Source organism: Carassius carassius, chromosome 16 (assembly GCF_963082965.1).
Source record: "Carassius carassius chromosome 16, fCarCar2.1, whole genome shotgun sequence".
In the NCBI taxonomy this organism is placed as follows: Eukaryota; Metazoa; Chordata; class Actinopteri; order Cypriniformes; family Cyprinidae; genus Carassius; species Carassius carassius.
This window is the reverse complement of record NC_081770.1, coordinates 27032849-27104937: the sequence shown is the minus strand read 5'-3', so window position 1 is coordinate 27104937 and position 72089 is coordinate 27032849. Positions and strand designations below refer to the sequence as shown.

Here is a 72089-nt window from a genome sequence, read left to right as displayed (position 1 = left end):
AAGAGTTTGTAGAGTGTGTTTGTCGCCATATTGTCGAAACGCTGTTATTTTCATCCCGGAGTCACCTTTGTTTCGCCTTCCCAGGGACGCTGTACTTAGAGATCAATAATTACAAATTATGTTTAACTCGGTTCCCGAAAATTATTGCCAGCAGGACACGCTGGTGGAGTGGGCCTGTATTGTGATTGCTCGAGGAGCTATTCATCTAGATCCCACTAGATGGGGTTGACGGAAAATTTGGTTGGCAGGATGGTTTCTTGTTCTTCCAGGGATTCCTCGGGAGCGTGGAGGCGTGATAGGGTATCTGCTCTTGTGTTCTTTGATCCGGGGTGGTATGATATTTGAAAATGGAAATGGGTAATGAACAGAGTCCATCGGGCTAGGCGGGGATTGAGTCTCTTAGCATCCTTTAAGTATTCAAGGTTCTTGTGGTCCATAAGTATGATAAATGGCTGCCTTGCTCCCTCCAACCAGTGTCTCCATTCTTCCAGGGTGAGTTTCATGGCTAGGAGTTCCCGTTATCATAATTCCTTTCAGCAGGGGTTACTTTTAAAGAGAGAAATGCACAAGGTATGGGTTTGGACGAGTTTTTTGAGCACTTTGACAGGATGGCTCCCACGCCTGTTGTAGAAGCGTCTACCTCAACAATGAATTTATTTTCTGGGTCTGGATGCTGGAGCAGGGGGCCTTTGTGAAGAAGGTCTTTAATGTCTGGAAGGCATGTTCAGCTTCTGGAGTCCAATGAAGGGTCTTCAGCTTCCCCTTTAGGAGAGATGTTAATGGTGTAGTTATCATGCTGTACCTGTCTATGAAACCGCTGTAAAAGTTAGCAAAACCCAGGAAACTCTGTAAATCTTTATTTGACTTGGGAGTGGACCTGGAAGTGATGGCTTGGGTTCAAGAATTCAACAGAGGTCTGGTGGAAAACGCAATTTTCTGCTTTGATGAAAAGGGAGAACTCACAGATCCGTTGGAGTACTTGGGAAACGTGGTGTTGATGTTCAATTCTATTGCAGGAGAAAATTAGAATATCATCAATGTAAACGAGGACAAAACGGTTCAGGAACTCTCGGAGGACCTCATCCATAAAACTCTGGAATACAGAAGGGGTGTTTACTAGACCATACGGCATCACAAGATATTTGTAGTGCCCTGTGGGGGTGATGAACGCCGTCTTCCATTCGTCTCCTTTTTGAATCCTGACCAAGCTATATGTGCTTCTAAGATCTAATTTAGTGAATATGCGGGCTTCACTGAGTTGTTCTAGGGAAGATGGGAATAAGGGGAGTGGATAGCTGAATTTCACTGTGATTTTGTTGAGGGCTCTATAATTGATACAGGGCCGCAAGCCCCATCCTTCTTAGGGACAAAGAAGGATGCAAAGGATGCATAACATTCTTTCACTGACATTGGTGCAGGTTGATCATCAATGGGCTGGACGGGGAATAAGGTGTTAGTGGATAGGCAGTTGCAGCCCCAGTTAAGAATTTCCCCGTCTTCCAATCTATTGTGGCTTGATGTTGGATGAACCATGGGTGGCCTAGAATTAAGTCAGCTTGGCTTTTCTTAAGAATGAATGGGTCCTTCGGAGCTTGAGTGTCTTGGCGAGTTCTCCAGAAATGAAGTTGCCTGCTGATCCGGAGTCAACGATGGCAGTGGCTGCAACATCGAGATCTCGAACCCTCAGAGTCACACATATAGTTAGTGGGGCTGATACAGAGGGTTGGTAGAGAACTGAACTCACCAGTAACTGAGGAGGAGGAGATGGGCAGGTTCGTATAAAATGTCCTTCTTTCCCGCAGTAGAGGCATAATTTTAGTTCTTGTCGACGGCTGCGTACTGCTGGAGACAGCCTGTGGGTTTTCACCTGCATCCTCTCAGGTCTCGGTTCTGGGAATTCTTCAGGTAAATTCTAATGGTCAACGGGAACTGGGACGTAAGTTTCTCGATAGCAGGATTATGATCTTAAATTAACTCGGAGGGCTTGTTGCATTAATTTTTCTAACCCCAAATTATCATCATAAATGGCAAGCTTTAGGCGAAGTGTGGGATTTAATCCTCTTCGGTAAACCGTAAGAAGTGCCTTCTCCTTCCACCCACTTGCCGCAGCCAGAGTTCGGAATTAAAGGGAATACTCAGAAACATTTTTTTTACCTTGACGTAAGTGCAATAATTGGTCGCTGACTGAAGAATCGTCTATAGGACACCCAAACACTTATTTAAAATGGCTGATGAAACTTTGTACTAACAAGGTGACCGTAGTCTCTTGGAACCACAGCGCTTCAGCCCATCTTAACGCAGCCCTGGATAACTGCTGAATGATGCACGAGATTTTGGATCTTTCCGTGGGATATTGGTGGGCGCATTGTTCAAGGGCGAGCGAACATTGCAATAGGAACCCGTTGCAATCCTCCGCCCGGCCATAGAAGGGCGCTGGTCGAGAGTCTGTGTTGGCGAGTTACACCAATGTAGGAGCGGTGTTTGCGGAAGCACTGTCTTCGGGGTGTGTTGAATTCATTTCGGTGTTGGTCAAGCCTTCTGTCAGGATAGTAACGAGAGGCAGAGGTAAGTGAATCCAACACAGAGTTTATTTACAAAATTCCAAGTGCAAGGTGGGTAGTCTGTGATTTCAGGTGCAGGTTTGGTGAAGATCACTCAGTGCGGGGCTGAAAGCAGGTGAGTACGTTTTTGGCAGATATGTCAATGCCACACAATCACAGTTCACTAATACTTGTCCCTTTCGTTTTCAGTAGCGGAAAAATTCAAGCAAGCTCGGAGGAATCACAGGAGATTCGGGAGATCATTGGGATTTCAGGTATCAGGAGAAAGCTCAGGAATCCTGGAATCAGCAGAATAATGACACAAAGGTTAATGTTTCAAAAGTACTCATACATTACATCTTGGAATCCGCAGGGCATCAGACGATCGGGGGACAGTAGCATGAGGTCTGTTCCTGTTGGAGGCTTGACATTGAACTGGGGCTGTGGTGAGTGCTTTATAGTGCTCTATGATGAGGTCGCTGATGGTGAGCAGGTGTGGGTGATTAATACTTAGGGTAGAGTGATCGTTGTGGGATGTCTGGAAGTGGGCTTGACTCATCCCTGACAGTTAAATCATCTCATGAATAATCATAACAACAAGTATAATTCATCATAATACTTACGTATTTGTGGTTATAAGTTTGTATAAGTATGATTATTTATAACACACAATGAACACCTTATTAAATCTACTTCATCTTGACATTGTTTAAGATCTGCACAGTATTTTACTAAAGCTTCTGAGTGGTTAGATGTTGAGTGTTATTTGAGTGTTTCCTGTGGAGCTAATCTTAATTTATTGATGTGAGTTTAAAACCCCAACTGAAAAAAAACATTTACATTTTATTTTGATGGTTCCCTTAATCAATTGACTATGAGAGACTTTGCAACTACATGCCAACTAACTCTCATTAGAGTATTAGTATGCTCAAGAATGGCAGAATCTAGTATGGTAGAATAAGCTGACGTATATTAAAAATACATTTATTTACAGTAGCAGTCATATTTATACTCTGATGGCCACTAGCTGATATGTAGTTGCAGAGTTACTTATCAACAGCTGTCTACAGTGTATCATCTAAATAATCAAACTGATTTTACAATAAAAGTAATTCAAAGCAAATGTGGCATATTACACATTCATCTGATCAGATATCTGATCTTATGGCTGTAAAATTGTAAAATGTTACTTTTATTATTATTATTATTATTATTACTACTACTTATAAGTAGTCTTTGACTGCTTTAAGTAAAGTAGCAACAGAAAAATGGCAAGGTATGAGACTTATAATACATAATAACTATGAGAAGTGTAATCCATTGTAAACGTTGATGCAAGGTGTTCATTGTGTTATATATCATCATACTCTTAAAAGCTAAAACCACAAATAAGTAAATATTATAATATATTAAAAGTGGCAAGAGTCTGGAATGGAGTGCCCTCTAATCAAGCTCCAAGGCACTCCATCTAGAGATTGTGACAGTACCTGTATTTTGACATCATGGCTGCTGCACTCTATAACGTTAATTTACGTTTTACCTTTTTTATTTAATCATATACAGTATGTTACATATTTCAACTGGTCATCTCGTTTTATTCATATTGTTTAATGATTTTTTATTTCTAATTATGTATTTCTAATACATAATTCCTTATTTCTTGGATAACCAAATCTCAATAACATGAGATCAGATCTTGAACAGCTGATGAAGCTCTGTGAAGCTCCAGTCATAAAGAATATTTCACTATACATTTATTCATTTAGCATTTACATTTATTCATTTAGCAGACGCTTTTATCCAAAGAGACTTACAGATGAAGACAGAGGAAGCAATCAAAAACAACAAAAAGAGCAATGATATATAAGTGCTATAACAAGTCTCAGTTAGGTTAACACAGTACACGTAGCATGGGACTTTAAATAATATAATAAATAAAAAGAAAACAGATAGAATAAAAAATAAAAAATAAAAAGAATAGAGCAAGCTAGTTAGAGGTCTTTGCACATACACACACACATACATATACAATTGCATAATGAATGAAAAGAAAATAGAATATAAAAAGATTAGAAAGGTAGTTAGATTTTTTTAATAATAGAATTAGAATAGTGAGTGTTAAAGTTAGAGGGTCAAATAAAGATGGAAGAGATGTGATTCTTGGGGTAAGGACTCAGCTGCTCGGATTGAGTTGGGGAGTTCATTCCACCAGAAGGGAACATTTAACTTAAAAGTCCGTAAAAGTGACTTTGTGCTTCTTTGGGATGGCACAATCAAGCGACGTTTACTTGCAGAACCCAAGCTTCTAGAGGGCACATAAGTCTGAGGTAACAAATTTAGGTAAATGGGTGCAGAGCCAGTGGTAGTTTTGTAGGTAAACATTAATGCCTTGAATTTTATGCGAGCAGCTATTGTAAGCCAGTGCAAATTGATAAACAGAGGTGTGACGTGAATTCTTTTTGGCTCATTAAAAATTAATCTTGCTGCCGCGTTCTGAATCAATTGTAAAGGTTTGATAGAATTGGCTGGAAGACCTGCCAAGAGAGCATTGCAATAGTCCAGCCTGGACAGAACAAGAGCTTGAACAAGGAGTTGTGCAGCATGATCCGAAAGAAAGGGCTTGATCTTCTTGATGTTGAATAAAGCAAATCTGCAGGATCGGACAGTTTTAGCAATGTGGTCTGAGAAAGTCAGCTGATCATCAATTATAACTCCAAGGCTTCTAGCTGTTTTTGAAGGAGTTATGGTTGATGTGCCTAACTTGATGGTGAAATTGTGATGGAACGATGGGTTTGCTGGAATCACAAGCAGTTCTGTCTTGGCAAGGTTGAGTTGAAGGTGATGGTCCTTCATCCAGGAAGAAATGTCTGTTAGACAAGCTGAGATGTGAATAGCTACCGTCGGATCATCAGGATGGAATGAGAGGTAGAGTTGAGTGTCATCAGCATATCAGTGGTATGAAGAGCCATGTTTCTGAATGACAGAACCTAATGATGCCATGTAGACAGAGAAGAGAAGTGGTCCAAGAACGGAGCCCTGAGGCACCCCAGTAGATAGATGTTGAGACTTGGACACCTCACCTCTCCAAGATACTTTGAAGGACCTATCTGATAGGTAAGACTCAAACCATTGAAGTGTGGTTCCTGAGATGCCATTTGCCAGTAGGGTTGATAGGAGGATTTGGTGGTTAACCGTGTCAAAAGCAGCGGACAGATCAAGCAGGATAAGTACTGAAGATTTGGATTCTGCTCTTGCCAGTCTTAGAGCCTCAACAACTGAGAGCAAGGCCGTCTCAGTTGAATGTCCACTTCTGAAGCCAGATTGGTTGCTGTCAAGGAGATTGTTGTGTGTGAGAAATGTAGAGACTTGTTCGAACACAGCTCGTTCAAGTGTTTTTGCAATAAAAGGAAGAAGGGAAACTGGTCTAAAGTTCTCTAAAAGAGATGGGTTGAGGTTGGGTTTCTTAAGTAGTGGAGTTATACGTGCCTATCTAAATGATGTGGGAAAAACACCAGTGTGGAGGGAAGTGTTGATGATGTGAGTGAGTGCAGGTACAACTGCAGGAGAAATGGCTTGAAGGAGATGAGATGGAATAGGATCAAGCGGGCAAGTTGTAGGGTGATAAGAAAGGATGATTTTTGAGACTACTGCCTCAGAGAGTGAAGAGAAGGATGTAAATGAGTGTAAGTTTGCTGGTGTTATGAGCTTGACTGATTGTGGTGTGGAAAATTGTGCACTAATGTGTTTAATTTTATTAATGAAAAACGTTGCAAAGTCGTCAGCTATTAGAGATGAAGCAGGAGGGGGAGGAGGAGGACAAAGAAGTGAGGAAAATGTTTTAAAAAGCATGCGAGAGATTACTTTTGGGGATGGGGATTACTTTTGATTTTCTTTCCTTGCATTTCCAGCATCCTGAGCGGGTGGGGTTGAGATGTGACCAAATGAACCGATAAAATCTGCAAACACTGCTCACCTCTGGTGGAGTTTATGATTATTAAGTGCTGGCCATTCTATCTGCCGAAGGAATATACTGCTATACTGCTCATTTCGGTGTACATTGCCCCGTTCAACATCATCAGCAACAGGAACGACGCACTAAATGAACTGTACCAGCACATCAGTGAGCAGCAGACAGCACACCCCGATGCTTTTATAATCATAGCTGGGGATTTCAACCATGCTGACCTAAAGAGTGTGTTTCCAAAAATACACCAACACATTAACTTTCCAACACGAGGTAATAACATTTTGGACTTTGTTTACACCACACAGAGAGGAGCTTACAAAGCCCTCCCCCTCCCCCACCTCGGAGCCTCAGACCACATCACTATCATGCTAATGCCTGCATACAGACCACTCATTAAAGTCGCCAAACCAGTTTACAAACAGATTAAAGTGTGGCCAGAAGGATCATCAGAGGTTCTTCAAGACTTGCTTCAACACAACTGACTGGGACATGTTTAAGCAGGCTGCCACATGCAATAACACCACTGACCTCCAGGAGTACTCAGAGACTGTCACTGCCTACATCAACAAGTGTACTGATAATGTAACGGTCACAAAAACCATCACTGTCCGGGCCAACCAGAAGCCATGGATGACAGGGGAGGTCTACAGACTCCTGAAGACACGGAATGCTGCCTTCAGAGCTGGAGATGAGGTGGGCCTGAGAACAGCTAGGGCCAACCTGTCCCGTGGCATCAGAGAGGCCAAGAGACAGCACTCCAGTAGGATAGCTCATCAATTCAGCGACAGCAGAGACACTAGGAACCTGTGTCAGGGGATACAGACCATTACGGACTACAAGTCCCCACCACGGACCTGTGACAACAACATCTCTCTGCTGAACGAGCTGAACACCTTCAATCGCTTTGAGCAACAAAACAACACCACTGCACAGAATACTCCACCTCCTCCCGCCGACCAGGTGATGATGCTGACCTCAGACAGCGTGAGGAGATCCTTCAGCAGGATCAATGCATGCAAAGTTCCGGGTCCTGACAACATCCCTTGGCGTGTACTGAAAGACTGTGCAGTCTTCACAGACAATTTCAACATCTCACTGAGACAGGCTGTTGTTCCCACATGTTTCAAAACTACCACCATCATTCCAGTTCCGAAGAAGCCATCTCCATCCTGCTTCAATGACTACTGTCCTGTTGCACTTACCCCCATCCTCATGAAGTGCTTTGAACGGCTAGTCATGCACCACATCAAGTCGCCCCCCCCCCCCCCTGGACCCCTTCCAGTTTGCATATCGGTCCAACCGGTCGACTGATGATGTCATCGCCACTGTCGTCCACTCGGCACTCACACATCTGGACAAAAAGGACTCGTATGTCAGAATGCTGTTCATAGACTTCAGTTCAGCATTCAACACAACCATCCCTCAACAGCTCATTTCATTTACAAACTGATTCAGCTGGGGCTCAACACTTTGCTGTGCAACTGGCTGTTGGACTTTCTGACTGGAAAACCTCAGGCAGTACGGGTTGGCAGCAACACATCCGGCACGATCACACTGAACACTGGGGCCCCCCAAGGATGTGTGCTGAGCCCCTTCCTCTTCACTCTGCTGACCCATGACAGCACACCATTACACAACTACAACCTCTTCATTAAGTTTACAGATGACACGACTGTGGTGGGTCTCATTAGCAACAAAGATGAGACAAACTACAGGAGTGAGGTGAGCCGCCTGGCCAAGTGGTGTAGTGACAACAATCTCTCTTTGAACGTGGAGAAGACAAAGGAGATTGTTGTAGACTTCAGGAGAGCACACACGCAAGTTCCTCTGACCATCAATGGTGCGACTGTTGAGAGAGTGAGCAGCACCAAGTTCCTGGGTGTGCACATCACAGAGGACCTCTCCTGGACTGAAAACACCACAGCACTGGCCAAGAAATCACAACAGCGTCTCTACTTCCTCCGCAAACTGAGGAGAGCCAGAGCCCCACCCCCCCATCATGTACACCTTCTACAGAGGCACCATCGAGAGCATCCTGACGAGCTGCATCACTGTGTGGTATGGGGCTTGCAAAGCGTCCTGCCGAAAGACTCTGCAACACATAGTGAGAGCAGCTAAGAAGATCATTGGTGTCTCTCTCCCCTCCCTCCAGGACATTTATGGAACCCTTCTCACCTGCAAAGCCCTCTGCATCACAGATGATCCCACTCACCCGTCACACAGCTTCTTCAGTGTGCTGCCATCAGGGAGGAGACTGCGGAGTCTCCAGGCCAGGACCAGCAGACTGAAGGACAGCTTCATCCACCAGGCTGTCAGGAAGCTGAACTCCCTCCTGAACTTGCCCCCCCTCCCCTCTTCTGCCCCAGGCACCACTGAACTATGACCCCCCCCCCCCCCCCCCACTAATTATATGATGGCATGCACCAGTCCCTTTGTGCAGCATTGGTCTGCACACTACCTCATTCAGCATGGAACTGACGTCATTCCACTACCTCATCAGTCAGTTAAAAAAAATAACTGCTCTTGAGCCCTTTGTCACTTTAATCAGACTTAATCACTTTTTTTTTGCACTAAAATCTTTTATCTGCACTGTTGTTCACTTCATTGATTTGCACTCTATCTGTCATTTGCCTTGCGCTGCTTTATTTAACTTTATTTTTCATTTTATTATATGCCTTTTTTTACATTCCCTTATTGTATAGTTGTATAGTCTAGATTTTTAGGCTTTAATGTTAATGTTATCTGTATGCACCGGGGTCTGAGAGTAACGCTATTCCGATTCTCTGTATGTATGTACTGTACATGTGGAAACTGACAATAAAGCAGACTTGACTTGACTTGACTTGAGTAAGCACAAATATAAATTGAGAAGACCCACAGTCTGTTTCTGGTCACAAGATATGTTCCTTAGTTTGTGCCTGATGTGGCTACTGTTGCAGTTTTTGTTCATGACAAAAATCCAAAAGAGAAAAGACATAAATCTTTTTTTATATTATTATTATTAGTAGTAGTAGTAGTATTTCTGTATGAACAATTCATATGAAATTGATGAAAAGGTTTTCAAATATCTGTTTATTAATGCCTAATCCAGACACCAAGTAAAATCAGCAAATAGAAAATTCCCCTTGATTATGAAGATTTCAGAAATAAAAAGCAACACCAACAAATAAATTGGTCTGTTGTCAGACAATAACCCCCTTTCAGATTTGCATTTCTGCATGTGAGGGTTGAGAAATTATATTTTAATGCAATCTTACATGATCAAAAATCTTATGAAAATAGCAGTTTAATGGATAATTTACCGCAATTTAATTAAAATGACAAAACTCAGCTCTCTCATCTTTACTCAGCAGGTCTCTCTTTATACATTGTTGTTCACTATTGGCAGCCAACAATTTAGTATCCTATTAGTTTTGTTTAATTTTGCCTGAAGATTTTGCTGCTCAGAGCCTTCAACTTTTATAGTGGTGTAGGAATGAGATCTAAAACCCGGAAACAAGTTATAATTTTTTTCACTTATGGAGACTTTTGATGATGATGACTTTTTTACCATCTGTATTATTATAGTTGATTAAATTAAGTTTTTGGTGAACATTTTTTAACGGAGTTGTTCGCCATTGCTTTCCCCAACCCTCGCCATTTATATGGGCTTGGGATCTGAATATAGCTGACACATCGACTATATGGCATGTAGGGGTGTAACGGTTCACAAAATTCACGGTTCGGTTCGATACAATACACTGGTGTCACGGTTCGGTACATTTTAGATACAGCAAAAAGAAAAAATTGGCAGATAAATTTCCTTGATTTTTAAAAAAATGTTTTATTTATTAAAACTAACAAAGTATGTTTGTTTTTTTTACATTGAACAATGATGGAGCTATTCTTTACCCATCTTCTATGGTGTTTTCTTAGCAGCATACTGTATAAAACAAAAACGGCTCCTTATAAAAAAAAATGAAAATGTTATATTAGTTATGAACAAATACAAAGATGTAACTTTTTATATGGAACTCTATAACTCTTTATATTGAGTGTGTTTTTACTCAATTTGTTCTCTATAGGGCTTATGTTTTTTGTAACAAAGCAGGAATTACGGTCTGTCTGAAATGGGCTCGTGAAGGAATATTGTAACAGGGCTCAATTACATTAAGCATGTTCTTAAAACCTACATTTTCCACTACAGAGTAAGGCGCTCGCTTACTCAGTACACGCTGAAGGCTCGTTGCAAAATGGCTAATGCGTTTAACACACCAGAAACAGAAGATCCTCCAATAACCAACAGGTCTGGTGTTTGGGTGCACTTTGGATTCCCTGTAAGCTATAATGGTGATGATAGAATTAATGGTAAATAGTAAGGTCTCATATCCGCGGCTATAATGTAAATGTAGCTTACCAATCGCCGTGGTGATGTCTTTTTCCCTGTTTGAATCCGTTGGAAATGTCTGTCTAAATGCTGCGGGGATAGTTTTGTTTCGTGTATGTTTCTCCTTTTTTCCGTCTTTTCCCAGATACTGACACACTAAGGTGATGTCAGCGTAAATGAGTTGACATGTTTCAAGTAATCCCACTGGAGTTTTTTTTTTTTTTTGTATTCCCGCTGTTGTACCTTAGATGCGACATATCGTTGTTTTTTATCCACCACTCTCTTGCCATCACCATTATAGCTTACAGGGAATCCAAAGTGCACCCAAACACCAGCCCTTTTGGTTATTGGAGGATCTTCTATTTCTGGTCTGTTAAACGCATTGGCCATTTTGCAACGAGCCTTCAGCGTGTATTACTGAGTGAGTGAGCGCCTGACTGAGTAGCCTAACATAAACATATAAGTTGGTGTTTTTTCTTCTTCGGGGGTGTCAGGGGCGTTGCCTGTTACGTCGTTTGGGTTATTGGGCTACCTTGTTGAATGCATATCATTATATTTCACAATTTTTTTTATTTTCCAAATATAATTAATTAGTCCAACGAACCGTTCGGTCCATAATGCGTACCGCGTACCGAACCGAAAGCCTCGTACCGAACGGTTCAATACGAATACACATATCGTTACACCCCTAATGGCATGGTTTACACATTATTTTGGAATCGGTACTTGCAGAGCTTCTAATACTTTTCCAAAAATAGGTGGGATGGCTTAGGTCATGAATTACTACACAATTTTGATTTTTGATTGTAAGAGATTATTTAACAGTGGCTATCATTGACTGACAGCTGCCTGACATCTAAACTATGCTTTAGGAAGGGGTAGGATTATTTATAGCCTTTCAGGTCCCCCAACAATAAAGCCAGAGCCGGCCAAGCCACTAAGCGACCCTTGCAATTGCAAAGGGCCCTGTGGCCAGCAGAGGGCCCCCTTGAGTCACTGTTATATAGTGGGTGAAAAAAATCATACATCAAAAGTAACATAAAATAAATAAATAAAAAGAAATGGGCCTACAGCGCTCTTTATCAGGCATCATGATAAGCACAGTTGTTTTTTATTTAGTTCTTTATTATGGCGAGTTCCCCGCGAATCTTGACCCCGACTGACCCCTATGATGTCACTCATACTCCAGCGTCGACGATGTCTGACAAGAAACGAAAATATCTTTCTGGCCATGAAAAACGACAAAAGAAAAGGCTGGAAGAAGAGAAGAAGCAAGAAGATAAAGGCACGTAAACCTGTAGGCTTAATTTTCCAATACCTGTATAGATAATCTGCAGTCTAAAAGTCTTATATTGGGATGCAAACACTTACAGCGCGCTTTTCGGCGCCTCCCGCTTTTTTTCTCGTCATTTTGGGTGACTTGGATCTGAGAGGGTCCGTCTGATTATAATTTCACGAAGTCATCTGAAGCCATTCCATAGCTTAATGTGAGGAGACTATTTACATCATTAAATTAAAGTTTACGGAAACTCGTTTTTCCTCGTCAATCATTCTCCATTCAGTAACGTTATTCAAACAGCGCGCGCGCTTCGTGCATGGTAAAACTCTCTTCAGTATATGATATATTCACATTATAATGCTTGATCTGTAGATAAAATGCTGTGGATTTGCATAAGATGACTTTATTTTGTGTATTTGTATTTTATGTTTGTTGCTGTTTTTAAACGACTCGCTACCGTGTGTAGTGTTAGATCACGGACACATCACAAGGACTATGAATAGGCATCAAACGCACAATAACTGGAATTTAAAACTGTGAAGAAACAAATGACAGCGCTCCACACTGTGACTCCATGTTAAAGAAAATAGTCCGCTCCGCGTCCATAGCAATGCTCAGTTTTTCATGGCAAAGGTGTGGTCTACTTCGCAGCGGTCTGTTATCAAGAAATACCAAACCGCATTCTACATTGGGATTCAACCAAGCCATGTAATAAATGCTAATAACATGATGCATAAAATTGGTTTAGTATTATACATTTGCTGTGATGTTAAAGCATTTAACAGAACAATATAAACCCAGTTAGGCTTCTACACTAAAGGGCTAACATTAATTTACTCCTTATGTCCCCTTTCCAGAGGCACTATTAAAGTATATGCTGCCATCGGGCCTTTTTTGGGCCTGAAATCGCTGATACAACCTTTAATTCAATTTTTTGTTTTTTAGCAAATTACTTTTTCCCAAGGAGAACATGTATTCATGTGCGCAAACACAAATACACAAGTTTGGATTTTAATAGTTCTATTGAAATGTTACCTAATTCTTATTATTGGTACTATTAATCTTGTTTGTGGTGTTTTAGATGTTATTGTTAATTTTGTTTATTTGAAAAATTCAAACATTTAAATGTTCTATTTATTATTATATATAATATTTTATTTAAATGTTATTCTATTTGCTCTATTTCATTTAAATTCTATATAAAGGCTGTTGTTTGTGCTTCTTAAACTCTGGTGTCAATTAAAAATATTTATTTTATGGTCAGTGAAAATCACTTTATCAGTCTTTTTATTCAGCAAGTTCATCAGTGTGTGTTCATTGAATTGCACTGCCATTCAGCTCAGTGGTATCATAATTTTCCTGTTAGACATCAAACATGGAACTCAACTCAAGAACTCAAGGTCTTTTATTGTCTTTCTGTACTTCCTATGTTGCCACATAAGAAAGAAATACTTACTCAGGGCCAGCAGCGTAAAAAAGATAATTAACATACAGCATACATAGAATAATTAAAACATAATTTAATAGACTAAAAAATTTAAAAATAACATAGTAGATATATTAATTTCTGTAGGCCTTACTTAAAACGGTCAAAGGGGCCTCCAACCAAATTTTGCTTAGGGCCCCCAAAGGTCTAGGGCCGGCTCTGAATAAAGCTGTTATGTTCCTTTATCATGTGAAGACAAGGATTCTAATAACACAAGTGGTAAAGGAAAAGATACATGAATCAAAACTCATCTCAAGTAGCCTTTCCATGAGTAAATAGAAGGTGCACACATACAAGTCACGCATACAGATACAAAGCACCACCATGGTAAAATGAGACCATAATAAAGCAATAAACAAATTAAGTTAATAGAGGGGTCATCGGATGCAAAATTCACTTTTACATGTTGTTTGAACATGAATGTGTGCCGACAGTGTGTGTACAAAACCACCCTTTAATGATAAAATTATTATTTTTTTAATCCCAATAAATCAAATCAATCCGATGTCAGATTCTTGGCTGTGTAATGTCATACACCCAGTGTCACGGAGCAAACCAGACGGGAGATGTGCGGATACATATGCAAAGCTTTTATTGACAAGACATGGTCAGAAACAGGCATAGATCAGGTGATGGCAAACATGCGTGTAGAAGGAAAGGCTAGAGCAGTCCGAGAAACAAGCAAGGGTCAGTCCACGGCAAACGTAATCCAGCAGGGTGAGACAAGAGGGATAATCCAGGAACAAGCAAGGTCCAGGCAGGGGCAAACAGTATCCAAACAGGGCTAAACAAGAGAGGTAATCTGAGGCAATGATGCAAAGAAGAGAACACAGGGAAACAGGCAAGGCAGGACTGAGACTAAACTTTATCCTCAAAAAAAGCAGGCTCCGTAGGGTAGCTATCAGCTAACTAGTGATAAGTGCATACAATACTCGGCAGCCTGAAGGTGTCTGAGTGAGTGTTTATATAGTGAGTGTAATCATCATATTCAGCAGTGTGTGTGAGATCAGTGCCTTCAGCTGTGTTTGCAATTAGTGCAATGGGTGATGGTATCTATAGTCCGGGGTGAAGTGCAACAGTCTGTGTAGTGCCGGAGTCCATGTAGTGAGCGAGTGACCTCTGGTTGTGAATGGATGGAAGTTCATATACCAGATTGTGACATAGCCCCCCCCCCCCCATAGTTTGGAAGCTGCTCCTACTTCACTATAATCCAGGAGGGTGGTGGAGCGGAGGCGGAACAGGGGGAGGGATCGAGGGCCAGGTCCACGTGGAAGTGGAGAGCACAGGGACTGAGGCAAGACCGGTAGAGCAGGGATTTCAGGGTGGAGCAGGTAGAACTGGGACCCACCGGGGCGGAGCCGGCAGAACTGAAGGCCACCGGAGCAGTGCAGAGAACCGCCACAGACGAGACAGAAGCCCACCAGGGCAGAGCAGAGGACCACCACAGCCGAGACAGAAGCCCACCAGGGCAGAGCAGAGGACCACCACAGCCGAGCAGACGAGACAGAAGCCCACCAGGGCGGAGCAGAGGACCACCACAGCCGAGAAGACGGGACAGAAGCCCACCAGGGTGGAGCAGAAGACCACCACAGTGGAGTCTATGGCACTGGAGAGCAAGTCTGGTCAGGTGGGACCGAAACAGAGAACATAAACAGGTTAATTGCGGCCTCCGTGGCCGTGATGAGATGGTAGCTGGCCTCCGTGGCCATGACAGGATAGGACAAGAGTTCTGGGAGTTTGGCTGAGATGTGACGAGGCTCAGGGGGTTCGGCTGAGACGTGACGAGGCTCGAGGAGTTCGGCTGAGACGTGAAGAGGCTCTGGGAGTTCGGCTGAGACGTAACGAAGCTCTGGTGGATCCGTGGTGATTTGACTTTTCAATGAATTCATGAAGATCAACTGGGACTTGATTTAACTCACAGAGGTCAATGGTGACTTGACTTTGCTCATGAAGATCATTGATGACTTGACTTTGCTCATGAAGATCATTGGTGACTTGACTTTGCTCAGTAAGATCATTGGTGACTTGACTTTGCTCAGTAAGATCATTGGTGACTTGACTTTGCTCAGTAAGATCATTGGTGACTTGACTTTGCTCAGTAAGATCATTGGTGACTTGACTTTGCTCAGTAAGATCATTGGTGATCTGACCTTGCTCATGAAGATCATTGGGAACTTGACCTTGCTCATGAAGATCATTGGTGACTTGACTTTGTTCTGGGAAATCAACAGGAACCTGATCAACGGGGACCTGACTTGACTCTGGGAAGTCAATGGGGACCTGATCAACGGGGACCTGACTTGACTCTGGGAAATCAACAGGAACCTGATCAACGGGGACCTGACTTTTTTTATTTATTTTATTTTATTTAACCCATATTTTACCAGGAATAATCCCTTGAGATAAAAATCTCTTCTACCAGGGAGTCCTGGCCAAAATGGTAGCATACAAAATTTTACACATAAAATATTACAAGACAAGCATTAAAGGAAAACAAAACAAAAACAAAAAATCCTGTCACAAAAAAGTCCAGCACTCAAGATTAATGTAATATATAAATGTTAAGTGAAACAGGAACATGATTCTTTCAAATGTGACGTCAAAAGGTTTCTAAAAATATTTAACGATGGCAGCATGTTTAGCTTCAAAGTACTCTGCATTTCATTCCATAGTCTGGGCGCATAACAGGAAAAGGCAGTTTTACCAAACTCGGTGTATGATCGAGGCACAGTTAAAAGTAATTTAAAAGACGATCTAGTTTTATAGCTGCCAGAACAATAAGATAGGAGACTACAGATATACAGAGGCAGTTTACCTATTAGAGCTTTGGCAATAAACATCAACATATGCGTTTTTCTCCTCTGATACAAGGAGGGCCAGCCAACCAAATCAAACAAAGTGCAATGATGGGTACATGTAGGAGCATTTGTCACAAATCGTATTGCAGCATGGTATATGCAATCTAATTTTTTTAGTGAAGATACATTAGCATGCATATAAATCACATCGCCATAGTCCAGCACAGAGAGAAAACAACTTTGAATAATTCTCTTTTTGGCTTCAGATGGAAAACATTTCTTTAAACGAAAAAGAAACCCCAATTTGGGTCTGAGTTTTTTTCAAAGATTGTCAATATGAATATTAAAACCTAACCTTTCATCAAGCCATATGCCCAGGTATTTATAGGTATTTACTCTTTCTACACAGTCCCCTTTTAAAGTTAAAATGGGTGGAATCACGAGTTTGTTACGAGAGCGAGTAAACAGCATATATTTAGTTTTCTTAATATTTAAAACCAATTTTAAATTTAACAATGAAGATTGCAATACCTGGAAAGAATCTTGTAATAGCTCAACAGCTTTTTTTATGGACTGTGCAGACGTATAAATAATTGTATCATCGGCATATAAATGCAGTTTAGCTGAAGTTATATCTTGACCCAAACCATTTATATAAATTGAAAATAAAATTGGTGCTAAAATGGATCCCTGAGGAACACCTTTCTTGATTTCTAGTTTTTTTGAAATGTAATTTTCAACTGAGACACACTGCGATCTTTCGGATAAATAATTTTTAAACCAATTTATACTCATTTTACTAAAACCTAAGGACCTGAGTCTTTTTAAAAGAATTTTGTGATCTACAGAATCAAAAGCTTTAGAGAGATCTACAAATAAAGCAGCACAGTAATTTTTATTATCTAAAGAAGTAATAATATCATTTGTGACAAGAGTTGCTGCTGTTACAGTACTATGGGCTGACCTAAACCCCGATTGAAACTCATTTAAAATATTATTTTCTGTTAAAAACTGTTTACTTGACTCTGGGAAGTAAACTGGGGACCTGACTTGACTCATGAAGTTTAACTGTTGTTTTACTTGACTCTTGGATGATAGTGGTGACTTGACCTGTCTCTGGACGGTCAGCTGTGACTTGACCTAACTCTGGACGGTCAGCGGTGACTTGACCTAACTCTGGACGGTCAGCGGTGACTTGACCTAACTCTGGACGGTCAGCGGTGACCTGACTAGACTCTGGGAGATCAACAGGGACCTGACTAACGGTGACCTGACTAGGTTCTGGGAAATCAACAGGGACCTGATCAACGGTGACCTGACTAGGCTCTGGGAAAACAACAGGGACTTGATCAACGACGACCTGACTTAACTCTGGGAAGTTAACAGGGAACAAACTTGACTCATGAAGTTTAACTGTTATTTTACTTAACTCTTGGGTGTTAGAGGTGACTCGACCTGTCTCTGGACGGTCAGCGGTGACTTGACCTAACTCTGGATGGTCAGCGGTGACCTGACTAGACTCTGGGAGATCAACAGGGACCTGACGAACAGTGACCTGACTAGGTTCTGGGAAATCAATGGGGACCTGATCAACGGTGACCTGACTAGGCTCTGGGAAATCGACGGGGACCTGATCAACGGTGACCTGACTAGGCTCTGGGAAATCGACGGGGACCTGATCAACGGTGACCTGACTAGGCTCTGGGAAATCGACGGGGACCTGATCAACGGTGACCTGACTAGGCTCTGGGAAATCGACGGGGACCTGATCAACGGTGACCTGACTAGGCTCTGGGAAATCGACGGGGACCTGATCAACGGTGACCTGACTAGGCTCTGGGAAATCGACGGGGACCTGATCAACGGTGACCTGACTAGGTTCTGGGAAATCGACGGGGACCTGATCAACGGTGACCTGACTAGGTTCTGGGAAGTCGACGGGGACCTGATCAACGGTGATCTGACTAGGTTCTGGGAAATCAACAGGGACCTGATCTCAGTGACCTGACTTGACTCTGGAAAGTCGACGGAGACCATCTTGTGCAGCGGCGCTGGGCTGGCGGCCATCTTGTGCAGCGGCGCTGGGCTGGCGGCCATCTTGTGCAGCGGCGCTGGGCTTGCGGCCATCTTGTGCAGCGGCGCTGGGCTTGCGGCCATCTTGTGCAGCGGCGCTGGGCTTGCGGCCATCTTGTGCAGCGGCGCTGGGCTTGCGGCCATCTTGTGCAGCGGCGCTGGGCTTGCGGCCATCTTGTGCAGCGGCGCTGGGCTTGCGGCCATCTTGTGCAGCGGCGCTGGGCTGGCGGCCATCTTGTGTTCGTGCTCCAGTGTGGCAGTCATTACGTGAATGAATCCGGGGTCGTGTGCCTCTGTGACACCCACAGTGAATGCGGAGCAGACAATCAGCAAAGCCCAGTCCATAAACTGGGCGAGAGATGAGCGGGGACCCTCACTGATTGATTGGGATTTCAGAGGTTCGTTTAGTCCATCACAAAAAAGTCTATCAATACACAGTCCGCCAGATCCGAATAATGAGCAATGGCCAGAAACTCTTGAATATAGCCTTCCAGTGATCGTGTACCCTGTTTGAGAGCTAACAATATTGTTGCTGTTTCCAGGCCTGGCCAAAGTTCATTTGTGAAGCCGCTGGATCCTTGTTGGGCCGAGTATTCTGTAACGGAGCGAACCAGACGGGAGACGTGCGGATCCAAATACAAAGCTTTTATTGACAAGACATGGTCAGGAACAGGCATAGATCAGGTGATGGCAAACAGGCGTGTAGAAGGAAAGGCTAGAGCAGTCCGAGAAACAAGCAAGGGTCAGTCCACGGCAAACGTAATCCAGCAGGGTGAGACAAGAGGGATAATCCAGGTACAAGCAAGGTCCAGGCAGGGGCAAACAGTATCCAAACAGGGCTAAACAAGAGATGTAATCCGAGGCAATCATGCAAAGAAGAGAACACAGGGAAACAGGCAAGGCAGGACTGAGACTAAACTTTAACCTCAAAAAAAGCAGGCTCCGTAGGGTAGCTATCAGCTGACTAGTGATAAGCGCATACAATACTCGGCAGCCTGAAGGTGTCTGAGTGAGTGTTTATATAGTGAGTGTAATCAGCATATTCAGCAGTGTGTGTGAGATCAGTGCCTTCAGCTGTGTTTGCAATTAGTGCAATGGGTGATGGGAACTGTAGTCTGGGGTGAAGTGCAACAGTGGGTGTACTGCCGGAGTATATGTAGTGAGCGAGTGACCTCTGGTGGTGAATGGATGGAAGTTCATATACCAGATTCGTGACACCCAGGCCCCTCCCATGATTGCTGATTGACAGTGGCGATTTATCACAGACCTGCCCTAAGTGAGCTGTCATCAGTCTGCCATTATTTCACCGCCAGAGCACATGTAGAACAGAATCTTTCCTAAGCGATTGAGGTGTTCTGTTGTTGAAAATAGCAGTTTACTCCCAACAGATGAGCTGCAGAAGACGCAGTGGATTACGTTTGTTTTTGAAGGGAATGTTGTGAAAAGGGTGTTGTTTTACACTACCACTGAGAAATTCTCACCAAAGTGCCACAGTAATACTGAAAATGGTGGTAACATTGGTCAATATAATACAATTTTAATACCGTTTCATGTCTAATTGGCATTATATAAGTTAATACTATATTCTTTATGATCAGGGCTCTTATTACACAACTTATTTTTTGTCAAGGGAACCAGGGCGATGCTAACTCAGGGTTCACCTAAAATGTGATGTCCCTGCACCACTTTAGTAAAATGTTTTAGTTTAGTCTAGCTATAATTGTTTTCTTTTGATAATAAAATTTCATCTTTCTTTATTGTTCCTTGTTCCTTTGTTGTTCCTTCTTTTGATAATAAAATTTAATCTTTCTTTATTGTTCCTTGTTGCACATAGATCCTGCTTCCACTCATTGCCTGCCTGGAAAAAACAGTATACATACTTACATTTCTGTACTGCTAATCAATCAGTTCTAACAAAATTAATAACAAATCTATTGCATGATTAAATCCACATTTATTAAATACATTACTGACAGAGATCAGCTCAGTTTTTAATATGATCTCTGATGTACCTGCACACGGCTGACAGAGTTGACTGATGTCCAGATGTTTGGTCTGGATGCTGATATTGTTGTTCAGCACACAGCTGTAGGTGTTTTTATCCTGATGTTTCACCTCCAGAGGTAAAGAGAGACTGATGCTGAGATCAGACACACTGATGCTGGAGATTAAACTGTTTCCTTTGAACCAGGAGAGAGTCACATGACTCAAATTCAGCACTGAACACAGCAGTGAACATTTAGACACTGATGAAGATGATGAAGAGCACTGTGAAGAGTTACTTATGATGACAGGAACAGGAAGATGAGCAGAAAAATAAACTTTTTTTTACTTTTACCTGTTGTCTGATGATATGAATATTTAATGATATAAAAATGTTTAAAACCGAATTTCGATCAACTGAAATCTAATCTAAGAAACTGGCTTTGAAACAATTTTCACTCAGAAATTGCTACAGTAGTAAATTCCACAAATAATTATAAATAAACGATCAGTACCAAATTAAATTAACTGTGAAATTATTATATTTATGACAACTGTCATTAAGTGTCATTCGCTCAGTTATGTCATTTTAATCCAAAGATGCCATTGTTTGAGATTGTCTTTGTTATGGGATAAGGTTAGGGTTAAAGTTAGGGCAGGAATTGTGGGTGGGGGGAGTGCATGTACAGTTCTCTCTCCACCTTCAATACCACGACTTAGGTGCCCTTGAGCAAGGCATCGAACCCCCAACTGCTCCCCGGGCGCCGCAGCATAAATGGCTGCCCACTGCTCCGGGTGTGTGCTCACAGTGTGTGTGTGTGTGTTCACTGCTCTGTGTGTGTGAATTTCGGATGGGTTAAATGCAGAGCACAAATTCTGAGTATGGGTCACCATACTTGGCTGAATGTCACTTCACTTTTTTCACTTTCACTTTCAATGTCATTTTTTTCCCCAATAATAATGACACAACTAAGCGAATGACACTTAATGAGAGTTCTTAAAAACATGCATTAAACTATGGAGCTAGATAAGTCTCAAAAAAAAAAAAAATGCACTCACTACATCCACATATGTACACACAGGATTCATACATGCACACACATGATTCATAAATACACACACAGGATACACAAATGCGCACACAATTCACAAATGCACACACAAAATATAAAAAGCACAGAAGATTCACAAATGCATACAAAATTCATAAATACACACACAATTCAGAAATGCAAACAGCATTTACAAGTGCACTCAAGATTCAGAAATGCACAGGACAAGATTCAGAAATGTATTTCTGATGCACACACAAATATACCTTGATTTACAAATTGCTTGCGGTCTGTGAACTGTGAACGGTCTGGCTCGACACACAAATGCATTTTTTTAAAACGGGGAATGATCAGCAACCAATCAGATATCTCCCATGTTTTAGCCAATCACAAGAACACACCCCACGCGGGGGATTGTTTACTGTTTAACAACGGCTCCGTGTAGTAACGGCTGCTCTATGTGAAATCACACCTGATGGAATTTACCGCTGATTACAGAACCGGCTTTACTGACGAGATGCACATTAACGATCAGCCGATCGTGATCGAAGCAGCCGTAACGCGCATGGCGTCATATGAAGGCGCCAGTTGCGAAAACCGACAGTTGTAAGTAGGGCTGCACGATGTGTCGTTTAAGCATCGATATCGCGATGTACAAATCCACGATAGTCACATCGCAGGATGTGCGATGTAGGCTGTCGTAGTTGATCTGTTATTCATTAACTGTACGGGCCAGCTACTCCCCTGCCCTTGACGAATGTGATTCGCGGATTAATTGCACAGCTTAACCATCATAGAGTGAAAGTTTATAATTGACAGGACTGAAAACCACATGCAAGTTTAACAGGGCAGAGACAGAGAGAGCGCGCGGCGGCGCGAGAGAGACAGAGAGAGCGAGAGCGAGAGAGACGGAGAGAGAGAGAGCGCGCGTGCGAGAGAGACAGAGAGAGAGAGAGAGAGAGAGAGAGAGAGAGACAGAGAGAGAGAGAGACAGAGCGCGCGCGAGAGAAACAGACAGGGAGAGAGAGCGCGCGAGAGAGACAGAGAGAGCGCGCGCAAGAGAGACAGACAGGGAGAGAGAGCGCGCGAGAGAGACAGAGAGAGCGAGCGCAAGAGAGACAGACAGGGAGAGAGAGCGCGCGCGAGTGACAGGGAGAGAGAGAGCGCGCGCGAGAGAAACAGACAGAGAGCACATTAGAAGTACCATCAATGTTTATAGAAATGTATATGGATTTATTTTGCATGTAATTTTTTTTTCTTATGAATATATATGTATTTTTGTTTTGTTTGTTTCTATTCTGCTATGTACAATGCTTTAGGAATATGTACCTTTGTATGTCATGCCAATAAAGCAATATGAATTGAATTGAGAGAGAGAGAGAGAGAGAGAGAGAGACCGAGAGAGACCGAGCCGTTTTCAAACAACACGAGCGCTGTCTTGCTCTCTCTCCCTGGCGCATATTAATCAATTGACACGATGGTGTCGATGTTTAAATCATTTAAAATGAGAATGTACGTGTGCTCACCCCATTTTTGTTTGTAAGAAAAAATATCGCAATATATATCGCAGAAAAATTAAATATCGCAATGTCATTTTTTCCCAATATCGTGCAGCCCTAGTTGTAAGTAATACATTGCAATTTGTTTATCGGTGTTTGATCGTGTATTTAACTAAACGAATCTGATTTACAGCTTGGACTGTCTAGCTGTGCTTTTGTCGTTTGTGTTTTACTGCAGTAAAACAATAAAAAAACTGCTCGTTTTCTCTATTGCGATATTCCTTTTCATTAAACAAAATGTGTTTGTTTTCAGGAGTTTTGTTAAATCTGCCTTAATTACTCTGCCCTTCTGTTGATAACATTGAAAATCTGTGAAGACCTTGTGCTTATACATCGAGCATATCAATAGAATGTCATATGAATTCAGCGAATTCATACTTCACTTTATTATATGCTTATTGAATCTAAACACTTTTTTGCAGATATTCTACAGGATGAGATGTTTCTCCAGAATGAGTTTATTTGGCCCCTGACTCAGTAAACTTGATGCTTAAATTCAATATTTGTTTGTCAAGATGGTTAGATTGGCTGTGATGTGTGCCCACGTTGGTTTTTTACTGCAACATTGTCCAACACTCAAGGAAAGACCGAAGTTAATCTGCCCCATTTGTGAACCTTGATTTGCACACTCTCATGTTGATTTATTGCGATCATTTTTTTAAAAATGTAATGTAAGTATTAAGTTTTATTTCTTTTATAGTTTTATTTGAAAATATTACGTTTGCTTATTGTAATTTATTTGATTGTAAAACTGTAAACTGTAAATAAAAACACTTAATGATTTTCCCATCTCATGTTATTCACAACAGAACTGTGAAATCATAATAAAAATATGATGAAAAGGTGGTACTAAAAGTACATTTATTAGGATAACTGCCAACAGAAGAGTAACATAACATGAATTGGGGTTGTGTAAATGGTTCTGTAATGGACAGTGTCAGTGTTAGTAGCAAATAAAACCGCTTTTGTCTGAAAACAATTCTAAATAGTTAAATATTTTATAAGGGTCATCAGGACACTACAGTCTATAGTCAGAGGTAGCAGAAAGATCTTTATTGCCAAATATGTTTGTAAAGATAATTAAATAATTTCTTGTAACAGAAAGAGCTTTCAAGTACACAGATACAACAACAGCAGAACACAGAACCAATTACAGTACAGTAAAATAAAATTCACAGATATTATGTACATGGTTATATGCACGTGTGCTTCATACAGCATAACAATATAATTTACATGAAATACATTATTTGACATTTGTCAACTGCCAAATTCATAAATAAACTCATTCTTGAGACACATCTCATCCTCAACACCATCAAACACCAATACACAAATTGCAATGTATTACTTACGACTGTCTGTTTTCGCAACTGGCGCCATTGTATGACGCCATGCGCGTGCACGCGAGGGGAGTCACAATTAGAAACACCTGTTTCACATAAGTTAACGTTACAACACAAAATTGGGGCCAATAACTGCACAAAAGCCCGAGCTGCTACCTCGGATTGGGGTGAAAGACCCTGTCAAACAGTCACTTAATTCACAAGAATGTCAACTTTATGGAAAGATACTAGCCTGACCCTAGCCTAGCTCGCTAGCTTATGTTGATAGTTGCACAATTAAACCGGCTAACATTAACAATTACACAACATCTCATAACAAGGAGATAACTAGCTAAACACATTAAGTTATACCGCTCCCCTGTCGTTGCCAAAAGCCATGTTGAGGTCTCAACCAACTGAAAGACAGAACTCCACTGCGCTAGCTCGCGCTCGCTACACAGGCACATCGCGCTGTGTGAACGCGTTCATGTTATTGGCTTAGAAGTAAACAATCCCCCGCATGGGGTGTGTTCTTGTGATTGGCTAAAACAAGGGAGATATCTGATTGGTTGCTGATCATTCCCCGTTTTAAAAAAATGCATTTGTGTTTCGAGCCAAGTCAGAGGAGTCTCAAAATTCACACACAAATGCAGTGAAGTTCACAGACCGCAAGCAATTTGTAAATCAAGGTATATTTGTGTGTGCATCAGAAATACATTTCTGAATCTTGTCCTGTGCATTTCTGAATCTTGAGTGCATTTGTAAATATTGTTTGCATTTCTGAATTGTGTATTTATGAATTTTGTGTGCATTTGTGAATTTTGTATGCATTTGTGAATCTTCTGTGCTTTTTACATTTTGTGTGTGCATTTGTGAATTTTGTGCGCATTTGTTTATCCTGTGTGTGTATTTATGAATCATGTGTGTGCATGTATGAATCTTGTGTGTGCATATGTGAATGTAGTGTGTGCATTTATCTTTTTTGAGACTGGTTTAGCTCAATATTAAACTGCCTTCATATTCATGACGTGTTATGTCATGATTATGAAGGAGTCATATCAGTCTTATGCACACCCCTTCAAATAAAGTTCTAACTTTTTTTTTTTAATTTTAGTTCTTTCACGTGTCATAATTTATAAACTCCATGCCATTCCAAAAATTTCCAAGAATCTCTGTCTGGAAAAAGAAGAAGAAGAAGAAGACAATATTCTAAAGTATGTTTCAATTGTTTTTGTCCATACAATGCAAGTCAATAAAATCCAAATCAGCCCAAAATACATTTCTATTCTACAGAAGACACACTTTTGGTCAAGTACCCCTATAAATAAATTGGTTTAGTTTCCTGATACATGTCTCAGTGCATATGAGAATCTGTAAAGTATGACTTTGTAATTATTAAACCTTGAAAACTATAGCAAAACTATATATAAAAAATAAAATAAAATAAAATAAACGATAACAGCAGCTTCTGACCTTGTTAGTGAAAAGAAGAGGAACAGACTCCTTTTGTCAGCAAAATCTGAAAGCTAAAGATTACTGCACCCAAGTCATGTTATTCGTCAAGGTCACTGACAGAAAACACACTGACAAAAATGATAAAATAATAACATTATATAAAATAAATAAATAAATTTGTGTATAATTTTAGCTTCAAGTGTAATAATTTGAGGTAATTCAGTTATGGTCAAACGGGCAAATATGCAAGACATTTGACAGCAAAGAAAATTTTATCTAAACCAGGGGCATTCAAATCAGGCCCTCCAGCTCTAGTCAAATTATTTTTATGTCTTTATTATTCAATCAAACATTCTGTGTTTAAGAGTAAATCTAATTATTTTGTAAAAAAAAAAAAAAAAAGTATTATTCAGACTCAAAAATAAAGAAATTGATAAAATTATTTGCAATGCTTAATATGGATTGCAAATGACCAAAGTTTGCATTTATTTAAAATGTTCTTTTGAGAGGTGATCTGAAAGGCTTGTCCTGCACTGTGGATGCTTTAACCTTCAGGTATTCGAGCCGGTCAAGTGACTGAAAGCTATCAATATTGGCGAGCTGAATGAAGCATTGAAGCTTTCCAGCCAGATGTGTTGAACAAGTGGTTAATTTCTCGAGACTTTGACTGCACGCTAAGGACACCTGCTGGTCGATCCAAATAAGGTGTAAGGGAAAAAATGGTCAGGTGTGTGACAGCGCAAAATTCCGAAAAAATAAATAAATATTAATTTCATAACATTTCATAATTTTGTAAAAAGGGTAGTGCTTTTTCTATAATCGAGTTTTTTTAAAACTGGATAAAAGAGGGTGAAAGTGATTAGCCTCCTTTGGACTGGACAAAAGGCAGTGGAAGTTTAAAGAAATATATATCTTCCACTGTTTTAATGCTTAAAGTGAAACCTTTCTCGAAGCACTGCGATCAAACGCAAGTAGGTATCGCTGCAGCCCGGAGACCTCCAAGTGGGAGGAGCTTTTGCCGCTAGTGGGCGGGACTTTACAAATGGGCGGGGTTTACGCCAAACTATCCTGTAGAACAGATATTTAAGTAACCTGAGGTTTTAACCTATGGAAGCATATGGGTAGCATTATTCAATTTGGGATGTAATATTCAAAATGACAATGCAATATGTAAAATGACAATGCATTTCTGTATTTACATTTTCCAATACATTCGTGCAACGTTGGACGGAGCTGAAACGCTGCTTTCATCTGATTGGTCGAATCGGTCCACCTTCAGCTCGGTCTTTCGATTCTTTCAGGCAGAATAAGAGTCATTGCAAGTGAAGCACTGTAATGTCTGAAACTAGTTCTCTCTCTTTGGATAAAAGTGGAAATAAAAATCAATAATAGACTGAACAGTTCCATGTCTGTAACATTTGCCACTCTCATATTTTGTCATTAGGCACTAGGTATGTGTGTGTGTGACATTAATAAATAATTGTAAAAATTAATATAGTTACATTTCTAAATAAAAACAGTAAAATCAGCTCTATGCTGCTCAGTGCTCCTGTAGCCTACCCCAGAGCGCCCTCTCGCGGCTGTAGACGGTAGTGTTTTTTCTTGGTTCTGAATAAATTCGATGTAATAGTCCAATGTGACTTATAAATGTTTTTTTCCTCGTTATGACGTATTTTTGGACTGATGCAACTTATACCGAAAAATACGGGTAACATTATTATTATTATTTATTATGAGAGTAACTGACACAGACTAGAACTTTAATGTTTCACCAAATTCAGCTCAGATCTTCAGACTCGTCTGACTCGTGTTGCTGTATAACTGGCCAGACTTACCTTCCCAAGAAATCCTATTTTATCTTATTTCATAAATTTAACTATATTTATTTCCACTTCACTGTTATCCAAGGAGACAGAACTATTTGCACTGTTTTTATGTGGGACAATATTAATACAATAATATAACCTAGAAATAATTTAATTTAACTGGCCAGACTTACCTTCTCAAGAAATCCTATTTTATTTTATTTCATAAATTTAACTATATTTATTTCAACTTCACTGTTATCCAAGGAGACAGAACTATTTGGACTATTTTTTATCAGTGGGACAATATTTATACAATACAGTATACAACCTAGAAATAATTTAACAGGGTCTCTTGCAAGTCGCAGCAGCACGAATTATGTGCCCAGCTACATCTGATTCAAATATTATACTAATTAACAGTGAGTGTAGTTTCAGACATTACAGTGCTTCACTCGCACTGACTCTTATTCTGCCTGAAAGAATGAAAAGACCGAGCTTAAGCTGGAGCGATTCGACCAATCAAATGAAAGCAGCGTTTCAGCTCCGCCCACAAGTGCGAATGAAATATTGAAGCCATAAACCGAAATGATCGAAGCGTACACGGGCCACTGTCTTGTCCATGTTCTCTCACTTGAATCCTCTTCTTGAGATTTGAGTCTCTTGACCTTCTGCAAGCCCCATCCTTGTTCACGGAGTGATTCGGGAGGGGGCGGACATGTGATCGGCTCGGAATGCATTTTCAATGTGCACATTGAATTTTGCTACATTCATTGCGGGACACTGAATGACAATGCAATCGTAAGTGCCTTGACTGTGAGTGTTAATGCATTTAAGAAAAATAGCATTTAAATGATCATTTTGCCACAGTTTTTGCTTGAACATGTTAGACATATCTAATCATTTCTGTAATACATTTTCATTTTAATTTTGCAACTTATAAAGTGTTAAAGTTAGTATTCATTTTACATATTAAAACTGGGGTATGAAATGGCAAATGAAAATTATGTAATTTAATTTTCATTTTCATTTTGCACCAAACGTTGCATAAATGTATTGGAAAATGTAAATACAGAAATGCATTGTCATTTTACATATTGCATTGTCATTTTGCACATTACATTCCAAATTGAATAATGCTACCCATATGCTTCCATAAACCTGCTTGATTTTTATCAGCACTGGAACACTTTGCTGCTGCTTTCACTCCAAGGCTATGGATTATATTTTACTGCAATGAAGTGTCATTAGTCACTAAACATTCAGTCCAATGTCATCCTAAAATAACTAAAGCACAATGCACATTTATGTGAGTCGTTAGGGACATTCCAACATTTGTCATTTAGGACAGTCTCTGACCATACCCCTGGAGCAATTTTAGGGACAAGCGCTGTTGCAAATGTCCACCTTTAAAGTATGAACATAATTTTTCCACACAAAGACCCACACACAAACACATTAGTCAAAAATCTTCAGAAAAAAATAAATTACACATCTTGATTCATAGAAAGAACAAAAAAAAGTTTACAGGAAAGTGATCCTTTGTGTTTGCAGAGAGAGGCGGTAACCAGGTCACTGAAATGTAACTATTGGCCACCCAGACTTGAAATCTCTGTAACACAAAGTTTACACATAATGTTTTTGTTTGTTTGTGTTTCCTACACTGACAAAATTAATTCTACACCTTATACTGTTGATATGTAATGCATGGTAGTGGACACTGCAGTTATCCTCATATATCCACTGTTATGATTATTAAATTGAAAAATGTTTCAATTGCATTACATTATTTGGATTTACGTTACACGTAAAAATAGATAACATTTTAAAAATATGAAACAATGACCAGCTTTGTTAAAGTCAAGCATTATCAGTTAGGAGTTTTAACTAAGACTCATTCTTATGGAACACTGTACTAAATCTATTAATAGTTATTGATCGCTTAAATATCAGTGCAGTTATAATACATAGGCCTACATATTTTACATAACGTTAGTCACAATACCTGCTTATGGTCTTCAGTGTCCGTAATCTGCAGCGTAAATCCTATATATGTATTGCAGAAATATTTAGCACAAAAGGGTAACAGACACAATAAAGATGTAATTTATCTGTGCTGCTAATGCTGTCTTAACGTGCTCTCGGAATAATCGTAAACATGAGTTTTGAAGGTAAAAAATTGCACATGAATGTCCTCCCATTTTCAAACTAGAATGCAATGAGCTTGTAATCATGATTTAACTACGTCAAGACTAAAACATCAACCGCCAAGATACTGCACTTCATTGTGCAGTAATAAGTTGTAATACGTTGTACAAGTCTAAACTTACCCCTTCAAACTCCTCTTTCTTGACGCTGAAAAGCCTTGGGAAGTTGACGTCGTCTTTTTTTTTTTTTTGGTGGGAGGGGGGGGGGGGGGTTCGCAGCGTGCATTAACCCCATGACATTAAATAAACCAATCAAAAGGCTCTGGAGGTTTGTACAGCCCACTTGGAGCTTAAGTCCCACCTATTTGGAGCTGACCCGCCCATTTGGAGCTGGACGTCACCAGTGACGTCACACCAGTAAAACAAAACCTCGATGCGGAGCTCCATCTGGAACTGTTTTTATAAAGTCTATGGTCTGGAAGTACCCGACTTTCTCGATATCAGGTGTAACGTCACTACGGAGTAGACGGTAAAACAAAGACATATAATTTCGTGGTTTTTTTTTTTTTCTTTTTACACATTGATTTGCACAATGAACAGGAGATTATACTTAAGAATTGTCGTTATATATTATATGTTGCTATGTTATCATTTAATTATTTATTACATTACATTATTACATATCTTATTTCACATAGCAGCAAATTAACTAAAGTCTCATATATTCAGAGAAAAGTCTATAGGCTTATTTATGGTCTTGTTTTTCTTATTTAGATACCTTATTCATATATATATAAAAAAAAAAAGCGGAAAAACTGGTTCAGTACACAATGACAGGTATCATACAGAGAGTATGACAAATTATAGGTATTAATATCAAAAGAAGCCCGTGGGGCTGTGTAGTTGTAGGATATCGAAATAAAGAACACAAACAAGCAAAAGTAGTTTTGGATACAATAAAATAATATTGTCAAATCAGTTCCCACAGAAGGGACAGAATATCAGAAAATAAGCTTTCATTTCGACAAGAAGTCACTGGGCAAAGTAATGGCCTAGTAATGTCTAATTCTGGTGGAAAATGTTCTAAAAGTTGACTTTAGGTTTAAGCTAAGTTTTAAAACATGATAAGAACTAATTTGTGATTAAATAAATATCAGCACAGTACCAATTGGTTGTATTAAGAAAAAAAACTAGTTTAGTTATGTGTTCTTGAAAAAGAAGTCGTGATTTAGCAGAGACTATAAAAAACGTGAATGTTGTTAGACTGGATTTATAGCCTACAGGTGTTAAAAAGTTAGGACTTTGTTTTCCATTTGCACTTTTCCCTGTTGAGTTGGTTGTCGTGGTTATTCATTTAATAATGTTTAGGTGTGTCTAGTTATGCCCCACCTTCCAGGAGGGGGTGTACTGTAACAGTATGCCTAAGTTTGGATTTTGTTTTGTTTGCACCGTTTCACGTTGTTGAGTTGGTTGTCATGGTAATTAATTTGATTATCTTCAGGTGTGTCTAGTTTAGTGTTGGGGAGTAGCTAGCTACAAGTATCTACACTTCTAACATAACAAAAAACAATTCAGTTGCGTGACGGTAGCTCAGCTACTTTTAAAAAAGTATAGCTTTTCCAGTAGCTACTTTTTCCAACAAGTAGCGGTGTAGTGTGACAAGAATTTACATTGCATTTTGCATTGACGAGTCACGCACCTGTAATTCATTGAAGCAGCACAGCATCTTCTTCTGACTAGATCACAAATTAAATTTGTTAATTTACAACCATTTGTTTTGATATCACGCATTGCGTGGCTTTACAGTCTTTCCAACGACAACAGATCATCTGATGATTTTGCAAGGGATATACAAGTATGTATATTTCATATGAATCAAGTAATTTATGCCCCAATATTAATCTAATTATCACGTGTATATTTATTGTAACTAGCTGACGAGACGTGAGATGGGCGAATCCAATTTTTTTTTATTCAAGAAGAGTGGTCAAAACGGGCAGGGTCAAACACCAGCAAAAAGGTACAATCCAGAGCGAGACAAAAGAGTAATCCGATAAACTATCCAAGTTCAACAAACAAGAAGGCAAGGCAAAGCAAGGCAAGAAAACATGGAGACTGGGAAGAGGGTACAGCCTAAACAATAATCAGCAATGTGTGTGTGGATGAGTGCAACCTTTATAGTGTCACTGATAGGAAGCAGGTGTTGTGCAATAATGAGTTCCTAGGCAGGGTTTTATGGGAAATGGAGTCCAGAGAGAACCAAGACAAAACCCTTTATCGTGACAGAGCAACCCCACTAAGAGCAGATTCCAAATGCTCCAAACATAATTGCTAGAAGAACTCAGTCCACAGTGGAGTTGATGGAGGGAGGAACCATGAGGAGAGTGAAACAGGAGGCTTCAGGGGTCCGACTGACAGAAACGGAGCCAGTGGACAGGGGCACCAAGGTGATGACGGAGAGCCGAAGAGCCAGGGTGACACTGAGGGATCGGAGGACCATGGTGGAGTCGACGACTCTGGCAACTGAGGGCGAAGGTGGGGTTTCGGAAGACCGCAGTGGAGTCGGAGCGACTGAGGACCAAGGCAGAGCCAGAGGGAGAGGGGAGCCCAAAGGAGCTGGAGAGATGGAGGGACGAGGCGAAGCCGGAGGAGTGTAGTCCTGAGGGGAGGGCAGGTCGACGAATGTCCGCTTGAAACGCTGCTGGATCCTGGTGTGGCTGATTACTCTGTAACTAGGCTGACGAGACGTGCGACGGGCAGATCCAATTGGAGCTTTTATTAGAGTGGTCAAAACAGGCATGGTCAAACACCAGCAAAAAAAAATTACAATCCAGGGTGAGACAAAGAGTAATCCGACAAACAGTCAAAGGTCAACAAACAAGAAGGCAAGGCAAGAAAACATAGAGACTGGGGACAGGGCACAGGCTAAACAATAATCAGCTATGTGTGTGTGGATGAGTACAACCTTTATAGTGTCACTGATAGGAAACCGATGTGGTGCAATAATGAGTTCATAGGCAGTGTTTTATGGGGAATGGAGTCCAGAGAGAACCAAGACAAAATGTGACATTAATACAGTTCTATATATATTGTCTTTGTCCAGTATCATCAATGTTACCCGTGTTGTGCTCAAGCTACCCTGAATTTGGATTACCCGTGTGTTGGATTAAAAGGCTTTCATATACATTTATCTTTGTCTCTGTGAGTTTGTAGGCAGCACAGTATGACAATAAGCATGAAAAGTTCAACTCTATTGAATTATGACTTGATAATCATACATCACTAAATGTAAAGCTAAATGTAAATTGAGCTGTCTAGATAAGTAGATTTAACCGTATGCCTATAATAAGTATATTTTATTTACAGTTTCTTTTTCAAGATAATGAACAGGCTGTTGGAGACAGGAGCAACTCCAAAACTGATGAGTTGAGCACCTGACCTGTCTGACACTATTCTATCACAGTATGAGTAAGAAAACAAAAAGATCTGATTTATCCCATTGCTGAATGTGACTACTTTTGTTGCAGTGTATTGATGAATCTGAGAATGGTTCTTTTGTGTTTATTCTAGATCACCCTTTGACCATTGTGTTATTTGGAAACTCTGCCGCAGTCCAGTTTCAGTGTGACAATATTTTGCTTGGAGAAATACTACCAAATATAGAAAATGTAGCTACCGTTTCCAGGACTGTTTCTTCGCAGATGAAGATATCAGGACATCGTGTCTCAGTGATCAACCTGATTGGCTTACAAGAGACTGCACTTAATCTAGATGCTCTCACTGGTCAACTAGTGAATGAAAATGAAATCATTGCCTTCATCTTTGTTGTGCGACTGGGCCAGTTAACAGATTCTGATAAGATGGGTCTTGAGTGGCTTCAGAGAGTGTTTGGTGATGAAGTTCTTCAGTTTGTGATGATTCTCTTCACCTATGAGAGCGAGGAAGAGTCTGACTCTATAATAGATGATCTGAAGAAAAACTCTACTCTGGAGTGGCTGACTGAGAAATGTGGCGGAAGATTGCACACCTGCAACAAAAACATGAACAACCAGTCAGAGATGAGAGACCTGATGAACAGGATTGAGCATCTGTTTACTGATAATAAACAGCAGTGCTACACCAGTGAGATGTACAACACTGCATTAAGAGAGAGAGAAGACCTGCAAAACAGGACACATCAAAGTGGTAAGAACACAGATTTGGTTTTATTGTTGTGAAAGAGGAAATGTTTACAACAGTACAAATATAGATTTAACTTATTATTTCTCCAACAAATTTATTTGCCTATGACCCTATTCTACCATTTCCATTCATAACCCTCGGATTATACAATTATAGACACAAATATGTTTGTATACAGTACATGGGTTTTGTTAAATTACATACAAACAACAACCAATACATCAGAAACAAATTGCATTCAGTTTCAACAAACCACTGTCGATGTTTAGTGACCTTCATGTCTTTCCAAATGGTTCTTTCCTCTGTGAAACACAAATAAATACATTTAAGTCAGTGGGGTCTAGAACAACAACAATAAAAAAATAAATAAAAAGAAGGAAGAAAGTTATACAAATTTAGAACAACCTGAGAGTTAGTAAATGGTAAAGAAATTTAAGATGATTGAACAAACTGTCAACAACAGACTACCACACCTGCTAAAGTTTAAAATAAATATTATATTTTAGTTTATTCAAGGATTTTCTTAAAATGTATCACAAATTTAACTCAATTTTGATATTCTCTAACCTTTTCTATTACAAGATCTAACTAAAATAATGAAAGACAGCATGGAAAATGCACCAACGATAAAGGCAAGAAAGAGACTAGAGGTAAGTGTTAAGTGAAGTGCAAAAATACAATAGGAGAAGGATGATAGAAATAACTTGGAGAATATCTTATATTACTTTCGAATCCACTGCATACTTTATTTAATTTTGCTGATTTGTTTCTCAGGCAAAAGTAAAACAACTTTCAGAATATGGTGCAAGACTGGATCAAAGCAAAGAAAGGGGAATCAGTGAAAAAGTTGACCATCTATTTCAAAGACTCCAACTTGATAACAGATGTCACTGTAAGTTAAGAGTTGCAGATGTTCTACAATTAACTGCACATTCATTAGAGTCTCATGAGTCTTGTGCTGAAGAGAACCTGATTCAGACTTTCCTACAAAAACTACTGATGATGAACTACAGAGCAAGATACATTAAAACTAAAGAAAACAATAAACTGCATGAAAGACAACAGAAAGACAGAGACTTATTTAAAGATGAAGATGATGCTGATATTTTCAAAGAAATGTCTTTGTTTACTGAAGGGATAAGCAGAAAAGTTGCTATTCACCCAATGGATGTTCAGATGGCTGTGTTTCATTGTGCTGATAGTTTCCTGAAGCAGCTGATGGTGACTAAACTGTCTCAGTGTCAATACGCTCTGCCTCTGCTTGTTCCTGATCCATTTACACAAGAGATTGAGTTTCCTCTCTGGACATTCAGACAAATTAACAAGAGTTGGAAGATGAAAGAGATCAACAATGAAATCAGTAAAATCCAGCCTATCTGGAAAGCAGAAACACCAATGGTGTCTTTCTTTAGGTTTGGCTCAGTGTCCTCATCCAAATCTCAGCTGATGAACAGTTTGATCAATGAGAAACACAACACGTTCTTCCACAGGAACTGCTCTGGCAGCAGCAAAACCAGACTACTGATGGATGGAGTGGTGGAGATTGCCTGGTACTGCCCCTCTGGGAAAGACACAGATAAATTCACTCAATGTATTGCTTTATGTAACCTTCATGGTGATGCAGGAGACAACGAGAAACAGCTGCAGATCCTCACTGAAATGGCCTCAATCAATGTTGTTATTCTACCACGACTTGACCCGGATGATAAGAGTGCAGCACAGATGCAAAACCTGTACAAGGACAGAAAACCACTAATTTGTCTTTTTACTGAAGATAAATATAGTGTAACTAATATGAGGAGCGGGAAATACAAAATTGGATTAAAAGACAGAAATCAGTCAGATATATCTGAAGAACTTGAACAAGCTATAAATGAATGTCTCTTGTTTGTATCATCAGAATCATCTTCTGTTTTTAGACTTGAAGATATATCAACATATCAAAATATGAGAGTAGATGAGGAACATGACAATGACTGCAGAAGAGGAAAAGAAACAGCCCAGCAGTTGATGGGTTTACTGAAAAAAAAAGATCTGACAGAAATCAAAGAATCACTTCTGCCCTGCCAGGGGAAACTGTGGCATCAGTGGTGTGAAAAGAACAAAGAACTACATAGATCTCAGGGAAATGAAACAGACATGGAAATAAAACAGAAACAAAACATGAAGAAAATTCGTGAACAGCAGCATGTGTTGGACATTGGTGACTTCATGAAGTTGTTTATTACAGAAATTAATTCACAATCTCCAAATGAGAAGATATTTTTTCTTAAATGGCTCACAATCCTCCTGGATGAATACACTTCAGCTGACCTTTCTGCTCTACATTACAAGTACAATGAAAAATGGTCAAAAGTCAGAGCTGAACAACAGATGACCAATGAACATGCAGAACTTGAAAATATTTCAAAAGCACTTCAAGCTGCAACTTTTGGCTTGGAGCACATCCTGAGGGAGATCGGTCAGATCTATGAATCATGTAAATCAGTGAATAAGAACAAGGAAGGCCTGCCGTGTGATTTTTCTTCTCTCCCGAGTCTTGCAGCAGAGATGATGATCTCTGGATTTCCACTGGAGGTGATGGATGGAGATGCTGCTCATGTTCCTGTAGATTGGGTTACTGCTGTTCTACATGAACTCTTCCAGAAACTGGGAGACCAGAGAGTGTTTGTGCTGTCAGTTTTAGGGATCCAGAGCTCTGGGAAATCCACTATGCTGAACGCTATGTTTGGACTCCAGTTTGCTGTCAGTGCTGGCAGATGCACCAGAGGAGCTTTCATGCAGCTGGTCAGAGTTTCAGAGGAGATGAAAGAACAGCTGAAGTTTGACTTCATTCTGGTTGTTGATACTGAGGGACTTCGAGCTCCAGAACTGTCTGGAAGGTCAACAAGAAATCAGGACAATGAATTGGCCACATTTGTTGTTGGTCTTGGTAATCTAACATTAATCAACATTCTTGGAGAAAGCCCATCAGAGCTGCAGGACATTCTTCAGATCGTTGTTCAGGCCTTCATGAGGATGAAGAAGGTCAGACTGAATCCCAGCTGCATGTTTGTTCATCAGAACGTTTCAGAAGTCACAGCTGGAGAGAAAAACATGGACGGAAGGAGACGACTGCAGGAGACACTGGATGAAATGACAAAACTTGCTGCTAAAGATGAAGTCTTTGATGCTGAATGTTTCAATGACATCATTACTTTTGATGTACAGAAAGATGTGAAATATATTGCACAGCTCTGGGAGGGAAGTCCACCAATGGCACCACCAAACCCACCATATTGTGAAAACATCCAAGAGCTAAAGACAACTTTTTTTAGCCATGCTTCAAAGTCAAGTGGCTTAGAGCTAACATGCCTAAAAGATCATATTAAAGATCTCTGGGAGGCTTTACTGAATGAGCGATTTGTGTTCAGCTTCAGAAATTCTCTGGAGATTGCAACATATCGAAAACTGGAGACAGAATACAGCAAGTGGTCCTGGAGTCTCCGCAGAACTATGCTGGATATAGAGAACAGACTTTACAACAGCATAGAAAATGAAACAATTGATGAGGTTTCAGAAAGAGATCTTAAAAGAAAACTAAAAGTGAAAAGTGGAGAAGTAGAAAAATCTATGTCAGATTTCTTTAAGCAAGACAAAGATAGAGATATACTTAAACAGTGGAAAGCATTATTTTACATCAAAATCAAAGAGCTTCAGGAAAACATTGTGAGAGAAACAAGGAAGAAGTTAAATGATATTCTTAAGCAGAGAGATATAAAGAAAGATATTGACGCTCAGAGGACACGACATGAAAATACTCTCTTGGAAAAGAGCAAAGAACTTGCAATAAAACTCAAAGACAAAGCAAATGATGAAACAATTCTGGAAAATGAGTTTGATTCCTTTTGGAAAGATTGTGTTAACAAGATTAAGACAGAAACTATTCAAACTCCTCATATCAAAAACATGAATGTATTAAAAGACATGAAACAACTCCTCAGTGACATCTATAAAAGCGGCCCTGTAGAATCCTGGAGAGACAGCAAGAATATTTTCTCTGTGCCAAATTTTTCAGATTATGTTCAATTCAAGAAATCCAGTGGAATTACAGGACATGATAAAAATGCCTTTAGATCAGCTAAACAGACATTTGGTAACATTGAGGTTGAAACCCAGGTTAGAGCCTTAGTCAATGACATTGCTCAACAAGCAGACAAAATTATCATGTCATATAACATTGCAAAGATGGGCTACAACAAAACATACATTCAAGAACTTGCAGATTATATCAAAGCCAGAGTAGTAGATTATGAACAAGGATCCAGGAACTATGTGCTCATAAAGGAATTTTACATGGATTTGCTCATTTCCATCTGTAAGAGAGAAAACAAGGTAATTACTGAACAACACAGAAGATTCAGGGAAGCCAATGATCCTGTTTTCTACTTTGAAAAGAAGCGTGAAGTGTACTATAGTATTTTTCAGAAATACTGCCATGGTGCAACATCAGCTGCAATTTTTGGGGAGATCATCTGTCAGAAACTGAAAGAGCCCATTCAACAAAGTGTCTACAAAAACATTGCAAGAGATTTCATTAATGAAATTAAAACAAACTGTGAATCATTAAATGGAAACAGATCTAAATTAGAGAAACACATCCTCAAGAGTCTGGCAGAACAGGAGGATTTTGACAAATACATGAAATACATTCACAGTCCAAGAGACCACTTCAAGAGTTTCATCAGAGATGAAGTCAATCATTACATCACTGATAAATTTGAAGAAAGTATTCGTCCCAAAATGGAGGAGAATACTGAACTCCTGACAAAAAAGATAATGGAAGCAGCTCGTAGAGCAACTACACTCGTCAACATGTCCAGCGGAGATGTTCAGGAGTGGCTGAATCATTTCACACTGCAACTCTCAGATTTGCTGATTTTCTCTGTAAAGGACCTCAGTGGCGTGAGCCATGACAGTGTTGATAATTTCAATCTCCTAGAAGAAGTGATAAGTGTGGAAATTGGTTCAGTATCATCTGAAATACAGCTTAAATTCAGCACAGAGACATTTCCTGTAAATCTGGAAGAGAAGGACAGACCAGATGAGATTCTGATTGATCATCTCTGTCAGTGCTGCTGGGTTCGGTGTCCATTTTGTGCAGCCACCTGCACCAACACAATAGAAAACCACTCTGGAGATCACAGTGTTCCTTTCCATCGAGTGAATGGACTCACTGGTATCTTTTATGATGAAACAAAGTGTCTTGGGTCAGATTTCTGCACAACCTTAGTGAGAACAAAGAAAATGTTCTATAAAGGTCAGTGGTTTCCATGCAATGAATACAGAAAAGCAGGAAATGTTTATGCAGAATGGAGCATCACTCCTGACTTCTCAGAGCTGCCGTACTGGAAATGGTTTGTATTTAGATTTCAGAAAGATCTGAAAAAGTACTTTGGGAAAACATTCAATAGATGGGATGAGATTTCATATGGATGGAGTCAGTACTCAAAGGAGCAAGCTATTGAGAGTTTGGATAAATATATATGAAGAGTTCAGGTGCAAATGCTTCTAAATACGTCTTAAGTTTTTCTTTAAAATTAGCATTGTTTTTCATGGGTAGTATGTATAGGTTTCTATGTAAGTACTGGTACATCTGAATGGGTTTAGGCTGGGATTTAGCATATTTGAAGTGCAAGTACTTGATTAACATATACTATGTGTTGAGAGCATTCACTCAGTATCGTTTGTTACCTCATTTTTGACCAAGATGGCTTTTAGAAGTTTAAAAGCCAATAAAAACCAATAAAAACGAGTCTTTTTTAACAAATTAAATGAAGCAAAATTTAAAATTAAGATGGGTATTTGGCAATAACGAATTAAGATAAAGGCTCCGCTGGATTTGCTTAGCCACAAGCATCTGACATTGAATAAAAGAATAATGCCAACATTAGCGTATATGCTCCATCCACATTATGCATTTAAGACTCAATGAGTAGTTAGTTATCATTTGAAAAACCTTTACTCACATAGATTTGGCTAAACCTACATGTTTTTGTGGAGGAAAATTATTGAATCCACTGATGACTATGTTGCTAAGTAGTACTAAACATTTTTGTCTTTGAGATTAATGTTTGCTGTTAACAAATATTAAATTGAAAGAATATAACAATCTGCTTCTACATGAGATCATATGATGTGGTTCTTCTGGCACGTGTGTGATTCACCATGATTTTCAAATTTTGTAGTGTGCGCATGTTTTAGTTTTACAAGAAGACAATCTGTTAAGATTCTTCTTACGTGCATGATGTAACCAGATTTCATGATGGGTTAGGATTTTAAAAATCTTGTTGTCTGAGCTGTAGGAATTCATCAACCTTAGAAAATTAATAAACCAATCAGATTGAAACATTTATCAGCCTCATAGTATAAACATAATTTAACCATTGTGTATTACATAAATATGTAATCAGAAATGAAAAATCTGTGTTCATTTACTCAACCTCATTTCATTCCAAACCTTATTTTAATGTTTTCCATGTGGAACACAATATTGTGAAGGATCTCTGAACTGTTTTATTTTCTCTCCATACAATGCATGCGAAGAGCTCTAAAAAAAGAAAATATTCTATTGTAGCTATAAAATCATAATACATGTACATTAATTAAATGCTTTCATAATATATGTATGTTAATTAAATGTTTTCATAATACATGATTGTTAATTAAATTCTTTTGTGTTTTATTTATTAGTATATATTAACTTTTTTTGGCTCCAGCCACTAGAGGGCACTCTATATATGAACTGTGTAGTCGAACAGGCAAAGCATAGCAATAAGGGGCTGGATTCATGAAACATTCTTGAGAAGAAATTTCTACTTAACTGCCCTTTTCTTCTTATTTTCTAACTCAAGAAAAAAGGTATTTTGTATTCCCAAAGATTCTTCTTAATAATATTCTTATCTTTTTCCTTAAAGTCCAACTGAAATCAATATTGACCATATTCACTTTGTTTGCCTAAATTGATCGTTTAGTGGTGAACAATTCATCCATGCAAGTCAATCCACACACAAAAATTTTTTGGCTTCGTAATCTTTAATCAAAAACTGAAAATGCACCTCCCCTCTGAAAATGCAGGATCTTCCCTGAAGACGTAGGTTTGACGGTTTGGGTATCTGCGCATAGATTTGGACTACAGATACAAACGTTCCGTCGGATGATGATGCCACTTTTAACCACGAAACAAAGGCATTACATTCGCCTTTCCGCGCACGTTTAAACCTCATGGTAATGATACAGACATAAGTTCCATGAAGGAAAAAAAAGGCTCGTAAGTCTCTGAAAAAAAAACTCTAAAAGAGTCTCTGCTAAATGCTTAATTTAATTTAAAATGTTAATTTCTATGCAAGTTTTCTGGTAGGACCAAATCATTTAGGGACCTATTTCACCATTCACCGGTGTGATCACTCAAAATTCATCTAAAACTCATCCGCCATAGTGTTTCAACGCAGGATAGCAAGTGTGAGTAAAATAACTGTCGCCTTTTAAAGTCCACATGAAATCAAAATTGACTATATTTACTTTGTTTGTCTAAATTGATCGTTTTGTACTGAACAATTCATCCATGCGAGCCAATCCACTGTGTGTAGCGAGCATTGACAGCGTGTGAAAGGAGAGATGGCAAGGAGGTGCATTTTTGTAAATGATCCCCCGTGTGTTCCTGTTCTCATCTTCCTCCTTTTCCTGCTGAAAACTAAATTGCGGTGATTCAGGTGGCGAGTAATCCTCAACAACCGATTGTAAACTTGCATTTAGATCTGCCTCCATTTTTTGAATGAAACACCTACTTATCTAGATCAAATCAGGTGCTAGTTGGAAAATAAGCCACGCCCACTACTTTCCTCATTTATTATTCCGTTTCTCTCGGAAATACGTCACAACACTGGAGAAAAGTCGTTTGCAACTTACGTTTCACGGGGACTTTAAGGACCGTAATACGAAAAAACTGGCAAGTAAACATCTTTAGAAACCACTTGGAAGCGAATAGCACATAACTGCCATTAACCCATTTGCTGGCAAGCATCGCCAACGGCCCCAGTTTATTATCGTTCATTTTCACAGCACGTTAAACATCACTCTCTTACTTGATCTGGATAAACCCTGCATCAATTGAAAGCCAATTGACCAATATTTCGATAAAACATCATTTCAGTGACAGTTATTTAGTAATTATGTCAGGAAAACGATTCCTATTCCTGAACGGTAAACGTCGAAGTGTTAGCTCGTGGACAAATGTTGATCATGGATCTAGTCAGAAAGCATCATGAGCAGAAACATCTTTATTTTGGGTATGTAATTTCTGTCTCCATGCCAAAAATGGGGGGTGAATGGTAAGTGGTTAACGTTACTGCTGGAATCATGTCTTTCGGTACAACGTCTTACAAGACTAAACATGCTTCATCGTTTCCAAAAGCCTCTGTTTCCACAGTCCATACTACAACGTGAAAACAGCGTTCCAAACGTATCCGCTCGGGAGACCGTCTAAAGAGCCCGGAGGCCAAACGAGAGGAAAGATGCTTTTCCAACAGGATCCTGATAATGTGGACAAGGCTTGAGGAATTGTCAAATCAGGCAACCAATTGCTGAGCTGGTGACACAGTAGGCTACCCATTCATTTTTAGCTTGCCCCATCAAATGTTACTAACCCTTTTTTTACTCTTCCCACAGCCAACATCTACAGCAGCCGAAGCAAGTAGCCTTGCACGTACCTCCTCACTGCCGCAGCAGTGTCTGCTCCCGCAGGAGCCTTTCCTATACCTCCTCACTGCCACAGCAGTTACTGCTCCCGCAGGAGCCTTCCCTGTACCTCATCACTGCCGCAGCAGTGTCTGCTCCCGCAGGAGCCTTTCCCGTATCTCCCCACTGCCGCAGCAGTGTCTGCTCCCGCAGGAGCCTTTCCTATACCTCCTCACTGCCGCAGCAGTGTCTGCTCCCGCAGGAGCCTTTCCTGTACCTCCCCACTGCTGCAGTAGTGCCTGCTCCCGCAGGAGCCTTTCATGAACCTCCTCACTACTGCAGCAGTGTCTGCTCCCGCAGGAGCCTTTCCCGTATCTCCCCACTGCTGCAGCAGTGTCTGCTCCCGCAGGAGCCTTTCCCGTATCTCCCCACTGCCGCAGCAGTGTCTGCTCCTGCAGGAGCCTTTCCTATACCTCCTCACTGCCGCAGCAGTGTCTGCTCCTGCAGGAGCCTTTCCTATACCTCCCCACTGCCGCAGCAGTGTCTGCTCCCGCAGGAGCCTTTTCTATACCTCCTCACTGCCACAGCAGTGTCTGCTCCTGCAGGAGCCTTTCCCGTATCTCCCCACTGCCACAGCAGTGTCTGTTCACACGAAAAAAAAAAAAAAAAAAACATTTCCGCTTATAGGTATGCCATGAATCCTAGGTTGCGGTGACAGCATCATGTATCGACAATAGCCAAGACGATATAAGGCCCATTCTCCAATCAACGTTTTTTATTATAATTATTAGGCGGCCTACCATAATTCGGCTATCAAACCGCTCCGTTATCCCATCTCAGCACTGCACTTCACGCTCGCCCGTGCTCTCAAAGGATGACGTGAGCCTGCAGGTGGCAAAGAAGTCTCCATCCACAAATAGACATGCATCGTTTGCAGATATAAGGTATTCCATCGTACTTTCATGTTATTGCTGTCAGGTGATCGACCAGCACGCACGGCGTCTTCGCGCACGTCACCGGGCCGGATGTTGATATAAAGTCTGGAGGAAGTGCAGGAAGAAAACACAGCAGCGCGAGCTCGAGCTGAACAAAAATAAACAAACAGTCGACCGGAAGCGACTGTTTTTCACAAGTTCATCAAACAACCGCAGTAAGAATTTTCATCAAGCAAGGTGAGTAATGGCTTCTCCTGTCATTGTTTCTTGCACCTCTTGCCACATGTACAGTTTATCTATCTCTGTCGCTGATGAGGGATTCACATGTGATAAATGCAGGGAAATAGTTAGGCTGACAGAGGAGATTTCAGAATTAGAGACACGCATCCAAACTTTAATTGAGAACAGTAAGAATGTTAGGGCTCTAGATATGGCTTTGGATGCATCTAGCTCAGGGATTCCTGTACATAGTTCGGTTCCGGAAACAGAGCCCCTGCAGCAGGGCAACTGGGTGACGGTGAGGCAGCGTAGTCGTGGGTCAAAACACCGCTCTTCTGTTCCGATCAAAATATTAAACAGGTTCTCCCCACTCAGTGATGCACCCACTAAGAAACCTGATGAAAGTACTCTAGTTATTGGTGATTCTATTGTACGGAACGTGAATATAGAGACACCAGCCACTATAGTCAAATGTTTACTGGGAGCCAGAGCGCCTGACATCTTGACAAATTTAAAAGTGCTGGCTAATGCTAAACGTAAATACAGTAAGATTGTTATTCATGCCAGCGCTAATGATGTTCGACTTCGCCAGTTGGAGATCACTAAAAATAACATTAAAGAGGTGTGTGAACTTGCAAGCACAATGTCAGACACTGTAATATGCTCTGGTCCCCTCCCTGCTTACCGTGGTGATGAGATGCATAGCAGATTGTCATCACTGAATGGCTGGATGTCTAAGTGGTGCCCACAGAATAACATAGGTTTCATAGACAATTGGACGAGCTTTTGGGGCAGACCTGACCTGTTTAAAAGAGATGGTCTTCATCCCTCCTGGGGTGGCGCCACTCTTCTCTCTAGAAATATGGCAAATAGTCTTAGTGTTTATACTTGACTAACTGGGGCCCAGGTCAGGAAGCAGACAGACTGGCTAAACCGATCGTCTGCTAGCTGCCTCCCGTCACAGAGGTCAGTTAATTCTCAGCACATAGAGAATCTTTCACCTAGATATCACACTATAGAGACTGTGTCTGTTCCCCGAACTAGAAAAAAAACAAAAAACGTCCAAACCAAGTTAAGATTAACAATTTAATTGAGGTTCAACAAATAAAAAACAGAAGCAATATGGAAAAACAAATGATAACGCTTGGCTTATTGAAAATCAGATCCCTTTCTACGAAAACACTTTTTGTAAATAATATAATCACTGATCATAATATAGATGTACTCTGTTTGACAGAAACCTGGCTAAAACCTGATGATTACATTATTTTAAATGAGTCCACCCCCCAAGATTACTGTTATAAACATGAGCCGCGTCTAAAAGGCAAAGGTGGAGGTGTTGCTTCAATTTATAACAACGTTTTCAGGATCTCTCAGAGGGCAGGCTTCAAGTACAACTCGTTTGAAGTAATGGTGCTTCATATAACATTATCCAGAGAAACAAATGTTAATGATAAATCCCCTGTTATGTTTGTACTGGCTACTGTATACAGGCCACCAGGGCACCATACAGACTTTATTAAAGAGTTTGGTGATTTTACATCCGAGTTAGTTCTGGCTGCAGATAAAGTCTTAATAGTTGGTGATTTTAATATCCATGTTGATAATGAAAAAGATGCATTAGGGTCAGCATTTATAGACATTCTGAACTCTATTGGTGTTAGACAACACGTTTCAGGACCTACTCATTGTCAAAATCATACTCTAGATTTAATACTGTCACATGGAATTGATGTTGATGGTGTTGAAATTATTCAGCCAAGTGATGATATCTCAGATCATTATTTAGTTCTGTGCAAACTTCATATAGCCAAAATTGCAAATCCTACTTCTTGTTACAAGTATGGAAGAACCATCACTTCTAACACAAAAGACTGCTTTTTAAGTTATCTTCCTGATGTAACCAAATTCCTTAGCATATCCAAAACCTCAGAACTTGATGATGTAACAGAAACTATGGACTCTCTCTTTTCTAGCACTTTAAATAAAGTTGCTCCTTTACGCTTAAGGAAAGTTAAGGAAAAAAGTTTGACACCATGGTATAATGAGCATACTCGCACCCTACAGAGAGCAGCCCGAAAAATGGAGCGCAGCTGGAGGAAAACAAAACTAGAGGTATTTCGTATTGCTTGGCGGGAAAGTAACATATCCTACAGAAAAGCATTAAAAACTGCTAGATCCGATTACTTTTCTTCTCTTTTAAAAGAAAACAAACATAACCCCAGGTATTTATTTAATACAGTGGCTAAATTAACAAAAAATAAAGCCTCAACAAGTGTTGACATTTCCCAACATCACAGCAGTAATGATTTTATTAACTACTTTACTTCTAAAATCGATACTATTAGAGATAAAATTGCAACCATTCAGCTGTCAGATACAGTATCACATCAGACAGTGCACTATAGACCCCCTGAGGAACAGTTCTACTCATTCTCTACTATAGGAGAGGAAGAATTGTATAAACTTGTTAAATCATCTAAACCAACAACATGTATGTTAGACCCTATACCATCTAAGCTCCTAAAAGAGGTGCTTCCAGAAGTCATAGATCCTCTTCTGACTATTATTAATTCCTCATTGTCATTAGGATATGTCCCCAAAACCTTCAAACTGGCTGTTATTAAGCCTCTCATCAAAAAACCACAGCTTGACCCCAAAGAACTAGTTAATTATAGACCTCGAATCTCCCTTTTCTGTCCAAGATACTAGAAAAGGTGGTATCCTCACAATTATATTCCTTCTTAGAGAAAAATGGTATATGTGAGGATTTCCAGTCAGGATTTAGGGACTTTATCATAGAACTGAGACTGCTCTCCTTAGAGTTACAAATGATCTGCTCTTATCATCTGATCGTGGGTGTATCTCTCTATTAGTTTTATTGGATCTTAGTGCTGCGTTTGACACAATTGACCACAACATTCTTTTGCATAGACTTGAACACTTTTTTGGCATCAGTGGAAGTGCATTAGCATGGTTTAAATCTTACTTATATGACCGTCATCAGTTCGTAGCAGTGAATGAAGATGTATCCTATCGATCACAAGTGCAGTATGGAGTACCTCAAGGCTCAGTACTAGGGCCGCTACTCTTCACGCTTTATATGTTACCCTTGGGAGATATCATCAGGAAACATGGTGTTAGCTTTCACTGTTATGCTGATGATACTCAACTCTATATTTCTTTGCAGCCCGGTGAAACACACCAATTTGAAAAACTAATGGATTGCATAGTCGATATAAAAAACTGGATGACAAGTAATTTCTTACTGCTAAATTCTGAAAAAACAGAGGTGTTAATTATAGGATCTAAAAACTCCGCTTGTAATAACCTAGAACACTGTCTAAGACTTGATGGTTGCTCTGTCAATTCTTCGTCATCAGTTAGGAACCTAGGTGTGCTATTTGATCGCAATCTTTCCTTAGAAAGCCACGTTTCTAGCATTTGTAAAACTCAACTGCATTTTTCCATCTCAAAAATATATCTAAATTACGGCCTATTCTCTATGTCAAACGCAGAAATGTTAATCCATGCTTTTATGACCTCAAGGTTAGATTATTGTAATGCTTTATTGGGTGGTTGTTCTGCACGCTTAGTAAACAAACTACAGCTAGTCCAAAATGCAGCAGCAAGAGTTCTTACTAGAACCAGGAAGTATGACCATATTAGCCCGGTCCTGTCAACACTGCACTGGCTCCCTATCAAGCATCGTATAGATTTTAAAATATTGCTAATTACTTATAAAGCCCTGAATGGTTTAGCACCTCAGTATTTGAATGAGCTCCTTTTACATTATAATCCTCTACGTCCGCTACGTTCTCAAAACTCAGGCAATTTGATGATACCTAGAATATCAAAATCAACTGCGGGCGGCAGATCCTTTTCCTATTTGGCGCCTAAACTCTGGAATAACCTACCTAACATTGTTCGGGAGGCAAACACACTCTTGCAGCTTAAATCTAGATTAAAGACCCATCTCTTTAACCTGGCATACACATAACATACTAATATGCTTTTATAATCCAAATCCGTTAAAGGATTTTTAGGCTGCATTAATTAGGTAAACCGGAACCGGAAACACTTCCCATAACACCCTATGTACTTGCTACATCATTAGAAGAATGGCATCTACGCTAATATTTGTCTGTTTCTCTCTTGTTCCGAGGTCACCGTGGCCACCAGATCCAGTCTGTGTCCAGATCAGAGTGTCACTGCAGTCACCCGGATCCAGTACGTATCCAGACCAGATGCTGGATCAGCACCTAGAAAAGACCTCTACATCCCTGAAAGACAGCGGAGACCAGGACAACTAGAGCCCCAGATACAGATCCCCTGTAAAGACCTTGTCTCAGAGGAGCACCAGGACAAGACCACAGGAAACAGATGATTCTTCTGCACAATCTGACTTTGCTGCAGCCTGGAATTGAACTACTGGTTTCGTCTGGTCAGAGGAGAACTGGCCCCCCAACTGAGCCTGGTTTCTCCCAAGGTTTTTTTCTCCATTCTGTCACCGATGGAGTTTCGGTTCCTTGCCGCTGTCGCCTCTGGCTTGCTTAGTTGGGGACACTTCATCTACAGCAATATCGTTGACTTGATTGCAAATAAATGCACAGACACTATTTAATTGAACAGAGATGACATAACTGAATTCAATGATGAACTGCCTTTAACTGTCACTTTTGCATTATTGACACTGTTTTCCCAATGAATGTTGTTCAGTTGCTTTGACGCAATGTATTTTGTTTAAAGCACTATATAAATAAAGATGACTTTGACTTTGACTTTAACAGGTAAATCCGATACGTGCCATATTTTAAAGGAGCTCTCACTAACGGAGTTTAATGCCACAGTTACATTAGAATGCATCTCATTCTGGTCTCAGGGGCGGCGCGTCGGTTCCATCATGAGGCATGTGGTCCGGAGCGCGTATGACCAAGGTATCATTTCAACCGAACTCACTCCAAATATATGAACTTACCGGTTTTTAAATACCTTATATTTAAGGCATTTGTTTACGTCCATATTAGGGTTAAATCGTTGGACTTTAAATGGAATCTACTATATTTAAAAAAAAAAAAAAATAAATACAAATTCACAGGACAAGCGAGATGACAGTAGTGCCGACTACATGAACTAGCAGTTTTAAATATAGATTTTTATATTTAATGCCAGTTTATCAGTAGGTCCGAAAAATATATTTTTTTAGATTATTGGTGATTCCATAGGCTTTTTCTTGCACCTGCATGGTTAAAATGGCAAATAGTAAGCTCAGACAAGTATAAAGAATCTTTCTCTTACTCCACCCATGCACGATTACATCGTCGATATGTACCATCGATCTCATGTGCTGACAATATGACAATTCGACAACGACCACATCACTAAAACATGGCACCTATTTGGGGTACACTGGCACAGGAAATCCAATTTATTTTTGCACGCTTAATTTTGAATACAATGACTGTACCAAGATTACTCATTATCGGAAGCAGCTTATTGGATTTGTTAAACAATTATTTAAGTAAGCCTCACAGCGTCTACCCTCGTAGACAACCAAATCCTCCTTAGTATCAAACTCACTGTCAGGGGCTGAAAGAGTGCTCCTGGTTGAGCCAACCTTTGCCTTCTCCGTTCAACTATCAGCAAAGCTTACTCGTATGACATCGTGAGTATTAAACTCCTGTCAGATGCTTTCCCGCTTAAGCAATCTTGGACTTTCCATCCGACCACTGGATGCCGGCCATAGCCTCCCGGCCAGATAACAATACCTTTTTCTATCCTATGGCCGGCAAGGCTTCTCTCTTCGATGCCAGGAGCTCAAGCTCCCATCGGATGCTGACGAGAGCCTCCCGGCCAGACAACCTCACCTTTTCCGTTCTGCGGCCAGCAAGGCTTACCCGTTCGTTGCCAGGAGCTCACACTCCCAATTGACGTAAGTGAAAGCCCCTGGCTACCCTTTTGCCATTCTGTCTTACGTACGGAGAGGTTTACCCATCCAATGCATGGAGTCAAGGCTCCCATTGGACGTAGGTGAGAGCTTCCCAGCTAGACAACCTTACCTTTTCCGTCCTTTGGCCAGCGAGGCTTAACCGTTCGATTCCGGGAGCTAAGCTCCTGTCGGCCAAAGGTAAGAGCCTCCCGGCTGGACAACCTTTTCCGCCCTTTGGCCAGCGAGGCTTAACCGTTCGATTCCGGGAGCTAAGCTCCTGTCGGCCGAAGGTAAGAGCCTCCCGGCTGGACAACCTTTTCCATCCTTGGCCAGCGAGGCTCACCCGTTTGATGCGAGTGCTCCCATCGGACGCTGGCGAGAGCCTCCTGGCCAGCCAACCACGACCATTCCACGTGGTTTAGGTTACAAAACCTACAAGCAAGCCGTTCGATGCCGCAGGTACCAAATACACAAATAAACCCTCCCTCCTTCCTACGGTCGTCAAGGCTTACCCGTCTCTTGCCGTGAGTAGCAAACTCCCATAAGACGCAGACGACAGCCTAACGACCACACAAACTTACCTTTTCCATTCTACGGCCTGCGAGGCTCACCCAGTTGTTTTTGGGGAATAGGAAGTCCCCGTTGGATGCTGGCAAGAGCCTCCTGGCCACCTATCATTACCTTTTCTGTCCCACATCCGGAGAGGCTTACCCGTTCGATGCGTGTGCTCCCTTCGGACGCCGGCGAGAGCCTCCCGGTTAGACAACCTTACCTCTTCCTTTTCTATGGTCAGCGAGGCTTACCCGTTCGATGCGCGTGCTCCCTTCGGACGCTGGCGAGAGCCTCCTGGACAGACTTCCTTTACGTTTCCACTCTACGGTCGGCGAGGCTTACCCGTTCGATGCGTGTTCCCCCTTCGGACGTCGGTAACAGTCTCTCGACCATGCAACTTACCTTTCCATTTGACGGTAGGCGAGGCTTAACCGTCCGGCGCTACGAGTCTCGTCCTCTCGCCAAATCCTGCAAAAAAAAAAAAAAAAAAACCCAACAACTCTCAGCTACCCTCACATCTTTTAACCCCACCTGGCGAGGCTTACCCGTTCGATGTTCTGAGTTTAATGCCCCATCGGATGCCGCGAGAGTCCTCCCAGTCGGGTTTTCCTTTCCACTCTCCCCGTCCGGCGAGGCTTACCCGTCTGATGCGTGTGCTCCCTTCAGACGTCTGGCGAGAGTTCTCCCGGTCGGGCCTATGCTTGCCGGCCGCAAGTGAGTCTCATCCATCCGATGCCGTGAGTCGGGATCTCCCTTCGGATGTCGCCAGAGTCCTCCTTGTCGGCCAGCCCAAAGCTTTTTATCTGCCAAACCAAGAGGACCCAGACGTCTGCCAAACCGAGAGGACCCAGACGTCCGTCATTCTGAGTCTCAATCTCCTGTCGGAGGCTTCATGGGCCCTCTCGGTCAGCTTTAGGCCCTTCGCCCACTGAATAGCAGGGGCTATCAGCCAGTAGGGCCTGTACGCCGACACCGTGACCTATTCCGGTCGAGGCAACTCGGGTCCTCCCGGTCGGGCACCACAACCACGCTGCTCCTCCTCATCGGCCGGTAGGGCTCACCCTTTTCATCAAATTTCAAAATGAAATTTTATTAATAAGATTCGGGAGGAGCGCGTCAGATACTTAGCCTAATCAACACAGGTGGACCATAATCAAGTAATCAATCCCATAGTATAAATATCGCTGACTTCCTTCTATCCATTGACGGTTTATCAGCATCCCTCCTCCACCCCATCTCCTCACTTTGAGTTCACTTTATAAATAGACGGGGAAGGGGGGGGTACTCTAGGTTCGGGCCATTCCCGAGCTCGGAGCCCTTCCCCGGACAGCACGCCAAATACGCATACCATACCTCAGCTAATTATATGTAAGCGTGAACTAGTGAAACCACAGACCGAGGGCAGACCAGACCGCAAGTGTACTTTGAAGCCACCTTTCCACTGCACACGACATTCGGACACGATTGATGCATTTCTCCCTCAAATATTTGAACGCATCTGAAGCTCAAATCGGATCTGAAATTTCCGCATATGCATATGATCGAACTCCACACAGCTCCCGCACTACATTCCATTAGAAATGAATGACTTCTGGTCTGTCGCTTGTTGTTTGTCGGAGACAGTGGAAAGGCGGCTTAACTCTCATACTCATGCGATATATATATAATTGGCTACTAATGTTATCACGTGACAGGCTGTGTGCTGAACTGGATGTCGCAGCAAGGGAAATGCTAATGTTCAAGCATTAAGGCGATGGTTTGTGTTGTATAGGTTTCGGACATAGGTATCGGATCATATTTTTTTCTCCTCTCCGATCTCCGATCTAGTGTTCTGGGCCAGTATCTGCATGATACCGATGTCGTGGATCGGATCGGGACATCCCTAATATTTTCAGTGAGTAACTGCCAAGCTCAGCGTGTACCTCTGGTTTATCATGCCTCTATTGGTGGAGACAAAAAAAGAATCAAGAGTTTGGTCAGACAAACAGGAAATGAGATGAATATAGTAGACAGGTAGAAGACAGATAAGTCACAAAGTAAAAATTTTACTTTTGTTGCTAAAGGTGGAGGATACAAGATATATACTGTGACTAGAGCATGTGACCAGAGTGAAGTCTACCATGACAATGCCATAGAGAGTGGGTACTATACTGTCACGATCTACTGTAGCATGAGTGTTGTCTTTTCTGGTTCAAAGGATACAGCACATTTCAATCAAGCAATCGTCAATTGCCTGTACCTAATTGGTCATCACATTACTGTTTTAAATATCTTTCAAGAGCAAATGTAATTACTCCATATCATATCATCATTAATACATACAGACAGAAATTAGACAAGTAGCTTTAAGCCCAATACATACATGGTGGACACTGATGAGGTCTTCCGGTCTCTCCCCCATGTACTCAATCAGGCATCTCAGTACCACTTCTCTCCTGTTCTCCACAGAAGCAGATGGATCCTGTCAACAAGTAAAAAATCTGATCAAAATTCACAGTCTGATGACAGTAGCACAAATCAGAGAACCTCTGTATTTCAACCATTCAGTTGCTGTGAAAGGTCCTACTATACATACACCACTGTACCAGATCTCAAACTATCACCAGTATCTCAGATTTCTCAGATTTCTCAAAAGAAAAGAAAAAAATGTAAAAAACTCAAAAATGTTAAGGGGGACAGTTCACAAAATTGGGATTTAACTGTAAATTGTGTTCCTGTAGCTCAATTGGTAGAGCATTGACTATCAAGCACAAGGTTGGGGGTTCAATTCCCCGGGAACACATGATAGGTAAAAAGTTATAGCCTGAATGCACTGTAAGTCACTTTGGATAAAAGCATCTGCTAAATGCAAAAATGTAATTTAATTTAATTTAATTTAATTTAATTTAATTTTTAACTGTCCAAGTAGGATGTTTTAATCAAAATGAATCAAGCTACTATTAGTACAGCAATAGGAGGAAACAGAAAGGTGATCACATCTGCCTTCTATTGGTGGTTGGTACATAAAACCGTCTTCAGAAATGTAATTTTATGGAGCCCACACTAGTTTTTGCAATTTTACTTATGTTTTACTTACCTGGGAACAATTATAGATGCAAATATCTATTATGAAGTTTTTCTTACCTGTATGTGAAGTTTGAAGACCCAAGGTAACAAAAGCGCTTGGGTATCTAAAGACCAGGAAAATGCATGTTAGAATAAGTTTAAAAATCAGTGGTAAATGTAACTTATTCACTGTAAGTAATAGGTTAGAAATAGTTTTAGGTTTTTTTCAACCAAAAATCTTATCAATTGACTATGCAGCATTAAAAAAAGTGGATCAAATCTCTAAAATCAGACATAGTAGGCTACTAAACATACATCTCTACAGTCAAATCTGTGCATCTGCTTTAGTAAATTCAAAAGTATACTAGCATGATCTGATTCCAGAGTCCTGTCAAAGGCACACGGCTAGCTTATTTTGCCTGCTATCCATAAAATACCACATCTTTCTTTCCCTTATTTGCCCGCACAACTATGGCCTGAAGGCTCGAAATTGCGACCAATTTGATTGCATCTGGTCCCGAAATTGTATCTGTGGAATCTAAAAATATAACTGACAGCATTTTTGCAACTAATTATTTCCTATGTATCTGTGTTTTTAAACGTGTCCATCCTAAATGTTACAGTGGCTATGATGTTGGCAGGTGGTGGTAGTAACAGTTGAGCCAGGGCTATCAAATGCACTAGAATCTCTGGTGCTGATAAGACGAGCACCCCACGACAGCTGGATCCACAACCAGAGACTGTGTTATTAATGTGAAATTTAATAAGTCAAGTGTGTGTGTGTTTTGCTTTAATTTTGACCAATAATATAACTTTTAATCGTTTGTTAGTGTTAACTTAAACTAGCGTAGCCAGTTAATGTTACTAATGTTAACGTGTGTTGTCTAGAACTTTTCCCTTACCGTTTAAGGTCAAATATTAGTTTAAGTTAACTCTAATTAACGATTAAAAGTGATATTATTGGTAAAATTAAAGCCAAAGTAGTCTTAAAACACATAATAGGCATGACTACAGCACTTATTTAATTTCATATTAACAACATGGTCTCAACCACCATTGTTTGCCGATCGTTGCCTATAAGACCACACTGCTTAGCAATGTGCAGCCAACTTAGCTTGCCATGTGTGCAGGTTATAGTTTATATAAGTGATATATTTTAAGTAAAGAGGAAGTATATTGATACTTTTTAGTATAAAACAAATAAAATAAACTAGATTACAACAATTTAAAGTATATAAAACCTACTTTTGTGGGTGTAGCACTATTTACAGTGCACCAATGACCTTAATTATAGGAAAAACATTACATGACTTCCCAATTTTCTATGATCAAAATGACTGATGCTATCGGTAGTGTGTTTTGGCATAGTTTTTGAGTTTTGGTATAAATCATGTATGTGGGTTTCCGTGGAGGCTCCCCTGGACTGTGGGGCCCCATACAATTGTTTGGTGCCTAAACACACTACTGGATAGTGTAGAACTCAAACTAACTGGAGATAAGGACACAGATGTCTGCTTGTGTGAGGAGGAGGTGGTCTTCTCAGCTTCGTCAGAAGAGAGGGAAAGATAGTTTAAGGCAAGTAAACTTCATAATTTCATGTTATCAGTTCTTTTTTTTTTTTTTTTACAAAGAGTTTCTGTAATCTTCTGTTTCTGTTTTTGTAGATCTTGAAAGCCAGAGACATGGGAGAGCATCATTCTTTTGAGATTTATGCAAGTTATTTTTAGAAAAATAAATGTTTCTGTTGTCTCCTGTCTGTTTACTTCACATTTTGATGCAACAACACTATGATTACATGCTCATTTCATTAAAACCATTGATGTCTGTGGTGTTAATTGCAGAACTCAAACCAACTTTGGAGTTGTCTTGTCTGATTTGGAGAGTCATCATTCTTGGTCTTCCCTCTTAAAGGATAAGTTCACACAAAAAATAATTGACTTGCCCTCATGTCATTCCAAACCTATAAGACTTATGTTTACAACACAAATTAATAAATGTTTAATTTTCTCATAATTTTGTTAATCCATTTATAGTAAAACTGCCAATTAATCTTAGATATCTTTGCTGCATTATGCTACAGAACAACAGCAGTTATTTTCTGTTCGTTGCAAGTTCATTCAATAAAGACAGTTAACAATCTAGCTTCTGAGTACTAAGTTATTAACCCAACAATATTGGGGACAGTTAATTGTTTTGCAGTGGGCCATGCAAACATGTTTTTGAAAAAGGTTGGGAACCACTGGTCTAGATAATAAGTATTTTCAAGCCTCATAAATACAGTTTTTGTACAGTTATTGTAGAAGTAATCCATTCTGATATTTATATATGAATAAACCAGAAATTATATGATATGCAATTATATGCAAACATGTTCAAAATAAAATATTGGTCTCCCAGACTAGCAATGGAGGACACAAATTAAGAGAATATTAAATATATTCATTTGTTTTCCAAAAATTAGCAGAGTTTGTATGGGTCTGGAACAACATGTGAAGAGTAAATTATAACCATTTTTATTATTTGGTGAACTAACCCTTACAAGAGCAGCCCTACCCGTACATTTGTGAGGTATGTGAATGTCATGTCTGTTTTAATGTTTCAGTAAAGTAGCTTTCTGAAAGCAATAGCAACAAAAGCAACAATATCACATGCCCTCACACTAGGGCTTTCATTATAGCCTTCACGAGAGCTGTGGTGGACCGAGACATTAAACAACCACAAAAAAGTGTTGAAACTTTAAAACAGATTATTTACCTATCCTTACGGATGTGAATACACCTCTACCTGAAAATGGATAGAATTTAATTAAATGTTTTTTTTTTTCAAATGTTTTTCTCTTTTTAGGCCACTGATGAAGAGCAGGTGGTGACTGGATGAATGCTTGTCAAAGAAGATAATGTCCTTTCCTCTAAACTGATGCAGCAGTGGTTTTAAAGGAAGACGCTGCCCTGGATGATGTAGAAGATGTCAGATGCTGTGCTGATGGGGCTTCTTCATGACTACATCAATTATGCTGAAGAGATCATGAATACTGACATTGATGCATGATCTGTATTCATGGACTATGAAACAAACTGTAAGTGCATCACTTGTAAAAACAATGTTAAATACTTGTTCTGTGTTGTTTAATAGAAGAGTTTACACTCTTGTCATTCATACACATGCTCACATTCTTTCACACACACGTCTGTCAAATGTTATAATATCAATATTAATGTTGTGGTTTATTTTTATACTGTCATGCTTGAATAGATGCTAAAGAACCTAACTAATTGTACATTTATTGTATAAAAGTGTTTTTGTATATTTTTATACAATTACAATACCTTTCTCCCCAGCTTGGCACAAAAGTCTCGATTAGTTCTGGGTTTGATGAAGACCTGCCTTCCGAAAAACAAAATGTGTTGTGATTGGTTAGCTGTCCCAGTGTGTTGTGATTGGTGAACAGCTCAGATGGTGTTTCAGTACTGCCCGCCCATTGCCAAAGCAGCACGTTCCCTCTGATAAGGATGGCATCAATATTGGCATATCAATTTTTATACTGTTTTGGAAAACTGTATGCTGTAGTTCAAACAAGCTGCTTATTGTAGTTCTTGAAAAGGCATTTAAAAAGAAAAGAAAAATCTCCCTTTGGAGTGGACTTTGAGATTTGTAACTTTGTAGATCTTTGTTATGACCAAACATACACACTACACACTGACTAAAATTCAAAAAGTGAAAAAGCATAATAGGACCCCATTAAGAATATCTGCTTGTTATGTCTGACATCATCCTTTCACCACTTCTGGGACCTAATGCTCTGCCACACGCCCCCCAAAAAACAACAAACTGATTCAGCTAAAATGTTAGTGTCTGAGATACTGTGAGCATAGAGACTGTAGTGTTACGCTTTTACAAATTACGCTTAGTTTAAATACGTAATATTAATGAAATAGTGTTAATAAATGGCTGCTGAGATGGTATTGTCAAGTGAAATGAGTAGAGGCTTGGACCCAGAAACAGTAGTCCTAACATCATGACTTAACAAGAGGATTCTTCCAAACAATCAAACTGACTTCATCAGAGCAAGAACGCTATTCCAGAGCCGGAAGTGACGGCAAACAATTTTGTTTCCAGTGTATTGACTTGCATGGTTCAATTGTTTACTACAAGACCAGTACTGTGCACTAAAAAAGCAAGTAGGGTTATTTTTGATTTCATGATGTACAATCATTTTCAATACCACTGGCAAAACTACCACATACTGTATACTGCCATATACATTTAGATATTTCTTTTTGTCCATCCATTTTTTCAAGGCACTCATTATTTCAAGATTTGAAATTGGTTTAATCCAAGTCTTCTTAAAAGACACATTCACTTTAAATGATGAATAGATTTTACATAGGCTTTTATTTACACATATAAATATTATGCCCCCAATTACCATTACAAAAATCTCAATCTCAAACATTTGCTCTTTCTGTGTATTGGTGTCATTAAAATAGGATAACTTACAGCACAAGAAAGCTTGATTTCAAATTTGATTTCAAACTGAATTGAATTTACAAAAAAAAAAGAAAAAGACAAGTACACAGTCAGTAATAAAATTAAAGCTGCAAGCAGCGATGAACGGGCCCTCGCACCCGGGCTCACCGGCAGCGAGTGGCTTTAGTAAATAGGTGAACGGTGAGAAATATGCGTTTAAACTCATAAATATAAGTAGAATATATCAATGTTTATTCCATATATGTGCCAATCTTCCTGTTGCCAGCAGGTGGCGCTATCATTATAACGGAATATTGGCCTTCAGATGTGTTCAGTGCTGCACTCTTATCGAACATGTGAAGTTTGGGGAAGATCAAACATTTTATGCCTGAGTTACAACAACTTCTCTTGCTGTGACGAGACATCAAATTTTGTCATGGCGCCATGGACACGCCCTTTAACAAAAACTGAAGATCTCCACAATTTAACATTGCACAGGCCTTTAGATTAGACTGACCACAAAAAAAACATTAATGTCAAAAGATTTCTAGGAGTAGTTTGTCGAAGCGTAAAACATGTCACTTCCTGTTGCCAGCAGGTGGCGCTATGACTATAATTGAATATGGGCATGTGGATATGTTAAGGGCAGAAGTCTTATCTAACATGTGAAGTTTGGGGCAGATTGGACATTGTATGTCTGAGTTACAGCAACTTCCTTTTTCATGGCGAAACATCGAAATTTGTCAGGCCGCCATGGACACGCCGTTTAACGAAATCTCAAGATCTTGCCAATTTAACTTCGCAAAGGCCTTTAGATTTAACTGACCAAGTTTGATGTTGATCTGAATAAATCTCTAGGAGGAGTTCGTTAAAGTACAACCCCTGAAAATGCCAAAAACAACACCAATTTTGCAGAGAACATTCTAAATAACTGACTTCCTGTTTGGATTCGGATTTTGTACCAGGAGACTTTTTCGTAGATATTGGTGTGTTACATGTGTGTACCGATTTTTGTACATGTACGTGAAACATAGCTTGAGGCGCACTCCGTTAAAAGTGTATATGCACTCTGTTGAAAATGTATAGGTGGCGCTATCGAGCCATTTTGCCACACCCAATGGAATATTGGCCTTCAGATCTGTTCAGGCCAGGACCCTTATCACACATGTGAAGTTTGGGCAAGATCGGACATTTTATGCCTGAGTTATAACATCTTTTATTCCCATGGCGACACATCAAACTTCGTCACGGTGCCATGGACACGCCTTTTAACGAAAACTCAAGATCTTCACAACTAAACATCACACAGGTCTTTAGATTAGACTGACCACAAAAATAACATTGATGTCATAAAATTTCTAGGAGTAGTTTGTCGCAGTGTAAAATATTTCACTTCCTGTTGCCAATAGGTGGCGCTATGACTATAACTGAATATTGGCATGTAGATCTGTTAAGGTCAAGAGTCTTATCCAACATGTGAAGTTTGGGGCAGATTGGACATTGTATGTCTGAGTTACAGCAACTTCCTTTTTCATGGCGAAACATCGAAATTTGTCAGGCCGCCATGGACACGCCCTTTAACGAAAACTCAAAATCTTCGCAATTTAACATCGCAAAGGCCGTTAGATTAGGCATACTAACTTTGGTGTTGATCTGAATTAATCTCTAGGAGGAGTTAGTTAAAATACAATGCATGGAAATGACAAAAATGACACAAAATTTGCTCATAAAATTAAAAATAACCGACTTCCTGTTGGGTTTCGGATTTTGCTCCAAGAGACTTTTTTGTAGGTATTGGAGAGATACATGTGTATACCAATTGAGTTATAGCAACTTCATTTTTCATGGCGAATCATCGAAATTCGCCAGGCCGCCACGGACACGCCCTTTAACGAAAACTCAAAATCTTTGCAATTTAACATCGCAATGGCCTTTAGATTAGGCATACCAAATTTGGTGTTGATCTGAATTAATCTCTAGGAGGAGTTCGTTAAAATACAACGCATGGAAATGACAAAAATGACACAAAATTTGCTCATAAAATTAAAAATAACCGACTTCCTGCTGGGTTTCAGATTTTGCTCCAAGAGACTTTTTTGTAGGTATTGGAGAGATACATGTGTATACCAATTTTCATACATGTACGTGAAACGTAGCTCGAGGCGCACACCATTGAACGTGTATAGGTGGCGCTGTCGAGCCATTTTGCCACACCCACTTCTGAAACCCATATCAGACGTAAATTTTCGCCAGTTCTGAGGTGTGTGCAAAGTTCCATGACTTTTCGAGCATGTTTAGGCTCTCAAAAATGCGATTCATCTTAGAGAAGAATGATAATAATAATAATAATAATAATAATTAAAGCTGCAAGCAGCGATGAACGGGCCCTCGCACCCGGGCTCACCGGCAGCGAGTGGCTTTAGTAAATAGGTGAACGGTGAGAAATATGCATTTAAACTCATAAATATAAGTGGAATATATCAAAGTTTATTCCAGATATATGCCAATCTTTCTGTTGCCAGCAGGTGGCGCTATCATTATAATGGAATATTGGCCTTCAGATGTGTTCAGGCCAGGACTCTTATCGAACATGCAGAGTCTGGGGAAGATTGAACATTTTATGCCTGAGTTACAACAACTTCTCTTGCTGTGGCGAGACATCAAATTTTGTCATGGCGCCATGGACACGCCCTTTAACAAAAACTGAAGATCTCCACAATTTAACATTGCACAGGCCTTTAGATTAGACTGACCACAAAAAATACATTAATGTCAAAAGATTTCTAGGAGTAGTTTGTCGCAGCGTAAAACATGTCACTTCCTGTTGCCAGCAGGTGGCGCTATGACTATAACTGAATATGGGCATGTGGATCTGTTAAGGGCAGAAGTCTTATCTAACATGTGAAGTTTGGGGCAGATTGGACATTGTATGTCTGAGTTACAGCAACTTCCTTTTTCATGGCGAAACATCAAAATTTGTCAGGCCGCCATGGACACGCCCTTTAACGAAACCTCTAGAACTTCGCAATTTAACATCGCAAAGGCCTTTAGATTTAACTGACCAAGTTTGGTGTTGATCTGAATAAATCTCTAGGAGGAGTTCGTTAAAGTACAACCCCTGAAAATGGCAAAAACAACGCCAATTTTGCAGAGAAAATTCTAAATAAAAGACTTCCTGTTGGGATTCGGATTTCGTACCACGAGACTTTTTTGTAGGTATTGGTGTGTTACATGTGTGTACAGATTTTTGTACATGTACGTGAAACATAGCTTGAGGCGCACTCCGTTGAAAGTGTGTATGCACTCAGTTGAAAGTGTATAGGTGGCGCTATCGAGCCATTTTGCCACACCCAATGGAATATTGGCTTTCAGATCTGTTCAGGCCAGGACCCTTATCACACATGTGAAGTTTGAGCAAGATCGGACATTTTATGCCTGAGTTATAACATCTTTTATTCCCATGGCGACACATCGAACTTCGTCACGGCGCCATGGACACACCTTTTAACGAAAACTCAAGATCTTCACAACTAAACATCACACAGGTCTTTAGATTAGACTGACCACAAAAATAACATTGATGTCATAAAATTTCAAGGAGTAGTTTGTCGCAGCGTAAAACATGTCACTTCCTGTTGCCAGCAGGTGGCGCTATGACTATAACTGAATATGGGCATGTAGATCTGTTAAGGGCAGAAGTCTTATCTAACATGTGAAGTTTGGGGCAGATTGGACATTGTATGTCTGAGTTACAGCAACTTCCTTTTTCATGGCGAAACATCGAAATTTGTCAGGCCGCCATGGACACGCCCTTTAACGAAAACTCAAAATCTTCGCAATTTAACATTGCAAAGGCCTTTAGATTAGGCATACCAACTTTGGTGTTGATCTGAATGAATCTCTAGGAGGAGCTTGGTAAAATACAACGCATGGAAATGACAAAAATGACACAAAATTTGCTCATGAAATAAAAAATAACCGACTTCCTGTTGGGTTTCGGATTTTGCTCCAAGAGACTTTTTTGTAGGTATTGGAGAGATACATGTGTATACTGATTTTCATACATGTACATGAAACGTAGCTCGAGGCGCACACCGTTGAAAGTGTATAGGTGGCGCTATCAAGTCATTTTGCCACACCCGATGGAATATTGGCCTACAGATCTGTTCAGGCCAGGACTTTTATCAAACATGTGAAGTTTGGGGAAGATCGGACATTTTATGCCTGAGTTATAACATCTTTTATTCCCATGGCGAGACTTTGAATTTTGTCACGGCGCCATGGACACGCCCCTTAATGAAAACTCAAGATCTTCACAACTTAACATCGCACAGGCCTTTAGATTAGACTGACCACAAAAAAGACATTGATGTCAAAAAATTTCTAGGAGTAGTGTGTCGAAGTGTAAAATATGTCACTTCCTGTTGCCTATAGGTGGCGCTATGACTATAACTGAATATGGGCATGTAAATATGTTCAGGTTCGGAGTCTCATCAAACATGTGAAGTTTGGGGCAGATTGGACATTGTATGTCTGAGTTATAGCAACTTCATTTTTCATGGCGAATCATCGAAATTCGCCAAGCCGCCACGGACACGCCCTTTAACGAAAACTCAAAATCTTCGCAATTTAACATCGCAAAGGCCTTTAGATTAGGCATACCAACTTTGGTGTTGATCTGAATTAATCTCTAGGAGGAGTTCGTTAAAGTACAACGCATGGAAATGACAAAAATGACACAAAATTTGCTCATAAAATTAAAAATAACTGACTTCCTGTTGGGTTTCGGATTTTGCTCCAAGAGACTTTTTTGTAGGTATTGGAGAGATACATGTGTATACCAATTTTCATACATGTACGTGAAACGTAGCTCGAGGCGCACACCGTTGAACGTGTATAGGTGGCGCTGTCGAGCCATTTTGCCACACCCACTTCTGAAACCCATATCAGATGTAAATTTTCGCCAGTTCTGAGGTGTGTGCAAAGTTTCATGACTTTTCGAGCATGTTTAGGCTCTCAAAAATGCGATTCATCTTAGAGAATAATAATAATAATAATAATAATAATAATAATAATAATAATAAACGGAGCAATTCCAAGAGGGTCCTCACACCATCGGTGCTCGGGCCCTAATTAAAGCTGCAAGCAGCAATGAACGGGCCCTCGCACCCGGGCTCACCGGCAGCGAGTGGCTTTAGTAAATAGGTGAACGGTGAGAAATATGCATTTAAACTCATAAATATAAGTGGAATATATCAAAGTTTATTCCATATATGTGCCAATCTTTCTGTTGCCAGCAGGTGGCGCTATCATTATAATGGAATATTGGCCTTCAGATGTGTTCAGGGCTGCACTCTTATCGAACATGTGAACTTTGGGGAAGATCAAAAATTTTATGCCTGAGTTACAACAACTTCTCTTGCTGTGGCGAGACATCCAATTTTGTCATTTTTGCCATGGACACGCTCTTTAACAAAAACTCAAGATTGCCACAATTTAACATTACACAGGCCTTTAGATTAGACTGACCACAAAAATACATTAATGTCAAAATATCTCTAGGAGTAGTTTGTCTCAGCGTAAAATATGTCACTTCCTGTTGCCAGCAGGTGGCACTATGACTATAATTGAATATGGGCATGTAGATCTGTTAAGGGCAGAAGTCTTATCTAACATGCGAAGTTTGGGGCAGATTGGACATTGTATGTCTGAGTTACAGCAACTTCCTTTTTCATGGCGAAACATCAAAATTTGTCAGGCTGCAATGGACACTCCCTTTAACGAAATCTCAAGATCTTCCCAATTTAACTTCGCAAAGGCCTTTAGATTTAACTGACCAGGTTTGATGTTGATCTGAATAAATCTCTAGGAGGAGTTTGTTAAAGTACAACCCCTGAAAATGCCAAAAACAACACCAATTTTGCAGAGAACATTCTAAATAACTGACTTCCTGTTTGGATTCGGATTTCGTACCAAGAGACTTTTTCGTAGATATTGGTGTGTTACATGTGTGTACCGATTTTTGTACATGTACGTGAAACATAGCTTGAGGCACACTCTGTTGAAAGTGTATATGCACTCAGTTGAAAGTGTATAGGTGGCGCTATCGAGCCATTTTGCCACACCCAATGGAATATTGGCCTTCAGATCTGTTCAGGCCAGGACCCTTATCACACATGTGAAGTTTGGGCAAGATCGGACATTTTATGCCTGAGTTATAACATCTTTTATTCCCATGGCGACACATCAAACTTCGTCACGGCGCCATGGACACGCCTTTTAACGAAAACTCAAGATCTTCACAACTAAACATCACACAGGTCTTTAGATTAGACTGACCACAAAAATAACATCAATGTCATAAAATTTCTAGGAGTAGTTTGTCGCAGTGTAAAATATTTCACTTCCTGTTGCCAATAGGTGGCGCTATGACTATAACTGAATATTGGCATGTAGATCTGTTCAGGTCAAGAGTCTTATCCAACATGTGAAGTTTGGGGCAGATTGGACATTGTATGTCTGAGTTACAGCAACTTCCTTTTTCATGGCGAAACATCGAAATTTGTCAGGCCGCCATGGACACGCCCTTTAACGAAACCTCAAGTCCTTCGCAATTTAACATCGCAAATGGCTTTAGATTACACTGACCAAGTTTGGTGTTCATCTGAATAAATCTCTAGGAGGAGTTCGTTAAAGTACAACCCCTGAAAATGGCAAAAACAACACCAATTTTGCAGGGAAAATTCAAAATAATCGACTTCCTGTTGGGATTAGGATTTCGTACCAAGATACTTTTTTGTAGGTATTGGTGTGTTACATGTGTGTACCAATTTTTGTACATGTACGTGAAACATAGATCGAGGCGCACTCCGTTGAAAGTGTATAGGTGGCGCTATCGAGCCATTTTGCCACACCCGATGGAATATTGGCCTTCAGATCTGTTCAGGCCAGGACTTTTATCAAACATGTGAAGTTTGGGGAAGATCGGACATTTTATGCCTGAGTTATAACATCTTTTATTCCCATGGCGGGACTTTGAATTTTGTCACGGCGCCATGGACACGCCCCTTAACGAAAACTCAAGATCTTCACAACTTAACATCGCACAGGCCTTTAGATTAGACTGACCACAAAAAAGACATTGATGTCATAAAATTTCTAGGAGTAGTTAGTCGCAGTGTAAAATATGTCACTTCCTGTTGCCAATAGGTGGCGCTATGACTATAACTGAATATGGGCATGTCAATCTGTTCAGGCTCGGAGTCTCATCAAACATGTGAAGTTTGGGGCAGATTGGACATTGTATGTCGGAGTTATAGCAACTTCATTTTTCATGGCGAATCATCAAAATTCGCCAGGCCGCCACGGACACGCCCTTTAACGAAAACTCAAAATCTTCGCAATTTAACATCGCAAAGGCCTTTAGATTAGGCATACCAACTTTGGTGTTGATCTGAATTAATCTCTAGGAGGAGTTCGTTAAAATACAACGCATGGAAATGACAAAAATGACACAAAATTTGCTCATAAAATTAAAAATAACCGACTTCCTGTTGGGTTTCGGATTTTGCTCCAAGAGACTTTTTTGTAGGTATTGGAGAGATACATGTGTATACCAATTTTCATACATGTACGTGAAATGTAGCTCGAGGCGCACACCGTTGAACGTGTATAGGTGGCGCTGTCGAGCCATTTTGCCACACCCACTTCTGAAACCCATATCAGACGTAAATTATCGCCAGTTCTGAGGTGTGTGCAAAGTTTCATGACTTTTCGAGCATGTTTAGGCTCTCAAAAATGCGATTCATCTTAGAGAAGAATAATAATAATAATAATAATAATAATAATAATAATTAAAGCTGCAAGCAGCGATGAATGGGCCCTCGCACCCGGGCTCACCGGCAGCGAGTGGCTTTAGTAAATAGGTGAACGGTGAGAAATATGCATTTAAACTCATAAATATAAGTGGAATATATCAAAGTTTATTCCAGATATATGCCAATCTTTCTGTTGCCAGCAGGTGGCGCTATCATTATAATGGAATATTGGCCTTCAGATGTGTTCAGGCCAGGACTCTTATCGAACATGCAGAGTCTGGGGAAGATTGAACATTTTATGCCTGAGTTACAACAACTTCTCTTGCTGTGGCGAGACATCAAATTTTGTCATGGCGCCATGGACACGCCCTTTAACAAAAACTGAAGATCTCCACAATTTAACATTGCACAGGCCTTTAGATTAGACTGACCACAAAAAATACATTAATGTCAAAAGATTTCTAGGAGTAGTTTGTCGCAGCGTAAAACATGTCACTTCCTGTTGCCAGCAGGTGGCGCTATGACTATAACTGAATATGGGCATGTGGATCTGTTAAGGGCAGAAGTCTTATCTAACATGTGAAGTTTGGGGCAGATTGGACATTGTATGTCTGAGTTACAGCAACTTCCTTTTTCATGGCGAAACATCAAAATTTGTCAGGCCGCCATGGACACGCCCTTTAACAAAACCTCTAAAACTTCGCAATTTAACATCGCAAAGGCCTTTAGATTTAACTGACCAAGTTTGGTGTTGATCTGAATAAATCTCTAGGAGGAGTTTGTTAAAGTGCAACCCCTGAAAATGGCAAAAACAACGCCAATTTTGCAGAGAAAATTCTAAATAACTGACTTCCTGTTTGGATTCGGATTTTGTACCAGGAGACTTTTTCGTAGATATTGGTGTGTTACATGTGTGTACCGATTTTTGTACATGTACGTGAAACATAGCTTGAGGCGCACTCCGTTAAAAGTGTATATGCACTCTGTTGAAAATGTATAGGTGGCGCTATCGAGCCATTTTGCCACACCCAATGGAATATTGGCCTTCAGATCTGTTCAGGCCAGGACCCTTATCACACATGTGAAGTTTGGGCAAGATCGGACATTTTATGCCTGAGTTATAACATCTTTTATTCCCATGGCGACACATCAAACTTCGTCACGGCGCCATGGACACGCCTTTTAACGAAAACTCAAGATCTTCACAACTAAACATCACACAGGTCTTTAGATTAGACTGACCACAAAAATAACATTGATGTCATAAAATTTCTAGGAGTAGTTTGTCGCAGTGTAAAATATTTCACTTCCTGTTGCCAATAGGTGGCGCTATGACTATAACTGAATATTGGCATGTCAATCTGTTAAGGTCAAGAGTCTTATCCAACATGTGAAGTTTGGGGCAGATTGGACATTGTATGTCTGAGTTATAGCAACTTCATTTTTCATGGCGAATCATCGAAATTCGCCAGGCCGCCACGGACACGCCCTTTAACGAAAACTCAAAATCTTCGCAATTTAACATCGCAAAGGCCTTTAGATTAGGCATACCAACTTTGGTGTTGATCTGAATTAATCTCTAGGAGGAGTTCGTTAAAATACAACGCATGGAAATGACAAAAATGACACAAAATTTGCTCATAAAATTAAAAATAACCGACTTCCTGTTGGGTTTCGGATTTTTTTTGTAGGTATTGGAAAAATACATGTGTATACCAATTTTCATACATGTACGTGAAACGTAGCTCGAGGCGCACACCGTTGAACGTGTATAGGTGGCGCTGTCGAGCCATTTTGCCACACCCACTTCTGAAACCCACATCAGATGTAAATTTTCGCCATTTCTGAGGTGTTTGCAAAGTTTCATGACTTTTCGAGCATGTTTAGGCTCTCAAAAATGCAATTCATCTTAGAGAAGAATAATAATAATAATTAAAGCTGCAAGCAGCGATGAACGGGCCCTCGCACTCGGGCTCACCGGCAGCGAGTGGCTTTAGTAAATAGGTGAACGGTGAGAAATATGCGTTTAAACTCATAAATATAAGTAGAATATATCAACGTTTATTCCATATATGTGCCAATCTTCCTGTTGCCAGCAGGTGGCACTATCATTACAATGGAATATTGGCCTTAAGATGTGTTCAGGGCTGCACTCTTATCAAACATGTGAAGTTTGGGGAAGATCAAACATTTTATGCCTGAGTTACAACAACTTCTCTTGCTGTGGCGAGACATCAAATTTTGTCATTTTTGCCATGGACACGCTCTTTAACAAAAACTCAAGATTGCCACAATTTAACATTACACAGGCCTTTAGATTAGACTGACCACAAATATACATTAATGTCAAAAAATCTCTAGGAGTAGTTTGTCTCAGCGTAAAATATGTCACTTCCTGTTGCCAGCAGGTGGCGCTATGACTATAATTGAATATGGGCATGTAGATCTGTTAAGGGCAGAAGTCTTATCTAACATGTGAAATTTGGGGCAGATTGGACATTGTATGTCTGAGTTACAGCAACTTCCTTTTTCATGGCGAAACATCGAAATTTGTCAGGCCGCCATGGACTCTCCCTTTAACGAAATCTCAAGATCTTCCCAATTTAACTTCGCAAAGGCCTTTAGATTTAACTGACCAAGTTTGGTGTTGATTTGAATTAATCTCTAGGAGGAGTTCGTTAAAATACAATGCATGGAAATGACAAAAATGACACAAAATTTGCTCATAAAATTAAAAATAACCGACTTCCTGTTGGGTTTCGGATTTTGCTCCAAGAGACTTTTTTGTAGGTATTGGAGAGATACATGTGTATACCAATTTTCATACATGTACATGAAACGTAGCTCGAGGCGCACACCGTTGAACGTGTATAGGGGGCGCTGTCGAGCCATTTTGCCACACCCACTTCTGAAACCCATATCAGACGTACATTTTCGCCAGTTCTGAGGTGTGTGCAAAGTTTCATGACTTTTCGAGCATGTTTAAGCTCTCAAAAATGCGATTCATCTTAGAGAAGAATAATAATAATTATAATAATAATAATAATAATAATAATAATAATAATAATAATAAACGGAGCAATTCCAAGAGGGTCCTCACACCATCGGTGCTCGGGCCCTAATAATAATAAATAAAGCTGCAAGCAGCGATGAACGGGCCCTCGCACCCGGGCTCACCGCCAGCGAGAGGCTTTAGTAAATTGGCGAACTGCGAAATATATGTATTTAAAGTCGTAAATATAAGTGGAATATGTAAAAATCATTTATATGTGCCAGTCTTCCTGTTGCCAGCAGGTGGTGCTATCATTATAACGGAATATTGGCCTTCAGATGTGTTCAGGCCAGGACTCTTATCACAAATGTGAAGTTTGGGAAGATTGGACATTTTATGCCTGAGTTACAACAACTTCTCTTCCTGTGGCGAGACATCAAATATTTTTCATGGTGCCATGGACACTCCCTTTAACGAAATCTCAAGATCTTCCCAATTTAACATCGCAAAGGCCTTTAGATTTAACTGACCAAGTTTGATGCTGATCTGAATAAATCTCTAGGAGGAGTTCGTTAAAGTACAACCCCTGAAAATGCCAAAAACAACACCAATTTTGCAGAGAACATTCTAAATAACTAACTTCCTGTTTGGATTCGGATTTCGTACCAAGAGACTTTTTCGTAGATATTGGTGTGTTACATGTGTGTACCGATTTTTCTCCAAGAGACTTTTTTCACATCGAACTTCGTCACGGCGCCATGGACACGCCTTTTAACGAAAACTCAAAATCTTCACAACTAAACATCACACAGGTCTTTAGATTAGACTGACCACAAAAATAACATTGATGTCATAAAATTTCTAGGAGTAGATTGTCGCAGTGTAAAATATTTCACTTCCTGTTGCCAATAGGTGGCGCAATGACTATAACTGAATATTGGCATGTAGATCTGTTCAGGTCAAGAGTCTTATCCAACATGTGAAGTTTGGGGCAGATTGGACATTGTATGTCTGAGTTACAGCAACCGTTGAAAGTGTGTAGGTGGCGCTATCGAGCCATTTTGCCACACCCGATGGAATATTGGCCTACAGATCTGTTCAGGCCAGGACTCTTATCACACATGTGAAGTTTGGGGAAGATCGGACATTTCATGCCTGAGTTATAACATCTTTTATTCCCATGGCGAGACTTTGAATTTTGTCAAGGCGCCATGGACACGCCCCTTAACGAAAACTCAAGATCTTCACAATTTAACATTGCACAGGCCTTTAGATTAGACTGACCATAAAAAAAACATTGATGTCAAAAAATTTCTAGGAGTAGTGTGTCGAAGTGTAAAATATGTCACTTCCTGTTGCCTATAGGTGGCGCTATGACTATAACTGAATATAGGCATGTAAATATGCTCAGGTCAGGAGTCTTATTAAACGTGTGAAGTTTGGGGCACATTGGACATTGTATGTCTGAGTTATAGCAACTTCATTTTTCATGGCGAATCATCGAAATTCGCCAGGCCGCCACGGACACGCCCTTAAACGAAAACTCAAAATCTTCGCAATTTAACATCGCAAAGGCCTTTAGATTAGGCATACCAACTTTTGTGTTGATCTGAATGAATCTCTAAGAGGAGTTCGTTAAAATACAACGCATGGAAATGACAAAAATGACACAAAATTTGCTCATAAAATTAAAAATAACCGACTTCCTGTGGGGTTTCGGATTTTGCTCCAAGAGACTTTTTTGTAGGTATTGGAGAGATACATGTGTATACCAATTTTCATACATGTACGTGAAACGTAGCTCGAGGCGCACACTGTTGAACGTGTTTAGGTGGCGCTGTCAAGCCATTTTGCCACACCCACTTCTGAAACCCATATCAGACGTAAATTTTCGCCAGTTCTTAGGTGTGTGCAAAGTTTCATGACTTTTCGAGCATGTTTAGGCTCTCAAAAATGCGATTCATCTTAGAGAATAATAATAATAATAATAATAATAATAATAAACGGAGCAATTCCAAGAAGGTCCTCACACCATCGGTGCTCGGGCCCTAATAATAATAATTAAAGCTGCAAGCAGCGATGAACGGGCCCTCACACCCGGGCTCACCGGCAGCGAGTGGCTTTAGTAAATAGGTGAACGGTGAGAAATATGCATTTAAACTCATAAATATAAGTGGAATATATCAAAGTTTATTCCATATATGTGCAAATCTTTCTGTTGCCAGCAGGTGGCACTATCATTATAATGGAATATTGGCCTTCAGATGTGTTCAGGCCAGGACTCTTATCGAACATGCAGAGTATGGGGAAGATTGAACATTTTATGCCTGAGTTACAACAACTTCTCTTGCTGTGGCGAGACATCAAATTTTGTCATGGCGCCATGGACACGCCCTTTAACAAAAACTGAAGATCTCCACAGTTTAACATTGCACAGGCCTTTAGATTAGACTGACCACAAAAAAATACACTAATGTCAAAAGATTTCTAGGAGTAGTTTGTTGCAGCGTAAAACATGTCACTTCCTGTTGCCTATAGGTGGCGCTATGACTATAACTGAATATGGGCATGTCAATCTGTTCAGGTCAGGAGTCTTATTAAACATGTGAAGTTTTGGACACATTGGACATTGTATGTCTGAGTTATAGCAACTTCATTTTTCATGGCGAATCATCGAAATTCGCCAGGCCGCCACGGACATGCCCTTTAACGAAAACTCAAAATCTTTGCAATTTAACATCGCAATGGCCTTTAGATTAGGCATACCAAATTTGGTGTTGATCTGAATTAATCTCTAGGAGGAGTTCGTTAAAATACAACGCATGGAAATGACAAAAATGACACAAAATTTGCTCATAAAATTAAAAATAACCGACTTCCTGTTGGGTTTCGGATTTTGCTCCAAGAGACTTTTTTGTAGGTATTGGAGAGATACATGTGTATACCAATTTTCATACATGTACGTGAAACGTAGCTCGAGGCGCACACCGTTGAACGTGTATAGGTGGCGCTGTCGAGCCATTTTGCCACACCCACTTCTGAAACCCATATCAGACGTAAATTTTCGCCAGTTCTGAGGTGTGTGCAAAGTTTCATGACTTTTCGAGCAAGTTTTGGCACTCAAAAATTCGATTCATCTTAGAGAAGAAGAATAATAATAATAATTAAAGCTGCAAGCAGCGATGAACGGGCCCTCGCACCCGGGCTTACCGGCAGCGAGTTGCTTTAGTAAATAGGTGAACGGTGAGAAATATGCATTTAAACTCATAAATATAAGTGGAATATATCAATGTTTATTCCATATATGTGCCAATCTTTCTGTTGCCAGCAGGTGGCGCTATCATTATAGTGGAAAATTGGCCTTCAGATGTGTTCAGGCCAGGACTCTTATCGAACATGCG

The 72089-nt window shown here is 40.1% G+C and overlaps 1 protein-coding gene across 1 annotated transcript; it reads left to right on the top strand.

Moving 5' to 3' along the window:
- Positions 1–33299: 33299 nt before the first annotated feature.
- LOC132160226 (interferon-induced very large GTPase 1-like) lies at positions 33300–39546 on the top strand. Its single transcript, XM_059569962.1, has 3 exons — positions 33300–33303; positions 33406–34048; positions 34827–39546. Exons 1-3 carry the CDS (start codon positions 33300–33302, stop codon positions 39544–39546), a joined length of 5367 nt encoding a protein of 1788 aa, XP_059425945.1.
- The last annotated feature ends 32543 nt before the right edge of the window (positions 39547–72089 follow it).

Bases quoted from the DNA above. Each gene is read 5' to 3' on its own strand.
- LOC132160226 (XM_059569962.1), top strand. The intron at 34,049-34,826 runs GTGAAAGAGGAA...ATATGGTGCAAG, and splicing joins ACAGATTTGGTTTTATTGTT to ACTGGATCAAAGCAAAGAAA.